Genomic DNA, 72,089 nt, shown 5'->3' with positions numbered 1-72,089 from the left:
TCCTACAAGCTCCATCTTCCTTCCTCTCTTCGTATTCCTAACTCTTTCCATGTCTCCCTTCTCAAAAATCTCATACTTAACCGTTATTACCCCAAGCTCACCGCTCCTGCTCCTGTCACTGGGTCCTCTGATGTCTTCTCGGTGAAAGAGATCCTCGCCTTCAAGGTCGTCCGAGGTAAAAAAAAATTCTTGTGGATTGGGAGAATTGTGGACCCGAAGAGAGGTCTTGGGAACCCGAGGCTAATATCCTTGACAAGGAACTCATTCGTAAATTCTGGGGTTCTGAAAAGAGGGGGAGACCTAAGGGGGGGGTACTGTAACGCCGAGCGCTCTGGGTCCGGCTTCTCCCCCGGAGCGCTCGCAGCGTTACACTCCTGCTTGCAGCGCCCCGGTCAGACTCGCTGCCCGGGAGCACTGCTCTATGTCTCTCGGCGGGGATACGATCCCCGCGGCGGGACGTGCCCGCCCGTGGGTCGCATCCCGTGTCACTCACCGATCCCGTCCTCCTGCTCAGTCCCGGCGCACGCGGACCCGCTCTCTAGGGCGCGCGCGCGCCGGGTCTCTCAGATTTAAAGGCCCAGTGCATTATTAATTGGTGCCTGGCCCAATTAGTTCCTATCACTCCCTACACTATAAAAACCCACTTCACCTTCCTGTCCCTGCCGGATCTTGTTGCCTTGTGCCCTGAGAAGGCGTTATAATGTGTTCCCTAGCCTGTGTATCCAGACCTTCTGCTGTTGCCCCTGACTACGAACCTTGCCACCTGCCCTGACCTTCTGCTACGTCTGACCTCGTCTCTGTCTAGTCCTTGTTTACCGCGCCAGTCTCAGCTGTCAGAGAGGTCGAGTCGCTACTGGGGAACATGACCTGGTAGTTACCGCCGCAGCAAGTCCATCCCGCTTTGCGGCGGGCTCTGGTGAACACCAGTAACTACTTAGAACCGATTCCCCAGTATGACCCATGCCATCGCCTCTCTGGCACAGAGGATCCATCTCCTGTGTCCTCACCAGCCGCCAGTCCGGATCCTGACAGCGGCCTTCCCTCGTCTGGTCCCGGGATCCCTGTGACATGCGTGCAGGCTTCCCACTTCTCCGGGGCCGCATGTTGCTGGAGGTTACCGGAGCTCTGTACGTGCGGCGGGCGTGCTGTAGCAGAGTTCCAGTTTCACTTCCTGGCTGGCTGCGTCCTTGTGCCGCAGCTTGCGTGGTCCCCCTGGAACTTGGCAAGGAACTTTGGATCCGGGCAGTGCGAAGAGGCGGCGGACCGGAAGTGACGTTACGGGGCACCAAAATTCAAACTACAGAGCATAAAGGCAGGGGACCAGCGTCTCCACAATGTCTGTGCTGTGTTTCTATTCTAACCATGGACTCTCAGGCTTCCTCCAGAGCTGATTCTGCTGAGCAGCCTGTTCTGTTGGTCTCTGTAAGTTAATATCTTTCCTGCTTTTTACATGGGGCTGCTAAGATATTTTTCTTCTTTTACTTAGTGGGTCCCTTCTCTCTTTCAGGGAGACAATGAACCCTCTCAGAAACCTAAAGAGAAATGTATTATGGCTAAAATTCCAGAGAAAGGAAAATCCTTATGTAAAAAATGCATTTCTAAAGTGGTACAAGAGGAAAAGTTGGGATCTTCTGAGGATTTGAGGTCGCGTATACTCCAAGAAATTCAGGCTTCTTTAGCGAATTGTAATCCTCTTCAAAATCCTGGTGTTTCTGGAATGCCATCTGGTTCTCATTTAATGGCTCCTTTAGATGTTAATACTTATCCAAAATTACCATCTACCTCCCCTTATGCAATTTGTACTGCCGCCTCTCTTCCACCTAGTAACTACTATGTAGCTCCATCTCAATTTGCTCCTCCTGCCAAAAGAGCTAAAGTTACGGATATATCTGGTTCAGAGGAGGATGATCTTGTCTCCAGATCAGAAGGAGTGGAAGAGGGTGAAGTGTCTTCTGTTCCTCCTAAGGAAAATGTTAAATATTTTTTTTCAGCAAAGGATACTGATATTTTGGTCAAGGCAGTCAGAGGTGTTATGGGGTTAGAGGAGGTTGATAAACCTACGTCCATCCAGGATCAAATGTTTGGCAGGTTAAAACCGGCAAAAAAAAAATTGTTTTTCCCATCCATGAAAATCTGAAAAGTCTGATTCTGGATGAATGGCAGGACCCTGAAAGGAAATTGCAAATTTCCAGGGAAATAAAAAAATAGATTGCCTTTTGAAGAAAAAGACATTGAATTATGGAATGATATTCCCAAAATAGACTGCCAATTATCAAAAGTTGTAAAGAAAACATCTCTTTCTTTTGAGGATTCATGCCAACTCAAAGACCCCATGGATAGAAAAATGAATGGTCTATTACGGAAAACCTGGCAAGCAACTACCGCCATTTTAAACCAAAACATAGCAGCTAATAGTGTAGCTAGAGCTCTCTTTATCTGGCTTTCTCAGTTAGAAGAAAACATTGAGAATAAAACACCTAGAGAGGACTTATTGGCTTCTGTACCCATGTTAAAAATGGCAGCAGGGTTTTTGGCAGATGCTTCGACTGAATCTGTGAGAATGGCGCTGCCTTATGAAAATTCCTCCAGGAGAGCTTTATGGTTAAAATTTTGGAAAGGGGACCCCACTTCCAAGACTAAACTTTGTGCTATACCTTGTATAGGGAAATCTATATTTGGGCCTTTTCTGGAAGATATTCTAGGGAAGGCCGCGGATGATAAAGTTTTTCCAGAAGAGAAAGCTAAAAAACCTGCAAAAACTTTTTTTCGTCCCCAAGGAAGATCAAATTATAGAGGGAAAGTAAAATCTGGTAGGTGGAGCTACCCCAAAGGGGGTAAAGATTTCCTCCTCAATCCCTCTCAACCTGGCAAAAAGCAATGACTGGTTATTGGGAGGAAGATTCAAGCATTTTGTGCCTCAGTGGCAATCTGTAACAACAAACCCTTGGATCCTAAACCTTTTATCGGTAGGATACAAGATAGCGTTTTCCTCCCTCCAACCTCAAAAATTTTTCTTCTCAAATCAACCTTCCCCTCTCCTGCAAGAGAGAATGCTGGAGGGGGTAAGAAATCTTCTGCATTTGGGAGCTATCACTCAGGTTCCGACATCGGAGAGGAATCAGGGTCACTACTCTTCCCTCTTTCTGATCCCGAAGCCCAATGAGTCCTTCAGAACGATAATAAATTTAAAATATCTGAACAAATTCATTTCCTACAAAAGATTCAAAATGGAATCAATAAAAACGGTGATTCCCATGATAGCTCCCAATGCAGTAATGATTACTCTAGACCTCAAAGATGCATACTACCATGTACCTATTCACCCGGATAATCAGAAGTATCTCCGGTTTGCGGTCAAAATAGGGGATCAAATCTTCCATTACCAATTTGTGTGTCTTCCTTTCGGAATTTCATCAGCTCCGAGATTATTCACAAAGATAATGGTGGAGGTAGTAGCACATCTTCGTCTACAAAATATAATTTTGTTCCCTTATTTAGATGACCTGCTGATGACAGCCTCCTCAAAACATCTTCTATCTCAATTGGATCTGGTAATACATCATCTCCAGAACTTGGGGTGGATTGTCAATCTAGAAAAATCGGATCTTCTCCCATCCCACAGAAAGATCTTTTTAGGTATGCTGTTGGACTCAGTCAAAAAAGCAACCTTTCTACCTCCAGCAAAAATAGAGACTATCCAGTCAAAGATAAGGAAATTCCAAAAATCAAGACTGGTGTCTATAAGAGAAGCAATGTCAGTATTGGGTTCTATGACCTCCACGATTCCTGAGGTCAAATGGACTCAATTCCACTCAAGACAGCTTCAGGCTCAGACTCTTTCTGTATGGAACAGATCTCAACTGACGCTAGACAAAAAATTCACATTAACCCCTTGGTAGTGAGGTCTCTAAAATGGTTGTTGGTAGCAACAAACCTGAAGAAAGGGGTCCCTTGGCTGTCAAATCCAGTCCTTATGTCTACAGATGCAAGTGCCTGGGGATGGGGTGCTCATGTACAGGGACAGTACTTCCAAGGTCGCTGGCCTCCTCATCTAAACAATCTTTCCTTAAATAACAAGGAACTAAGAGCAGTGTGGGAGACCCTTGTGTCAGCCAAAACTCTCCTTCTCAATCAAGATATAAAAATTTACTAAGGCAATTCACTAACAGTAGCTTTTCTGCAGCATCAGGGGGGCACAAGGCACAAAGCTCTGCAAGCTATTGCGTCCAGAATCTTTGCTTGGTCGGAAAGAAATGTCTCCTCCATTACGGCTGTTCATCTGAAGGGATCCTGCAATCAGATAGCGGACTTTCTAAGTCGGAGGAATGGGGTCAGGAGTCAGGGGAATGGTCCCTAAATCCTTCTGTGTTCATTCTACTGGTTCTCAAGTGGGGTCAACCCTCTATAGATCTGTTTGCCTCTTGTCAGAACACCAAGACTATTCAGTTTTACTCTCTAAATCCGAGAGAAAGGCCGCTTGCAGTGGACGCATTAGCTCAAAATTGGCAATTTCCTCTGGCCTATGCCTTTCCTCCTTTTCCTCTGATTGCAAGAACTCTAGCGAAGATCCGAGACAGCAATTTAATAGTGATTTTTGTGGCCCCATACTGGCCAAAGAGGGGGTGGTTTTGTCTATTGAAAAGTCTAGCGATAGAACCCCCTTTCCCTCTACCGCTAGTGGAAGACCTTCTGTCTCAGGGCCCAGTATTTCATCAGGCTCTACAAAACCTACATCTTACAGCCTGGATTTTCAGGAGTCAAATTTGAGAAAACAAGGTCCGTCTCAAAAAGTCATTTCTACGTTACTGAAGAGTAGGAAACCCTCTACTTCAAGAATATATCTAAAAATCTGGAAGAAATTTCTATCCTGGAGTAAACAAATTGATCCAGACCCATCTCATCCTAATTATCCGCAAATTTTGGATTTCCTTCAAGAGGGATTTGAGAAAGGACTCTCGCTTAGTACATTAAAAGTCCAAGTGGCAGCATTGGGGGCTTCTTTGATCATCAGATTGCAGATCATCGATGGATTAAAAGGCTTTTTAGACTAAAACCTAAAACTCAAATCCGTACACCCTCTTGGAACCTTAAATTGGTGCTATCTGCTCTCACTTCTCACCCTTTTGAACCTATAGATCAGTGTTCTATAAAATTTGTCACTCTTAAACTAGCTTTTCTCATTGCTATTACTTCTGCTAGAAGAGTTGGAGAAATTCATCCCTGTCAATCAATGAACCATACATGTCCATATCTGATTACAAAGTAACCCTCAGATTAGATCCTCCTTTTCTCCCTAAAGTGGTTACTGACTTCCACTGGTCTCAAGAAATTTTTCTTCCTTCCTTTTGTAATAATCCAAGAAATCCACAGGAAGAGAAATTTCACATGTTAGACGTTAGAAGATGTCTTCTCTATTATTTGGATATCACAAGTCTTTGGAGAAAAGACTCTAATCTTCTTTTGCAGTTCCAAGGTCCGAATAAGGGTAGGAAAGCTTCCAAAAGTACTATAGCCCGGTGGATCAAGGGTGCCATTGTTGAGGCATATAAAGTTAGTGGGGAACAAGTCCCTGACGGTCTGAAAGCTCATTCTACTAGAGCAATGTCAACATCCTGGGCGGAAAGATCTGCTGCCTCAATAGATCAGATTTGTAGGGCAGCTACATGGTCAAATCCCCATACCTTTTTTAAACATTATAGGCTCGACTTATCAGAGTCTCATGATTTGGCCTTCGGTTTCCCGTTCCTATTAGGTCCTATGGGACCATCTCTCACGTGGGCTGTCATGGGGGACTCAAGAAAACCGAATTATCGGTAAGTAAATAATTCTATCTTTTGTCCTTATGTCATATTTAAGTAATGACAGAATAAAAGGGATGTTTTACCCGGCATTATTAGGAAACAAGGCCATTAGTTTGCCTATTGTCTAAGGCGTGGTGTTGTGGGCTCCAGTGATGGGCTGGATGTGGCCTCAACCTTCTTTCATTGATCTCTCCTCAGTGACCAGTAAAGAACATGGGACATGGCTCACACACTTACAAGAAAAATGTTACATGAGCCGTGTCCCATGCTGTTTACTGGTCACAAAGGAGAGATCAATGAAAGGAGGTCGAGGCATCATCCAGCCTGTCACTGGAGGCTTAGCTAGTGTTACGCCGAGCGCTCCGGGTCCCCGCTCCTCCCCGGAGCGCTCGCTACACTTCCCTCACTGCAGCGCCCCGGTCGGTTCCACGGACCCGGGGCGCTGCGTTACCACCTCCGGCCGGGATGCGATTCGCGATGCGGGTAGCGCCCGCTCGCGATGCGCACCCCGGCTCCCGTACCTGACTCGCTCCCCGTCAGTTCTGTCCCGGCGCGCGCGGCCCCGCTCCCTAGGGCGCGCGCGCGCCGGGTCTTTGCGATTTAAAGGGCCACTGCACCGCTGATTGGTGCAGTGGTTCCAATTAGTGTTTACACCTGTGCACTTCCCTATATCACCTCACTTCCCCTTCACTCCCTCGCCGGATCTTGTTGCCCTAGTGCCAGTGAAAGCGTTCCTTGTGTGTTCCTTGCCTGTGATTCCAGACCTTCTGCCGTTGCCCCTGACTACGATCCTTGCTGCCTGCCCCGACCTTCTGCTACGTCCGACCTTGCTTCTGTCTACTCCCTTGTACCGCGCCTATCTTCAGCAGCCAGAGAGGTTGAGCCGTTGCTAGGGGATACGACCTGGTCACTACCGCCGCAGCAAGACCATCCCGCTTTGCGGCGGGCTCTGGTGAAAACCAGTAGTGACTTAGAACCGATCCTCTAGCACGGTCCACGCCAATCCCTCTCTGGCACAGAGGATCCACCACCTGCCAGCCGGCATCGTGACAGTACGACCTGGTCACTACCGCCGCAGCAAGACCATCCCGCTTTGCGGCGGGCTCTGGTGAAAACCAGTAGTGACTTAGAACCGATCCTCTAGCACGGTCCACGCCAATCCCTCTCTGGCACAGAGGATCCACCACCTGCCAGCCGGCATCGTGACAGTAGATCCGGCCATGGATCCCGCTGAAGTTCCTCTGCCAGTTGTCGCTGACCTCACCACGGTGGTCGCCCAGCAGTCACAACAGATTGCGCAACAAGGCCAACAGCTGTCTCAACTGACTGTTATGCTACAACAGTTACTACCACAGCTCCAGCAATCATCTCCTCCGCCAGCTCCTGTACCTCCTCCGCAGCGAGTGGCCGCTTCTGGAATACGACTATCCTTGCCGGATAAATTTGATGGGGACTCTAAGTTTTGCCGTGGCTTTCTTTCCCAATGTTCATTACACTTGGAGATGATGTCGGACCAGTTCCCCACTGAAAGGTCTAAGGTGGCTTTCGTAGTCAGCCTGCTGTCTGGAAAAGCCCTGGCTTGGGCCACACCGCTCTGGGACCGCAATGACCCCGTCACTGCCTCTGTACACTCCTTCTTCTCGGAAATTCGAAGTGTCTTTGAGGAACCTGCCCGAGCCTCTTCTGCTGAGACTGCCCTGTTGAACCTGGTCCAGGGTAATTCTTCCGTTGGCGAGTATGCCGTACAGTTCCGTACCCTTGCTTCAGAATTATCCTGGAATAATGAGGCACTCTGCGCGACCTTTAAAAAAGGCCTATCCAGCAACATTAAAGATGTTCTGGCCGCACGAGAAATCCCTGCTAACCTACATGAACTCATCCATCTTGCCACTCGCATTGACATGCGTTTTTCCGAACGGCGTCAGGAGCTCCGCCAGGATATGGACTCTGTTCGCACGAGGCGTTTCTTCTCCCCGGCTCCTCTCTCCTCTGGTCCCCTGCAACCTGTTCCTGTGCCTCCCGCCGTGGAGGCTATGCAGGTCGACCGGTCTCGCCTGACACCCCAAGAGAGGACACGACGCCGCATGGAGAATCTCTGCCTGTACTGTGCTAGTACCGAACACTTCCTGAAGGATTGTCCTATCCGTCCTCCCCGCCTGGAAAGACGTCCGCTGACTCCGCACAAAGGTGAGACAGTCCTTGATGTCTACTCTGCTTCTCCACGTCTTACTGTGCCTGTGCGGATGTCTGCCTCTGCCTTCTCCTTCTCTGCTGTGGCCTTCTTGGACTCTGGATCTGCAGGAAATTTTATCTTGGCCTCTCTCGTCAACAGGTTCAACATCCCGGTGACCAGTCTCGCCAGACCCCTCTACATCAATTGTGTAAACAATGAAAGATTGGACTGTACTATACGTTTCCGCACGGAGCCCCTTCTAATGTGCATCGGATCTCATCACGAGAGGATTGAACTGTTGGTCCTCCCCAATTGCACTTCTGAAATCCTTCTTGGACTTCCCTGGCTTCAACTCCATTCCCCAATCCTGGATTGGTCCACTGGGGAGATCAAGAGTTGGGGGCCCTCTTGTTCCAAGGACTGCTTAAAACCGGTTCCCAGTAAACCTTGCCGTGTCCCTGTGCTTCCTCATGTAACCGGTCTCCCTAAGGCCTATATGGACTTTGCGGACGTTTTTTGCAAAAAACAAGCTGAGACTCTACCTCCTCACAGGCCTTATGATTGTCCCATTGACCTCCTCCCGGGCACTACTCCACCCCGGGGCAGAATCTATCCTCTGTCCGTCCCAGAGACTCTTGCCATGTCTGAATACGTCCAAGAAAATTTAAAAAAGGGCTTTATCCGTAAATCCTCCTCTCCTGCCGGAGCCGGATTTTTCTTTGTGTCCAAAAAAGATGGCTCTCTACGTCCTTGCATTGACTACCGCGGTCTTAATAAAATCACGGTTAAGAACCGCTACCCCCTACCCCTCATCTCTGAACTCTTTGATCGTCTCCAAGGTGCCCATATTTTTACCAAACTGGACTTAAGAGGTGCTTATAATCTCATCCGCATCAGAGAGGGGGATGAATGGAAAACGGCATTTAACACCAGAGATGGACACTTTGAGTATCTGGTCATGCCCTTTGGTCTATGCAACGCCCCTGCCGTCTTCCAAGACTTTGTTAATGAAATTTTTCGTGATCTCCTATACTCCTGTGTTGTTGTATATCTGGACGATATCCTGATTTTTTCTGCCAATCTTGAAGAACACCGCCAGCATGTCCGTATGGTTCTTCAGAGACTTCGTGATAATCAACTCTATGCCAAAATAGAGAAATGTCTCTTTGAATGCCAATCTCTTCCTTTTCTAGGATACTTGGTCTCTGGCCAGGGACTACAAATGGACCCAGATAAACTCTCTGCCGTCTTAGATTGGCCACGCCCCTCCGGACTCCGTGCCATCCAACGTTTTTTGGGGTTCGCCAATTATTACAGGCAATTTATTCCACATTTTTCTACCATTGTGGCTCCTATTGTGGCTTTAACAAAAAAAAATGCCGATCCCAAGTCTTGGCCTCCTCAAGCGGAAGACGCCTTTAAACGACTCAAGTCTGCCTTTTCTTCGGCTCCCGTGCTCTCCAGACCTGACCCATCTAAACCCTTCCTATTGGAGGTTGATGCCTCCTCAGTGGGAGCTGGAGCTGTCCTTCTACAAAAAAACTCTTCCGGGCATGCTGTTACTTGTGGTTTTTTTTCCAGGACCTTCTCTCCGGCGGAGAGGAACTACTCCATCGGGGATCGAGAGCTTCTAGCCATTAAATTAGCACTTGAGGAATGGAGGCATCTGCTGGAGGGATCAAGATTTCCAGTTATTATTTACACCGATCACAAGAACCTCTCCTACCTCCAGTCTGCCCAACGGCTGAATCCTCGTCAGGCCAGGTGGTCTCTGTTCTTTGCCCGATTTAATTTTGAAATTCACTTTCGGCCTGCTGATAAGAACATTAGGGCCGATGCTCTCTCTCGTTCCTCAGATGCCTCTGAAATTGAACTCTCTCCTCAACACATCATTCCTCCTGACTGCCTGATTTCCACTTCTCCAGCCTCCATCAGGCAAACTCCTCCAGGAAAGACCTTTGTTTCTCCACGCCAACGCCTTGGGATCCTCAAATGGGGTCACTCCTCCCATCTCGCAGGTCATGCGGGCATTAAGAAATCTGTGCAACTCATCTCTCGCTTCTATTGGTGGCCGACTCTAGAGACTGATGTGGTGGACTTTGTGCGAGCCTGCACTATCTGTGCCCGGGATAAGACTCCTCGCCAGAAGCCCGCTGGTTTTCTTCATCCTCTACCTGTCCCCGAACAACCTTGGTCTCTGATTGGTATGGATTTTATTACTGACTTACCCCCATCCCATGGCAACACTGTTATTTGGGTGGTCGTTGATCGATTCTCCAAAATGGCACATTTCATCCCTCTTCCTGGTCTTCCTTCAGCGCCTCAGTTGGCTAAACAATTTTTTGTACACATTTTTCGTCTTCACGGGTTGCCTACACAGATCGTCTCGGATAGAGGCGTCCAATTTGTGTCTAAATTCTGGAGGGCTCTCTGTAAACAACTCAAGATTAAATTAAATTTTTCTTCTGCATACCATCCTCAATCCAATGGACAAGTAGAGAGAATTAACCAGATCTTGGGTGACTATTTACGACATTTTGTTTCCTCCCGCCAGGATGACTGGGCAGATCTTCTACCTTGGGCCGAATTCTCGTATAATTTCAGAATCTCTGAATCTTCCTCCAAATCTCCGTTTTTCGTGGTGTACGGCCGTCACCCTCTTCCCCCCCTCCCTACCCCCTTGCCCTCTGGTCTGCCCGCTGTGGATGAAATTTCTCGTGATCTTTCCACCATATGGAAAGAGACCCAAAATTCTCTCTTACAGGCTTCTTCTCGCATGAAGAGATTCGCAGATAAGAAAAGAAGAGCTCCTCCCATTTTTTCCCCTGGAGACAAGGTATGGCTCTCCGCTAAATATGTCCGTTTCCGTGTCCCGAGCTATAAGTTGGGACCACGCTATCTTGGTCCTTTTAAAGTTTTGTGTCAAATTAATCCTGTCTCTTACAAACTTCTTCTTCCTCCTTCTCTTCGTATCCCTAATGCCTTTCACGTCTCTCTTCTTAAACCTCTCATCCTCAACCGTTTTTCTCCTAAATCTGTTCCTCCCACTCCTGTTTCCGGCTCCTCGGACATCTTCTCTGTCAAAGAGATCTTAGCCTCAAAAAAGGTCAGAGGAAAAACTTTTTTTTTAGTGGATTGGGAGGGTTGTGGTCCAGAAGAGAGGTCCTGGGAACCTGAGGACAATATCCTGGACAAAAGTCTGATCCTCAGGTTCTCAGGCCCCAAGAAGAGGGGGAGACCCAAGGGGGGGGGTACTGTTACGCCGAGCGCTCCGGGTCCCCGCTCCTCCCCGGAGCGCTCGCTACACTTCCCTCACTGCAGCGCCCCGGTCGGTTCCACGGACCCGGGGCGCTGCGTTACCACCTCCGGCCGGGATGCGATTCGCGATGCGGGTAGCGCCCGCTCGCGATGCGCACCCCGGCTCCCGTACCTGACTCGCTCCCCGTCAGTTCTGTCCCGGCGCGCGCGGCCCCGCTCCCTAGGGCGCGCGCGCGCCGGGTCTTTGCGATTTAAAGGGCCACTGCACCGCTGATTGGTGCAGTGGTTCCAATTAGTGTTTACACCTGTGCACTTCCCTATATCACCTCACTTCCCCTTCACTCCCTCGCCGGATCTTGTTGCCCTAGTGCCAGTGAAAGCGTTCCTTGTGTGTTCCTTGCCTGTGATTCCAGACCTTCTGCCGTTGCCCCTGACTACGATCCTTGCTGCCTGCCCCGACCTTCTGCTACGTCCGACCTTGCTTCTGTCTACTCCCTTGTACCGCGCCTATCTTCAGCAGCCAGAGAGGTTGAGCCGTTGCTAGGGGATACGACCTGGTCACTACCGCCGCAGCAAGACCATCCCGCTTTGCGGCGGGCTCTGGTGAAAACCAGTAGTGACTTAGAACCGATCCTCTAGCACGGTCCACGCCAATCCCTCTCTGGCACAGAGGATCCACCACCTGCCAGCCGGCATCGTGACAGTACGACCTGGTCACTACCGCCGCAGCAAGACCATCCCGCTTTGCGGCGGGCTCTGGTGAAAACCAGTAGTGACTTAGAACCGATCCTCTAGCACGGTCCACGCCAATCCCTCTCTGGCACAGAGGATCCACCACCTGCCAGCCGGCATCGTGACAGCTAGGGATACAGCTGTCTGCTGTATGCTCCGTCATCACCCACAAAATGTTTCTGTGGTATATGCCTCATTGTGCTTTAAAAAAAAAAAAACGTAATTGGTCAGATGGAGCCCTCTCCTAATCACTATACAAATAAATGTAGGTTATAATGTGCATGCAGTGTGAGTAACAATTCATTATAGATATGCTAGCATATGGCAGTATGATGAAATTGAAGGCTGGGTTGAGGACTCCGATACTGGTATTGTTAGGCTCTGACCTATAAGTTGATTCCCATATCGTGATACTAAAATATGGTGGATGGGCTAAAGTAATTCAATTTTCGGACTCTCTTCAGTCCTATTGTTACGCCGAGCGCTCCGGGTCCCCGCTCCTCCCCGGAGCGCTCGCAGCATCCTCTCATTCGCAGCGCCCCAGTCAGACCTGCTGACCGGGAGCGCTGCAATATTATTCCCAGCCGGGATGCGATTCGCGACGCAGGAGGCGCCCGCTCGCGATGCGCATCCCGGAACCCGTACCTGACCCATTCCCCGTCTGTCTTGTTCCGGCGCGCGCGGCCCCGCTCCTTAGTGCGCACGCGCGCCGGGTCTCTGCTATTTAAAGGGCCACTGCGCCACTGATTGGCGCAGCAGGCCTAATTAGTGTTTTCACCTGTGCACTCCCTACTTATACCTCACTTCCCCTGCACTCCCTCGCCGGATCTTGTTGCCATTGTGCCAGTGAAAGCGTTCCCTTGTGTGTTCCTAGCCTGTGTTCCAGACCTCCTGCCGTTGCCCCTGACTACGATCCTTGCTGCCTGCCCTGACCTTCTGCTACGTCCGACCTTGCTCTTGTCTACTCCCTTGTACCGCGCTTATGTTCAGCAGTCAGAGAGGTTGAGCCGTTGCTGGTGGATACGACCTGGTTGCTACCGCCGCTGCAAGACCATCCCGCTTTGCGGCGGGCTCTGGTGAATACCAGTAGCAACTTAGAACCGGTCCACCAACACGGTACACGCCAATCCCTCTCTGGCACAGAGGATCCACCTCCAGTCAGCCGAATCGTGACAGTAGATCCGGCCATGGATCCCGCTGAAGTCCCTCTGCCAGTTGTCGCCGACCTCACCACGGTGGTCGCCCAGCAGTCGCAACAGATAGCGCAACAAGGCCATCAGCTGTCTCAACTGACCGTGATGCTACAGCAGCTATTACCACAGCTCCAGCAATCTTCTCCTCCGCCAGCTCCTGCACCTCCTCCGCAGCGAGTGGCCGCTTCCAGCCTTCGATTATCCTTGCCGGATAAATTTGATGGGGACTCTAAGTTTTGCCGTGGCTTTCTTTTGCAATGTTCTCTGCACTTGGAGATGATGTCGGACCAGTTTCCTACCGAAAGGTCTAAGGTGGCTTTCGTAGTCAGCCTTCTGTCTGGGAAAGCTCTGTCATGGGCCACACCGCTCTGGGACCGCAATGACCCTGTCACTGCCTCTGTACACTCCTTCTTCACGGAGATTCGAAGTGTCTTTGAGGAACCTGCCCGAGCCTCTTCTGCTGAGACTGCCCTGCTGAACCTGGTCCAGGGTAATTCTTCTGTTAGCGAGTACGCCATCCAATTCCGTACTCTTGCCTCCGAATTATCCTGGAATAACGAGGCCCTCTGCGCGACCTTTAAAAAAGGCCTATCCAGTAACATTAAAGATGTGCTGGCCGCACAAGAAATTCCTGTTAATCTGCATAAACTTGTTCATCTTGCCACCCGCATTGACATGCGTTTTTCCGAAAGGCGTCAGGAGCTCCGCCAGGATATGGACTCTATTCGCACAAGGCGGTTTCTCTCCCCGGCTCCTCTCTCCTCTGGTCCTCTGCAATCCGTTCCTGTGCCTCCCGCCGTGGAGGCTATGCAAGTTGACCGGTCTCGCTTGACACCTCAAGAGAGGACACGACGCCGCATGGAGAATCTTTGCCTGTACTGTGCCGGTACCGAACATTTCTTGAAGGATTGTCCTATCCGTCCTCCCCGCCTTGAAAGACGTACGCTGACTCCGCACAAAGGTGAGACAGCTCTTGATGTGAACTCTGCTTCTCCACGCCTTACTGTGCCTGTGCGGATATCTTCTTCTACCTTCTCCTTCTCTGCTATGGCCTTCTTGGATTCCGGATCTGCAGGAAAATTTTTTTTGGCCTCTCTCATCAACAGGTTCAACATCCCGGTGACCAGTCTCGCCATACCCCTCTACATCAATTCTGTTAACAATGAAAGATTGGACTGTACCGTGCGTTACCGCACGGAACCTCTCCTAATGTGCATCGGACCCCATCACGAAAAAATTGAATTTTTGGTCCTCTCTAACTGCACTTCAGAAATTCTTCTTGGATTACCGTGGCTTCAACGCCATTCCCCAACCCTTGATTGGTCCACAGGAGAAATCAAGAACTGGGGTACTTCTTGTCACAAGGACTGTCTTAAACCGGTTCCCAGGACTCACAGTCGTGACCCTGTGGTTCCCCCGGTATCTGGTCTTCCTAAGGCCTATCTTTACTATGCTGATGTTTTTTGCAAAAAGCAAGCAGAGACTTTGCCTCCTCACAGGCCTTATGACTGTCCTATTGACCTCCTCCCGGGTACTACTCCACCCCGGGGCAGAATCTATCCTCTGTCTGCTCCAGAAACCCAAGCCATGTCGGAGTACATCCAGGAGAATTTAAAAAAGGGGTTTCTCCGCAAGTCCTCCTCTCCTGCCGGAGCTGGATTTTTTTTTGTGTCCAAAAAAGATGGCTCCCTACGTCCTTGCATTGATTACCGCGGACTTAATAAAATCACGGTAAAAAAACGCTACCCCTTACCTCTTATCTCGGAACTCTTTGATCGCCTACAAGGCGCCCACATCTTTACCAAACTGGACTTAAGAGGTGCTTATAATCTCATCCGCATCAGGGAGGGGGACGAATGGAACACTGCATTTAACACCAGAGATGGACACTTTGAGTATTTGGTCATGCCCTTTGGCCTGTGCAACGCCCCTGCCGTCTTCCAAGACTTTGTGAATGAAATTTTTCGTGATCTCCTATATACCTGTGTTGTGGTTTACCTGGACGATATTCTGATTTTTTCTGCCAACTTAGAAGAACACCGCCAGCATGTCCGCATGGTTCTTCAGAGACTTCGGGACAATCAACTTTATGCCAAAATGGAAAAATGTCTCTTTGAATGTCAATCTCTTCCTTTCCTAGGATACTTGGTCTCTGGCCAGGGACTACAAATGGACCCAGATAAACTATCTGCCGTGTTAGATTGGCCACGCCCCTCCGGACTCCGTGCTATCCAACGTTTTTTGGGGTTCGCCAATTATTACAGACAATTAATTCCACACTTCTCCACTATTGTGGCCCCTATCGTGGCTTTAACCAAGAAAAATGCCAATCCTAAGTCCTGGTCTCCCCAAGCGGAAGACGCATTTAAACATCTCAAGTCTGCCTTTTCTTCTGCTCCCGTGCTCTCCAGACCTGACCCATCTAAACCCTTTCTATTGGAGGTAGATGCCTCCTCTGTGGGAGCTGGAGCTGTCCTTCTACAAAAAAATTCTTCCGGGTATGCTGTTACTTGTGGTTTTTTTTCTAGGACCTTCTCTCCGGCGGAAAAAAACTACTCCATTGGTGATCGAGAACTACTGGCCATTAAATTGGCGCTTGAGGAATGGAGGCACCTGCTCGAGGGATCAAAATATCCAGTTATTATATACACTGATCACAAGAATCTCTCCTATCTCCAGTCTGCCCAACGACTGAACCCTCGCCAGGCTAAGTGGTCGTTGTTCTTTGCCCGTTTTAACTTTGAAATCCATTTTCGCCCTGCTGACAAGAACATTAGGGCCGATGCCCTCTCTCGTTCTTCTGATGCCTCTGAAGTAGAGGTCTCTCCGCAACACATCATTCCTCCGGACTGTCCGATCTCCACTTCTCCAGCTTCCATCAGGCAAACTCCTCCAGGGAAGACCTTCGTTTCTCCACGCCAGCGTCTCGGGATTCTCAAATGGGGACACTCCTCCCACCTCGCAGGCCATGCGGGTACCAAAAAATCCTTTCAACTCATCTCTCGATTTTATTGGTGGTCAACTCTGGAGACTGATGTTGTTGATTTCGTGCGGGCCTGTACTGTCTGTGCCCGGGATAAGACTCCTCGCCAGAAGCCTGCTGGTCTCCTTCATCCTCTGCCTGTTCCTGAACAGCCTTGGTCACAGATTGGTATGGACTTTATTACGGACTTGCCCTCATCCCGTGGCAACACAGTTGTTTGGGTGTTCGTTGATCGATTTTCCAAGATGGCACATTTTATTCCTCTTCTTGGTCTTCCTTCAGCGCCTCAGTTGGCAAAGCAATTTTTTATACACATTTTTCGCCTTCACGGTTTGCCCACGCATATCGTCTCGGATAGAGGCGTCCAATTCGTGTCTAAATTCTGGAGGGCCCTCTGTAAACAGCTCAAGATCAAATTAAACTTCTCTTCTTCTTATCATCCCCAATCCAATGGGCAAGTAGAAAGAATTAATCAGGTCCTGGGTGACTATTTACGGCATTTTGTTTCCTCCCGCCAGGATGAATGGGCAGATCTTCTACCATGGGCCGAATTCTCATACAACTTCAGAGTCTCCGAATCTTCTGCTAAATCCCCATTTTTCGTGGTGTACGGCCGTCACCCTCTACCTCCCCTCCCTACTCCCTTGCCCTTTGGTTTGCCCGCTGTGGATGAAGTGACTCGTGATCTTTCCACCATATGGAAAGAAACCCAAAATTCTCTTTTACAGGCTTCATCCCGGATGAAAAAATGTGCTGATAAAAAAAGAAGAACTCCCCCCATTTTTGCTCCCGGAGACAAGGTATGGCTCTCCGCTAAGTATGTCCGCTTTCGTGTCCCCAGTTACAAACTGGGACCACGCTATCTTGGTCCTTTCAAAATCTTGTGCCAGATTAACCCTGTCTCTTACAAACTCCTTCTTCCTCCTTCTCTCCGTATTCCCAATGCCTTCCATGTCTCTCTCCTTAAACCACTCATCCTTAACCGCTTCTCTCCCAAAGTTGTTTCTCCCACTCCTGTTTCCGGTTCGTCTGACGTCTTTTCTGTGAAGGAGATTCTGGCCTCCAAGATTGTCAGAGGTAAAAGATTTTTTCTGGTGGATTGGGAGAACTGTGGCCCAGAGGAGAGATCTTGGGAACCTGAGGACAACATCCTAGACAAAAGTCTTATCCTCAGGTTCCCAGGCTCCAAGAAGAGGGGGAGACCCAAGGGGGGGGGGGGAGGGGGACTGTTACGCCGAGCGCCCCGGGTCCCCGCTCCTCCCCGGAGCGCTCGCAGCATCCTCTCATTCGCAGCGCCCCGGTCAGACCTGCTGACCGGGTGCGCTGCAATATTACTCCCAGCCGGGATGCGATTCGCGACGCAGGAGGCGCCCGCTCGCGATGCGCATCCCGGCTCCCGTACCTGACCCGTTCCCCGTCTGTCTTGTCCCGGCGCGTGCGGCCCCGCTCTTTAGGACGCGCGCGCGCCGGGTCTCTGCTATTTAAAGGGCCACTGCGCCACTGATTGGCGCAGCAGGCCTAATTAGTGTTTTCACCTGTGCACTCCCTACTTATACCTCACTTTCCCTGCACTCCCTCGCCGGATCTTGTTGCCATTGTGCCAGTGAAAGCGTTCCCTTGTGTGTTCCTAGCCTGTGTTCCAGACCTCCTGCCGTTGCCCCTGACTACGATCCTTGCTGCCTGCCCTGACCTTCTGCTACGTCCGACCTTGCTCTTGTCTACTCCCTTGTACCGCGCTTATCTTCAGCAGTCAGAGAGGTTGAGCCGTTGCTGGTGGATACGACCTGGTTGCTACCGCCGCTGCAAGACCATCCCGCTTTGCGGCGGGCTCTGGTGAATACCAGTAGCAACTTAGAACCGGTCCACCAACACGATCCACGCCAATCCCTCTCTGGCACAGAGGATCCACCTCCAGTCAGCCGAATCGTGACACCTATACTTCTGAAGTAATATTCCAACATCCATGAAAAATTTATTTAAAAAGTCCAAAATGGTCTACTTACACTTTGGTGGACATAGCAAGAACACAGTAGACCTGAAGACAAACTACCTCCATGATTGTTGAGGTCATTGTTCATGGTCTTTGAGGGCTCTACATGGAAGACGTTCCACCTGAAGTTTTATGGTTGCAAATATTGGCGAGTTAATATATATATATTTTTTTAGGAGCCATTAGAAGAAGTTAGGTTGCTCATGGGTGTTACCATGAAAGAGGAAGTTGCCACAAACAGGCTTATGTATGGATGACACCTGATCTTTAAAACATGAATGTTTTGGTCTGATTGGAAAAAATTATAGTTGTAGCTGGAGAACAAAGAGTCAATGAGCTATTCTTGTACACGTCCTATTTACTTTTTAACATGTTTGTAAATATTTTCAATGATCAAAAATTAATTCTTACCACATGAAAACAGCGCTAAAGTCTTAAAGGGGTACTCCGCCCCTAGATATTTTATCCCCTATCCAAAGGATAGGGAATAAGATGTCTGATTGCAGGGGTCCTGCTGCTGGGGACCCCCGCAATCTTGGCTGCGGCACCCCAGATATCCGCTGCACGGAGCGAACTTTGCTCATTGCCGGATGACTGGTGATGTGGGGCAGAGGCTCGTGACATCACGGCCAGGCCCCGCTCGTGACGTCACGACCACGCCAACTCAATGCAAGTCTATGGGACTCTCTTAGACTTGCATTGAGGGAGCATGGCCGTGATGTCACGAGCGGGCGTGGCAGTGACTTCACGAGCCTCCAACACTGCACCCAACGCTCTAAACCAGTGATTCCCAACTGGGGTGCCCCGGCACACTGGTAAGCCATTCGGCGTTGCCCAGGATGCCGCAGGCTCCGGCGGACAAAATAGATTATTTTTGTTTTCTTTTTAAATTCTATCCTGATGGAAGCGTCAGCGTCATACGCAGAGGAAGGATGAATGGAAGCATGGGCAGGGGAAGATGAATGGAAAAAGAAGCAGGGGGGTTAATGGAAGCAGGGGGGTCACTGGAAGCAGGGGGGTTAATGGAAGCAGGAGGGTTCAATGGAAGCAGTGAGGTTTAATGGAAGCGGGAAGGGGGTGTTAATAGAAGCAGGGGAGTAATGGAAGCAAAGGGGGTTAATGGAAGCAGGTGGGTTAATGGAAGTGGGGGGGTGAATGGAAGGAGGGGCAGGATGTTGTGAATGGAAGAATTAGCTGCGGAGTTAATGGAAATGGTGAGGGGTGAATGGAAGGGGGGGGGGTTAATGTAAGCAGGGGGGTTAATGGAAGCAGGGGGGTGAATGGAAACAGGGAGGGTAAATGTGAGGAGGGGCAGGATGGGGTGAATGGAAGAAGGAGCAGGTGGTTTAAGGGAAGCGGGGGGTAATGGAAGTGGGGGAGGGTTAATGGAAGCAGGGTGGTTAATGGAAGCAGGAGGGTTAATGGGTTAATGGATGCAAGGAGGGTTAATGGAAGCAAGGGGGTTAATGGGAATGGGGGTTAATGGGAGCAGGATCAGGGGGCTTAAATGGAGCTGCGGGATGAATTGAATCAGTGGCAAATGTGGGTGGCTGGGGGGTGAAGTGAAGCAGTGGCAGGGTGGATGGGGTGTGAATGGAAGCAGGGGTGGGGGGTCAATGGAAGTAATGGAGGGGGTGAGTGAAGGCGATGGCACTGGGAGGCAGGGGGGTTGCTTGAGGCATTTGGGTGGGAGGCTGAAGGCAAAAGGTGGGAGTGATTGGCTGGAAGCTATAATGGTGGGTGGCAGTCTAAAGGCAATAAGAGAGCATGAAGGCAATAGTGGTCGGTAGTGGGAGTCTGGAGGCAATAGGGGTGGTTGAGAGGCTGGAGGCAATAGGGGTGGGTGAGAGGCTGGAGGCATTAGGGGTGGGTGAAAGGCTGGAGGCATTTTAAAAAGGTTGGAGGTATTTTTGTGGGGGAGGCTTGAGGCATTGTATGTGAGAGGGGTCTGGAGGCATTTGGGGGAGGCTGGAAGTATTGTGTGTGGGGGGGGGGGAGAGAGATTGGAGTCATCTAGGGGGATGCTGGAGGCATTGTGTGTGTGTTTGGGAGAGAGGTTGGAGGTATTTTGGGGAAGTCTGGAGGTATTGTGTGTGAGACTGGAGGTATATACTGGAAAAGTATGGAGCCTAATATATATTTGTATATTTTTTTTTGCAGGTCCTGTGGAAAAGAGTTGTGGCTAAAAAGAAACAATCATGACTGTCTGGGCCAGATGGAGAAGAATAAGAAAAGAAAGGACTCCAATCAGAGAAGACGTCATCTGTGAGTCCTGCATATAGCAGCATTGTAATCGACACAGCTAACTTGTATGTTGCTTCTTTTTAGCCATTTTTTGTCGCACATCAAATATTTTTCAGTAGGGTTCTCCTAAGCCGAAAAAAGCTGGGAACCACTGACCTAGATAGTCTTAAAAAAAATCCAATTTACCAATGAGAAGTGCCTAAAACTTTCATTTTATTAAGGTCACTGTTAAAAACCACCATAACAAAATAAATGCTCCAAAGAAGAAATAATAAATAACAAACTTCACCACTTGTAGAGCAGCGGAGGGTAAGTGGTAATATTCACCACCTAACATACAGTTCCACAGTCCAAACGCTCACAAGTGCAATACTGTACAATAATATATGAATTCAGGTAGAGAAAACAGACATGGTCGCACATTCACAATATGTATTTTGATCTACTTGCTTCTCAGCATAAATTCAAAAACGTACAGGTTGTTAGTATACATTTTGATCAAAAAGTACAAGCCCACTCGCCACGTCAAGGCCCCCTGTTTAAAGTGGGTCCCTAACGTCCCTACATGAAATGGCATAGCACTGGGCGGCGCCCACCACTGCGCAACACCAGTGCCCAAAGGAGGAATGACCCACTGGCAGAGCGGCCCCAATGCCACTCAAACCAGTCCCTAGGCCACACCTCCCCACAGACACGGTGCCACGGCAGCAATGGACGCCGCACAGCACTTCACCACTTGTAGAGCACTTCACCACTTGTAGAGCACTTCACCACTTGTAGAGTATTTGGTAATATTCACTACCTAACATACAGTTCCACAGTCCAAACGCTCACAAGCACAATACTATACAGCGAGTACAAGTACCTTAATATGTAAAGTTACAAGAGGTAATTGCACATGGTTGGGTTATTTATTGCAAAAACAAATTATATTGCACAGGCTCGGGTAAATATGGAGCTATCCTACGTCGGGTCTCGGCAATGGCCTCTGCCATTGCCGAGACCGGACGTAGAATAGCTCCACTGAGCGCTGCTCCGCAGAGTATTCGAGGGGTGCCGTGAGTAAGAGGAGGAAGTTTACTCAGACGCAGCATGGTTGGGGATAGTGTGTAATATCAATTGTGCAATAGAGTGGGGGCTTGTGCAATTCACTGAATGTTATATACTGGGGCATTGTATATGTATGTGCCATGTGATCATTCACTACAGCCTGCTATTTGTACTAGAGATCACAGTTTACAGAAATAGGGTAAGTGCAATATTGTGGCTGTGCAATTTATTATGTGCAATTGTCATTGTGTGCAATATTTACCCGAGCCTGTGCAATATCATTTGTTTGTGCAATAATTAACCCTACCATGTGCAATTACCCCTTGTAACTTTACATATTAAAATATATGTACTCTCCTGATGATGCTGAGGCCACGCTCAGTAGAAACGCGTTGAGAATCATATATTATTGTACAGTATTGCGCTTGTGAGCGTTTGGACTGTGGAGCTGTATGTTAGGTGGTGAATATTACCACTTACCCTCCGTTGCTCTACAAGTGGTTAAGTTTGTTATTTATTATTTCTTCTTTGGAGCACTTATTTTTATTATGGTGATTTTTAACAGTGACCTTAATAAAATTTAGGTTTTAGGTTGCTTTGGAAAGGGCTCTGGATAGGCCGTATAACTATCCTTTCTCTGTATACTAGAGAAAGGAAGGAAGGCGCCTCATGTGCGGGATCAGTAGATCTTGCAGTTGGGGGTAGGGGAAGGTGATTCCCAAGCCGCTTACCGAAGTAGGTTGTGCGCCCACACACAACAAGGTTAAGAGCAGAAGAGATATGAAAGCAGGTCCACTGCAGCCCTCCTGGGTAAGTGTAGAATCAAAGGCGAATGACCAGGGAGTCAGGAGTTTGTCTGGCGCAGAGAGGAACCATCAGACAGCCAAGTAAAATCAATGGATTTATTAGATGCAACGCGTTTCGCTGCGCATGCGCAGCTTCATCATGATGAAGCTGCGCATGCGCAGCGAAACGCGTTGCATCTAATAAATCCATTGATTTTACTTGGCTGTCTGATGGTTCCTCTCTGCGCCAGACAAACTCCTGACTCCCTGGTCATTCGCCTTTGATTCTCTGTATACTAGATAGTCTTAAACTGTACTTATTTTAACCCCTTAAGGATGCAGCCCATTTGGGCCTTAAAGAGTACCTGTCATCAACTAAACTTTCCCTGATCCCCCTTCCCATCTGTCCCTTACTCTAACTATGCCTATCCCTGTGTTTATTGAGGTTTAAAACACTGTGGAAATACCTTTTTTTATCCCTCTTCATTAGCTCAGGAGCACTGTCTTTCTGAGGGGTGGAAGGAGACGGGTCCCGGCAGGCATGATGTAACATGAAACCTGGCCGGGACTCTGCTTCTGCCAGTCTTCCTGTATGCTGCTCTCCCTCTGCAGCAGTGTTTCCCAACCAGGGTACCTCCAGCTGTTGCAAAACTAAAACTCCCAGCATGCCCAGAAAGCCAACAGCTGTCCAGGCATGCTGGGAGTTGTAGTTTTGCAACAGCTGGAGGCACCCTGGTTGGGAAACACTGCTCTGCAGTGTGCATACAGACTAAGTACAGGGGAGGGACAGCATCCTCTGTCTTTCTCTCTCTCCTGTGTCTCTCTGCACTAAAAAGTCAATGCTGAGAACCAGGGGCGGTGGGGGCAATTACAGAGCAGCAATTAAGATGAATGTCAGGGGGGGGGGCACAGAGCAGGGAGTGCAGTGAGATTATACAATGTATAAGATAATGTGTGGTGAGGGGCAGGGAGAACACAGAGCAGGGGGAGGGGGAGGTGACTGGCCTCTGTTATATGAGAGGCATGTGCAGGCTTGTAGCTCACAGTGCTGCTCCAGGCTGGGAGCGAGTCCTGAGCTGAGAGTACTGAACTTCCTGTGGAAGGACCAGAGCCCTTTCAGCATTAGTCCTAAAAGCTGTACACTTACTATGAAAAGCATAGGAAGCTGCCTGCAGACCAGGCATAGAAGAGAGACTCCTAGTGGCCAACAGTATAAAAGGAAAAAACTGGTATAAATATTAATATTTTTAATGAAGATATATTACAATATGTCTTCATTAATGATTATGAACAACATATTAAAAGTTTTTGTTGATGACAGGTACTCTTTAAGGACGCAGACAATAACATTTTTACGTTTTTGTTTTTTCCTCCTCACTAGAGATGAGCAAACTTACAGCAAATTCGATTCGTCACGAACTTCTCGGCTCGGCAGTTGATGACTTATCCTGCGTAAATTAGTTCAGCCTTCAGGTGCTCCGGTGGGCTGGAAAAGGTGGATACATTCCTAGGAAAGAGTCTCCTAGGACTGTATCCACCTTTTCCAGCCCACCGGAGCACCTGAAAGCTGAACTAATTTACGCAGGAAAAGTCATTAACTGCCGAGCCGAGAAGTTCGTGACGAATCAAATTTACTGTAAATTCGCTCATCTCTACTCCTCGCCTTCAAAAAATCATAACTCTTTTATATTTTCATCCATAGTATGAGGGCTTGTTTTTTGCATGACCAGTTTTCTGTTGTAATGCCATCACTCACTTTACCATAAAATATATGGCGCAACCAAAAAAAAATACTATTTGTGTGGTGAAATTAAAAAGAAAACCGCAATTTTGCTAATTTTGGAAGGTTTTGTTTTCACGCCGTAAAATTTACGGTAAAAATGACATTTGTTCTTTATTCTTTGGGTCAATACGATTAAAATGATACCCGTGATTATACACTTTTCTACTACTGTTGCGCTTAAAAAAAATCGCAAACTTTTTAACCAAATTAGTAAGTTTCAAATCCCCCTATTTTGAAGACCTATAACTTTTTCATTTTTCCATATAAGCGGCGGTATGAGGGCTAATTTTTTGCGCCGTGATCTGTACTTTTTATTGATACCATATTTGCTTATATACGGTAGAACTTTTAATCCATTTTTATAAAAAAATTGGGGAATAAAATGTCATAAAAAAGCATCTATTTTGGACTTTTTTTATTTTTACGTTCACGACGTTCACCGTACGGTATCATTAACATTTTATTTTAATAGTTCAGATATTTATGCACGCAGTGATACCAAATATGTATATAAAAAAAAATTTAACACTTTGTGGGGGTGAAATAGGGAAAATGTGACAATTTATGTTTTTATTGGGGAAGGGGGTTTTTCACATTTTTTTTAATCTTTTTTTTTACTTTTATTTTTACACTTTAATAGTCCCCATAGGGGACTGTTTATAGCAATCATTCGATTGCTAATACTGTTCAGTGCTATGTATAGGACAAAGCACTGATCAGTGTTATCAGTCATCTTCTGCTCTGGTCTGCGGGAAGGCAGATCAGAGCAAAAGACGTCGGGAGACAGCCGGAGCAAGGTGAGGGGACCTTCGTCTGCCGTGCTGGATGATCGGATCGCCCGCAGCAAATTTTATGTTTAGTCAGTGAACATGAAATTGGGGGGAGAGGGCTATATAAAATAGGGGGATTAGAAATTAACCCCTTAAGGACCAGGCCATTTTACACCTTAAGGACCAGAGCGTTTTTTGCAATTCTGACCACTGTCACTTTAAACATTAATAACTCTGGAATGCTTTTAGTTATCATTCTGATCCTGAGATTGTTTTTTCGTGACATATTCTACTTTAACTTAGTGGTAAAATTTTATGGTAACTTGCATCCTTTCTTGGTGAAAAATCCCAAAATTTGATGAAAAAAATGAAAATTTTGCATTTTTCTAACTTTGAAGCTCTCTGCTTGTAAGGAAAATGGATATTCAAAATAAAACATTTTTGGGTTCACATATACAATATGTCTACTTTATGTTTGCATCATAAAATTTATGAGTTTTTACTTTTGGAAGACACCAGAGGGCTTCAAAGTTCAGCAGCAGTTTGGAAATTTTTCACAAAATTTTCAAACTCGCTATTTTTCATGGACCAGTTCAGGTTTGAAGTGGATTTGAAGGGTCTTCATATTAGAAATACCCCATAAATGACCCCATTATAAAATCTACACCCCCAAAGTATTCAAAATGACATTCAGTAAGTGTATTAACCCTTTAGGTGTTTCACAGGAATAGCAGAAAAGTGAAGGAGAAAATTCACAATCTTCCTTTTTTTACACTCGCATGTTCTTGTAGACCCAATTTTTTAATTTTTGCAATAGGTAGAAAGGAGAAAATTTTTACTTGTATTTGAAACCCAATTTCTCTCGAGTAAGCACATACCTCATATGTCTATGTTAATTGTTCGGCGGGCGCAGTAGAGGGCTCAGAAGGGAAGGAGCGACAAATGGTTTTTGGGGGGCATGTCACCTTTAGGAAACCCCTATGGTGCCAGGACAGCAAAAAAAAACCACATGGCATACCATTTTGGAAACTAGACCCCTCGGGGAACGTAACAATGGGTAAAGTGAACCTTAATACCCCACAGGTGATTCACGACTTTTGCATATGTAAAAAAAAAAAAATGTTTTATCTAAAATGCTTGGTTTCCCAAAAATTTTACATTTTTAAAAAGGATAATAGCAGAATATACCCCCCAAAATTTGAAGCCCAATTTCTCCCGATTCAGAAAACACCCCATATGGGGGTGAAAAGTGCTCTGCTGGCGCACTACAGGTCTCAGAAGTGAAGGAAACACATTTGGCTTTTTGAAAGCAAATTTTGCTCTGGGGGCATGCCGCATTTAGGAAGCCCCTATGGTGCCAGAACCGCAAAAAAAAAACCACAGGGCGTACAATTTTGGAAACTAGAACCCTCGGGGAACATAACAAGGGGTAATGTGAACCTTAATACCCTACAGGTGTTTCCCGACTTTTGCATATGTAAAAAAAATTTTTTTTTTTTACCTAAAATGCTTGGTTTCCCAAAATTTTTACATTTTTTAAAAGGGTAATAGCAGAAAATACCCCCCAAAATTTGAAGCCCGATTTCTCCCGATTCAGAAAACACCCCATATGGGGGTGAGAAGTGCTCTGCTGGCGCACTACAGGTCTCAGAAGAGGAGGAGTCACATTTGGCTTTTTGAAGGCAAATTTTGCTCTGGGGGCATGCCGCATTTAGGAAGCCCCTATGGTGCCAGGACAGCAAAAAAAAAAACCCACATGGCATACTATTTTGGAAACTAGACCCCTCAGGGAACGTAACAAGGGGTTAAGTGAACCTTAATACCCTACAGGTGATTCACAACTTTTGCATATGTAAAAAAAAAATAAAAAAAAAAAATGTTTACCTAAAATGCTTGGTTTACCAAAAATTTTACATTTTTAAAAAGGGTAATAGCAGAAAATACCCCCCAAAATTTGTAACACAATTTCTCCCGAGTACGGCGATACCCCATATGTTACCCTAAACTGTTGCGTTGAAATATGACAGGGCTCCAAAGTGAGAGCGCCATGCGCATTTGAGGCCTAAATTAGGGACTTGCATAGGGGTGGACATAGGGGTATTCTACGCCAGTGATTCCCAAACAGGGTGCCTCCAGCTGTTGTAAAACTCCCAGCATGCCTGGACAGTCAGTGGCTGTCTGGTAATACTGGGAGTAGTTGTTTTGCAACAGCTGGAGGCTCCGTTTTGAAAACAGTGGCGTACCAGACGTTTTTCATTTTTATTGGGGAGGGGGGCTGTGTAGGGGGTATGTGTATATGTAGTGTTTTTTACTTTTTATTTTATTTTGTGGTAGTGTAGTGTTTTTAGGGTACAGTCGCACGGGCGGGGGGTTCACAGTAGTTTCTCGCTGGCAGTTTGAGCTGCAGCAGAAAATTTGCCGCAGCTCAAACTTGCAGCCCGATACTTACTGTAATCCTCCGCCCATGTGAGTGTACCCTGTACATTCACATTGGGGGGGGGGGGGGGGGGACATCCAGCTGTTGCAAAACTACAACTCCCAGCATGTACGGTCTATCAGTGCATGCTGGAAGTTGTAGTTTGGCAACAGCTGGAGGCACACTGGTTGTGAAACACCGAGTTTGGCAACAAACTCAGTGTGCTGCCTTCGCAATGTATTTTACATGCTTGGCACTCAGCAGGGTCTGTTCCTTTAAGACCCTCCATTTTCTTGAAGCCTAGAGGCGGGCCTTCTCTCTAAAGCATAGGACTAGCTCCGGCATGTCTCATTCATTCCAGCTCCAGCCACCACAGTGACCAGATCCACAGGACTTCTTAAAGCTAATACAGCCTGCAAATCTGATAAATACCAAAGCCTGTGAGTAAGGAATTGTTAGTTATCTTGTGTAGAGAGATGCTCGGCATTTGTAGATAGAGAATGTGTTTTCAGTGTGTAGTAAGTGAGCACATGTTAGACCATATCTATGTATTAGCAATGCATAATGTAAGGCACTTGAATAGCCATGCTTATATCTGTCTTTCATATGTTTGTTTTACAGTTTTACCGCACTTTCATTATATCTCAGTAAAGATTACATCAGTTAAGCAAACCAGCGTGTCTTTCCTTGAGATTCGGTATAAACTTGATGTGAAGCTGTGTCCACGAGACAGCGGAGACATTATAGTAAAAAGGCTTTTAAAACGTTATCAGAAGCAGTTAATCAGCTTTGAATCGTCCGCAGCAGTAAAAAAGACTCATAAATCCTGTGCCCTGCAGTCTGTGTCGGAGTAAGGGCGCGAAGCACTAGAAAGTGAAACTAATTCTCTCACGTGCTATAACACCGCTGTACTGTGTCCAGTCATCATCATTATCTGCGCTGCCAGCTAAATCAAGATGCAGAACCCAGAGAACAGCACTCTGACAGTTAACCCTCAATGCTCCTATAAAGAGGAAGACACCTTCCCAAGAAGTAGATCTAGGTGCACAACATTGTCTAGAGCGTCCAGTCAAACAAATCTAACTTCGGTTAGCGCCGATGCATCAAGATTTAAACGCCATAGTTCTAGACACTCAAGCACCACCAGCCTGTCATCCGCTAGCGCCATAGCAACTAAGGCAAGAGCGAAAGCAGAGGCAGCTTGTGCAATGGCGTCCTATGCAAAGCAGGAAGCTGAATTGATGAAAGAACAAGCTGAAGTGCAAGCATCTTTACACTTACTGCAACAGCAGAAAAACGCTGCAGCAGCCTTAGCCGAGGCAGAAGTTCTCACAAGGGCTGCCGAAGCTCAGTTCGCTGACATAGAAACCCAGATGTCACCCCTCAGCACAAGCCAACGTACCCGTGAGTACATACAGTCACAAGCAACCATGTACACTGACCAGCAGTTCAATTATGCACCAAGACCATCAATAAGCAACTTTGATACTATGCAACACTGCAAGACTGAATTAGAACCTCAGGGTAGGAAGTCAAGTGGTTGCATGCTCAGAGACCAATCTGCCAACCTGACAAGAGTGCAAACGGATGCTGATGTACTCCCTCCTCAAGCAAATACAAGTCTGGATTATAGCAGAAAGACTTACAACAGAGGAGAACAAAGCAGACTTAGTCAAGTACCTCATCAGCCTTACCAGTCGCAGCCATACCCTGAGTTTACACCCAGGAAGTATTCACCAGATGCAGCAAGAGCTACAGAGGTAGCAAGATTCCTGATGCGCCGTGAGATAGTGAGCGCTGGTCTCATGAAATTCGATGACCGTCCAGAAAACTACTGGGCCTGGAAGTCATCTTTCCTAAGCGGTACCCAAGACTTAGATCTGACAGACAGAGAAAAGCTTGATCTGCTCGTCAAATGGCTAGGAACAGAGTCCACTGAGCAAGCCCAAAGAATCAGATCAGTACATGTTCATGACGCAGCAGCAGGACTTGCAATGGTGTGGAGGAGACTAGAACACTGCTATGGGTCACCTGAAGTGATTGAAGATGCTCTTCTGAAGAGGATAGAAAACTATCCAAGAATGACAAACAAAGACAATCAAAAGCTGAGAGGGTTTGGGGACCTACTCTTAGAAATAGAAGCCGCTAAGTCTAGTGGATATCTGCCAGGTCTCTCATACTTAGATACAGCACGTGGAGTTGATCCCATAATCGAGAAACTTCCTTTCAACTTGCAAGAAAGGTGGGTCACTCAAGCATCAAGATACAAGAAAGATCATCGAGTCGCATTTCCACCATTTGCCTTCCTTGCTGAATTCATCGTAGACCAAGCTGAAACACGCAATGATCCAAGCTTTGCTTTCCTGAACAAGAGAACTGCAAGCTCCCCAAAGGTAGAGCAAAAACATCCAACGCCTTACAAAGAACGCAGAGCAACAGTTTCTGTACGGAAGACAGAAGTCTCGCCTGAGTCTGCAGTCAATCAGGAAGACAACACAAGTAAGAAAGTTGAGGAGCCAGACAAAATATGTCTCATCCACAACAAGCCTCATCCACTAAGAAAATGTCGCAGTTTCAGAAGTAAGACGTTAGAAGAGCGCAAAGCTTACCTTAAAGACAATCACATTTGTTTCAGATGTTGCGCTTCAATTCAGCATCTTGCAAAAGACTGTACAAAAACAATAAAATGCACAGAGTGCAACAGTGACAAACACCTGTCAGCACTGCACCCAGGACCATCACCATGGAAACAAGAAGTTCCAGCAACTCAAGAAGATCATGGTGGGGAGCAAGGCGAGAGTACAACGCCAGCAGTAACCTCAAAGTGTACTGAGATCTGTACAGAGCAGGGCCGCCCCAGATCATGTTCCAAGATATGCTTAGTCAAGGTGTATCCTGCAGGCTTCAGAGAAAAAGCAATCAAGATGTACACAGTCTTGGATGAACAGAGTAACAGATCTCTGGCAAAAACAGAGTTCTTTGACCTCTTCGGTGACAAAGGAAGTCCAACTCCATACACCCTGAAGACTTGTTCTGGAGTTGTAGAGACAACAGGGAGAAGAGCAAACAACTACATCATTGAGTCATTAGATGGAAAGACAAAGGTGACTCTTCCTACCCTCATAGAATGTGATGAGATACCAGACGACAGGTCAGAGATCCCCACACCTGAAGTTGCTCGTCATCACCCCCATCTGGTGCGAATAGCAGACCAGATACCAGCACTAGATCCAGATGCTGCAATCATCCTTCTACTTGGGAGAGATATCCTCAGACTGCACAAAGTCAGAGAACAGTACAATGGGCCACACAATGCACCATTTGCACAACGCCTTGATCTCGGATGGGTCATCGTTGGAGAAGTATGTCTAGACGGACTCCACAAACCAGAAAAGGTAAATGTCTACAGAACACATCTGTTACAGAATGGTCGTACATCTTGTCTTTGCCCATGTACCAACAGTCTACACATTAAAGAGAGACTTGTAAACCCAACACATCATCGGAGTATCCAGAGGTGCATGGAAGACTTAGCCTCAACTGGAGATACAGATGAACTGGGCTGTAAGGTGTTTGAAAGAACACGAGATGACGACAAGCTAGCACCCTCGGTGGAAGATACTCTCTTCCTTGAGATTATGGACAGAGAAGTCTTCAGAGACAAATCAGGCAGCTGGGTAGCCCCTCTACCCTTCCGGTCACCACGCCATCGCCTTCCTGACAACAAGGTACAAGCAGAGAAACGCTTCACCTCGTTGCAGCACATGCTACAAAGAAAGCCAAATATGAAGAAACACTTCCAAGCCTTCATGCAGAAGATCTTTGATAACGATCAAGCTGAAAAGGCACCACCACTACAAGAGAACCAAGAACACTGGTACTTACCAATATTTGGGGTGTACCATCCTCAGAAACCAGGCCAGATACGCGTAGTATTTGACTCTAGTGCGAAACACCAAGGCATCTCACTAAATGATGTCCTTCTCAGCGGACCTGACCTGAACAACACACTCCTTGGAGTACTCATCAGGTTCAGAAAAGAACTCGTAGCAGTGACAGCAGACGTACAACAGATGTTCTACTGTTTCCTTGTTCGTGAAGATCACAGAGACTACTTAAGGTTCCTGTGGTATGCAGACAATGACTTTAACAAAGAAATCACAGAGTACAGGATGAAGGTACATGTGTTTGGAAACAGCCCTTCTCCAGCTGTAGCTATCTACAACCTGAGACGAGCAGCACAGCAAGGTGAAAGACATGGTCAAGAAGCCACACAGTTCGTCATGAAGAACTTCTACGTAGATGATGGACTTGCTTCTTTCTCCAGCAACGAAGAAGCTATCAACGTCCTGAAAAGTACAAGAGAAATGTTGGCAGAATCCAACATAAGACTGAACAAGGTAGCTTCCAACAGCAACAGAGTCATGGAAGCATTTCCAATGGAAGACCGTGCTAAAGACCTCAAAGACTTGGATCTAGGAACAGAATCACCACCCTTGCAAAGAAGTCTTGGGATTAGTTGGGACCTGAAGACTGACAGTTTCACCTTCAGGGTCTCCAGAGAAGAGAAGCCATTCACAAAAAGAGGTGTCCTATCTACAGTCAACAGTCTTTACGACCCCCTGGGGTTCGTAGCACCCATCATCATGCAAGGTAAAGCTCTTTTGAGACAGATCACTACTGAGCAAGAACAAAGTGACTGGGACATACCTCTACCTGAAGAGAAGGAAATGCAGTGGAAGTTGTGGAAAGACTCATTGTTAGAGCTTGAACAACTCAACATCCCTAGACCATACGTATCTGTTTCCTTGTCTGCTACAAAGAGAAGAGAAATATGCATATTCTCTGACGCCTCCACTATGGCTATCGCATCTGTCGCCTACCTTAGGGTAATAGACACTGAGGGACAAAGCCATGTCGGGTTCCTCATGGGAAAATCTAAGCTGGCTCCCAGACCGTCTCACACTGTCCCACGTCTAGAACTTTGTGCTGCTGTCTTAGCTGTAGAGATGGCAGACATGATTACAACAGAACTGGACATCGAGATCCATACAATTAACTTTTATACAGACAGCAAGATTGTGTTAGGATATATTCACAATGCTTCAAGAAGATTTTATACATACGTGGCCAACAGAGTGACACGTATCAGAAAGTCTACAAGTCCAGAACAGTGGCATCACATCAGCACAGACAAGAACCCAGCTGATCATGGGACGAGACTAGTGCCAGCCGCTGCGCTCAAGCAAACTAACTGGTTCGTAGGTCCATCCTTTCTTCGTAAACCAGAAACCAAAGAAACTACTCAGGTAGAGACCTTTCAGCTCATAGAACCAGATCAAGACAAAGAGGTAAGACCTCAAGTGACAGTTTGTAGGACTATAGTTACAAGAGACAGTCTGGGCGCTCATAGATTTGAAAGGTTTTCCAGCTGGAAGTCGCTGACCCGTGCAATCGGAAAACTTAAGGTCACGATCATCAGATGCATCCAGCAGGAAGTCTTTAAAGAAGAAATCCAAGGCCTTCTGAAAACGGAAGAGATTTCTCAACACAATTCGCTCAAGGACTTGTACACCAAGCAAAGGAAACAAGTTCAAAGTCTTGCGGACATTTTCTGGAAGAGGTGGAGACAGGAATACCTGGTGATATTCCAGCCACGCAAGAAATGGCAAGATGACAAGCCCAATTTACAAGTTGGAGACTTTGTCCTACTGAAAGACTCTCAGGCCCACAGGAACGAGTGGCCTATTGGACTCATTGTGGGGACTGATTCTAGTAGTGATGCTAGAGTTAGAAAGGTTGAAGTTAGGATTGTTAGACAGGGCATTCCCAAAGTGTATGCAAGGCCAATTTCTGAAGTAGTTTTACTTCTGTCCAAGGGTTAGTGGCATAACAAAAAGTATGCCAGGTGGGGAGTGTGCTGCCTTCGCAATGTATTTTACATGCTTGGCACTCAGCAGGGTCTGTTCCTTTAAGACCCTCCATTTTCTTGAAGCCTAGAGGCGGGCCTTCTCTCTAAAGCATAGGACTAGCTCCGGCATGTCTCATTCATTCCAGCTCCAGCCACCACAGTGACCAGATCCACAGGACTTCTTAAAGCTAATACAGCCTGCAAATCTGATAAATACCAAAGCCTGTGAGTAAGGAATTGTTAGTTATCTTGTGTAGAGAGATGCTCGGCATTTGTAGATAGAGAATGTGTTTTCAGTGTGTAGTAAGTGAGCACATGTTAGACCATATCTATGTATTAGCAATGCATAATGTAAGGCACTTGAATAGCCATGCTTATATCTGTCTTTCATATGTTTGTTTTACAGTTTTACCGCACTTTCATTATATCTCAGTAAAGATTACATCAGTTAAGCAAACCAGCGTGTCTTTCCTTGAGATTCGGTATAAACTTGATGTGAAGCTGTGTCCACGAGACAGCGGAGACATTATACTCAGTGTTTTGCAACCAGTGTGCCTTCAGCTGTTGCAAAAGCTACAACCCCCAGCATGTATGGACAGTGGAAGGGCATGCTGGGTGTTGTAGTCATGCAACAGCGGGAGGCATACTAATTTGGCTGGGGATTGTAGTTATGCAACAGCTGGAGACACACTGGTTTGCTACTTAACTCAGTGTGCCTTCAGCTGTTGCAAAACTACAACTCTCAGCAGTCACCGACAGCCAACGGGCATGCTGGGAGTTGTAGTTATGCAACCACCAGATGCACCAATACAACTCCCAGCATGCACTTTAGCTGTTTGTGCAAGCTGGGAGTTGTAGTTACACAACAGCTGAAGGTACACTTTTCCATAGAAAGAATGTGCCTCCAGCTGTTGCAAAACCATAAGTCCCAGCATGCCCATAAGGGAATGCTGGGAGTTGTGGTGGTCTGCCTCCTCCTGTTGCATAACTACAGCTCCCAGCATGCCCTTTTTGCATGCTGGGAGCTGTTGCTAAGCAACAGCAGGAGGCTGTCACTCACCTCCTGCTGCTGCTGATCGACGCTACAGGTCAGTCTCGCCGCCGCCGCCGTCGTCGCTCCTGGGGCCCCGATCCCAACATTAACGCTGGGGATCGGGGTCCCCAGCACCGGGGGTCGTCTTCCCGCACCCGCTTACGTCCTCCGGAAGAGGGGTGGAGCGGGTGCGGGAGTGACACCCGCAGCAGGCGCCCTGATTGGTCGGCCGGGAATCCGGCCGACGAATCAGGGCGATCGTGAGGTGGCACCAGTGCCACCTCACCCCTGCAGGCTCTGGCTGTTCGGGGCCGTCTCTGACGGCCCCGATCAGCCAGTAATTCCGGGTCACCGGGTCACTGGAGACCCGATTGACCCGGAATCGCCGCAGATCGCTGGACTGAATTGTCCAGCGATCTGCGGCCATTGCTGACATGGGGGGGCATAATGACCCCCCTGGGCGATATGCCGCGATGCCTGCTGAACGATTTCTGCAGGCATCGGGCACCGGCTCCCCTCCGGCTAGCGGCGAGGGGCCGGGAATGGACAGGACGTACTCCTACGTCCTCAGTCCTTAAGGACTCGGAAACGGGGGCGTAGGAGTACGTCCATTGTCCTTAAGGGGTTAAATAGGGGGAATTTCACCATTTGTTTATAATATCGAAATCACAATATTTACCTCCATAAATACAATCACACATATCGTGCAGCCCTAATACAAACACATGTACACAAACACATACACACATATGCACAAACACATACACACATTTGCACAAACACATACACACATATACATACACAAGTACATATACACACATTAATAGTCTTTTTTATGTCTTGGGAGGAGATTTACATTTTTCTATTTGGGGTTTGGACACAGTTGGGTCGGTAGAGAATATTTTTTAAGGGGTAAAGTGGAACACAGAACAAATGCAGAAATTTTTTTCTTAATTTTTTTTTTAATGAAGTAAACGAGATAAAGGTAAGCAATGACTTTTCTTCAGTCTGAAGCGCGGTCCTCATCGGCAGGAAGCAGTGAGGAGGAGGAGGATGACGGAGGTTCTGATTCCATCTCTGCTTCTTTTTCGTCCCTCTCTATAAATAGGGCCGTGGCCATGAAGAAGGCCCCTCCGATGACTGCCATTATGGTGGAGGTCATGAGGGCATACTCCAGGCTGCGGTATTTCAGAAGAGGGGATTTGGCATATCCTCGTTCGTAGGTGTCAGATATCAGGCCGATGAGGTACGGGCTGCCGGCGTCACCTAGGAGGTGATAGATTGTCATCTGCACGGCCAGAGCTGAAGATCTCCTCCACGGAGTTACTACTTTTAGTATAATGTCAGATATGAGAGTGAAATTTACTGACAGAAGCGTCTCTCCGATGAAGATGAAGATGTTGGTGGCAACGAGGCTGATGTTGCCGAAAGTCAATGCCAACAGAAGAAAAGGGGCAGAGAGCATCATCGCACAGCCACACACAAGCGGGTCGGCCCGTGGGTTGGATTTGCGATATCTTTTACTTATCTCCGACCCTGCTACAACTCCCAGAATGCCGGAGACGACTGTAACCACACCAAATATTAGGATGTCGTGATAGTCACACGGTTCAGTGCGGCAGGGGTCCTTCTCTTGTAGGAGTGTTCGTGCGTGGGTCAGGTATGACGGACCCCATACACCTATGGCTCCCACTATGAAGGATACAGCCGTCGATCCCATGGTTGTTAACATGAAGCTTCGATTTTTAAATAGTTCTTTCAGATCTGTCGCCCATTTGGCAAACTTCTGAGATTTGTTGTTCTTCTTCTCGTTTGTAGTCGTTCTTGGAAGCTCCTTTGTGACCAAAATCATCAAAGCCACAGCTATGAGGCCCAGGCCAGGGGTGACCCGAAACGCCCAGTGCCAATCACCCCTTGCTGCATCAGTCACTTTGGGCCCGATGATGTATCCTAGTCCGCAGCCTACAGGTATGACGGAGTAAAACACGTTCAGCATGCGGGTCCGCTGGTCACTTGTAAAAAGGTCTGCAATGATGGAGGGGGCGATGGTGCAGAAAGTTGCCTCTCCGGCTCCAACCAGCCCACTCGTCAGCAGGAAGAGCAGGAAATACCCGTCAGGGATGAATGACATGGTAAGTGTCATGCTCAGCCAAACGATGACTCCTGCGCAAACAGTATATTTCTTATTACAGTGGTCGCCCAAATATCCGGCAATTGGTGCGACCAGCACGTAGCTTCCAATGAACAATGTATTCAATAAGCCGGACAGACTAGCATTGGTGTCATATGCTTTCTGTATATAAGGCAGCACCCCCGCCACGCTGGAGCGATTTGCATAGATGAGCAAATTAACAAAGGCGAGGATCACTACGGTGATGATGGAACGTGCGGTGGACATCACGCTTAGAGATGGCAGGTTCTGCCTCTCAGGGATATCGCCCTTTTCTACATCCATATCACTATGGTCCTCCATTGCTTCTTCCTCCTCCTTCAGCAATGGGTCTTGTGGAGAGGCCATGGTCACAGGTCAGAGCCTGAAAACACTAGAGAGAGAGAGATAAGTGAAGACATTAGACAACATGTCATCATTCCTGTCATTATACAATAGATCCTTCATACAGAGCAGAAATGTCCAGCACAGAACCCCAAGATAACACTAAGACCATCGCAGCCTCAGAAGAAGACGCTTCTCTATAAGTGTTTTATATGGAGATGTCTTCCCTGAGGTCACCAATGTCTGATAACCCTGAACCTGTCCGGTCCTAGTAATATCTGATAACCCTGAACCTGTCCGGTCCTAGTAATATCTGATAACCCTGAACCTGTCCAGTCCTAGTAATATCTGATAACCCTGAACCTGTCCGGTCCTAGTAATATCTGATAACCCTGAACCTGTACGGTCCTAGTAATATCTGATAACCCTGAACCTCTCCGGTCCTAGTAATATCTGATAACCCTGAACCTGTCCAGTCCTAGTAATATCTGATCACCCTGAACCTGTCCAGTCCTAATAATATCTGATAACCCTGAACCTGTCCGGTCCTAGTAATATCTGATAACCCTGAACCTGTCCGGTCCTAGTAATATCTGATAACCCTGAACCTGTCCGGTCCTAGTAATATCTGATAACCCTGAACCTGTCCGGTCCTAGTAATATCTGATAATCCTGAACCTGTCCGGTCCTAGTAATATCTGATAACCCTGAACCTGTCCGGTCCTAGTAATATCTGATAACCCTGAACCTGTCCGGTCCTAGTAATATCTGATAACCCTGAAGCTGTCCGGTCCTAGTAATATCGGATAACCCTGAAGCTGTCCGGTCCTAGTAATATCTGATATCCCTGAACCTGTCCGGTCCTAGTAATATCTGATAACCCTGAACCTGTCCGGTCCTAGTAATATCTGATAACCCTGAACCTGTCCGGTCCTAGTAATATCTGACAACCCTGAATCTGTCCTAGTAATGGCGGATTATAAGGGCTTGGCTGTATGGTCACTGGGTCATGGGAACTTCATACTGTAGATACAATTGGGCTATCCTGCTATATACATTTACTAATAATGAACCTACCCCACCTCATTGGGATCTATCCGTACCCTATATGACTTTTTGCCAATAGTTGATATGAAAACATTTTCCCTTTCGGAGTACCCGGAGTACTTCTATTGTTAGTACACAGAATACTATTATATACTATTATACTTCTGCCCTAATCTTTCTGTCATTCTTTTACTACACCACCAAATCTTTCTCATAGACTTATATCTTTTAGAACTTTATGAATTAGGACTCATTTTCTTGGGGGCTTTTTTGGGCGTAATTGCATTTTAGCACTTTTGCAAGAGGAAGCTCTGGTCATGATACTATCTGTGCGTTTTAATATGTTTAATGCCTAAGCCAAGTATTATCACAATGCTATGAGAAATATAACTTTTGTTATTTCTTTTGGAAATTCATTGCTTGTTTTTTTGCTAAAAAAAAAAAAACAACAAGAAAGAAAAACCTGACAAACAAAATGCCCTGTGTATATATGAATAGAAGAGGCTGAGACTTACCTTGTGGTTCTCTCTTCAGACAAGGAACGGTCAAAATCTTGAATTCTCTATCGCAAATAGAAACTCTCTAAGAAACACTTTGCACCACAGGTTGTGAATGCAAAACACACTGAAGAGACTGCGGCCGGCGCGCACCTCCTTGTACAGCTTACGGTGACATCATCACAAGCATGTGTGACATCACAGGGTTCTAAACCATCTTCAGGTATGTGTATATCTGTGTAGTAAATGTGAGTAGCCGTATTAGTCCAGTGATGCAGATTGTAATACCTTTTTTATTGGACTAACAGAATGTTCTAGAGACAAGCTTTCGGGATTCCTCCCTGATAATTTATCAAGTCCATTGATCATTAGTCCTTGACTATTGGACTTGATAAAGGGAGGAATCCTGAAAGCTTGTCTCTACAAAATTCTGTTAGTCCAATCAAAAAGGTATTACAAGAGACTGCTAAAATGTTTGATTTGTATATATATATTTATATTAATATACACCTAGAAATACATCAAGTACATAAAAACATCTTTTAAAAAAAAATATTACTCCAGGCCTGCCGTGTATATCCCCGTACTTCACAATGTCTTCTCAGTTTATGTATTTTAATCTTTTGACCTTTTAACCCCACCAAGACCAAGGGCATCCTGGGACTTCAGCGTTTCTGTTCACCGCCGGTAACAGGGCGTTGAACGGAACAGGATGCCTGCTGAAATTGTTCAGGGGTCATCCCATGCCAACACCTGGGGTAGTCCTGAGACCCCCCCTCCCCGCCCCCCATGTCAGCGATAGCGATCTGCAACAATTCCGGGTCCTATGGGCTCCAGTGACCTGGTGACCAGGAAAATAAGGGGGATCGGGGCTGACAAGACAGCCCCGTTCCCCCTGAAGGCATAGGAGTGAGGTGGTAGGGATGCCACCCCTCCTATCCCTGCTATTGGTTGGTCAGAAGCAAACGACCAATAGCAGATCGGGGGGGGGGGGGGGGGTTAAAGTTCGGTCACACTCTGTCCACCCACGGTAGTCCGGGAAGAGCGGGGGGAAATGTGCTGGGAGCGGCAGCGGAGGTCCCTTACCGAAAGCAGGTGGTGGGCGGGCGGCGATCCGGCTACTGACGGAAGCCAGTAGGTGAGTTGTTGCCTTTTAACATCTGGAGGGCCACAGTTTGGATTCCACTATACAGTGGTCTCTAATCTGCAGCCCTCCAGATATTGCAAAACTACAACTCCCAGCATGCACGAACAGCAAACAACTGTCTCGGCATGCTAGGAGTTGTAGTTGCGTGCCTCCAGCTGTTACATAACTACAACTCACAGCATGCCCTTCAGCGATCAGTACATGCTGGGAGTTGTAGTATTGCAACAGCTGGAGGCACACTGGTTGGAAAATACTGAGTTAGGTAACAGAACCCTAAAAACACCCCACTCCACTAGCAAAAAATAAAAGGTAAAACACTACATGTACACCCTCTTACACTGTCTGCCCCTCCCCCCCCCCCCCCCCAATAAAAATGAAAAACGTCTTGTACGGCAGTGTCTTCAAAACGGAGCCCCCAGCTGTTGCAAAACAACAACTCCCAGCATTGCTGGACAGCCACTGACTGTCCAGGCATGCTGTGGGTTTAGCAACAGCTGGAGGCACCCTGTTTGGGAATCACTGGTGTAGAATACCCCTATGTCCACCTCTATGCAAATCCCTAATTTAGGCCTCAAATGTGCATGGCGCTCTCTCACTTCAGAGCCCTGTCGTATTTCAAGGAAACAGTTTAGGGTCACATATGGGGTATTTCCGTACTTGGGAGCAATTGTGTTACAAAGTTTGGGGGGCGTTTTCTCCTTTTACCCCATATAGAAAGGAAAAGTTGGGTTCTACACCAGCCTGTTGGTGTAAAAAAATTAAAAATAAACTTTTTTACACAAACATTCAGGTGTAGCCCCATACTTTTCATTTTCACAAGAGGTAAAAGGGAAAAAAGACCCCCAAAATTTGTAACATAATTTCTCATGAGTACGGAAATACCCCATATGTGGATGTAAAATGCTCTGCAGGTGCACAACAGGGCTCAGAAGTGAGAGAGAGACATGTACATTTGAGGCCTAAATGGGTGATTGCACAGGGGTGGCTTATTTTACAATGGTTTTGACATAAACGCAAAAAAAATAAATACCCACACGTGACCCCATTTTGGAAACTACACCCCTCACGGAACGTAACAAGGGGTATAGTGAGCCGTAATAACCCACAGGTGTTTGACGAATTTTCATTAACCCCTTAAGGACTGAGCCCTTTTTCACCTTAAGGACCAGAGCATTTTTTGAACATCTGACCATTGTCACTTTAACCTCTTAAGGACGCAGGGCGTATGGATACGCCCTGCATTCCGAGTCCTTAAGGACGCAGGGCGTATCCATACGCCCGTGGGAATTCCGGTCCCCACCGCTAGCCGGTTGGGGACCGGAGCCGGATGCCTGCTGAAATCATTCAGCAGGCATCCCGGCATATCGCCCAGGTGGGTCATTATGCCCCCCCATGTCGGCGATCGCCGCAGATCGCTGGACAATTCAGTGACCCGGTGACCTGGAATTACTGGCTGATCGGGGCCGTCTCTGACGGCCCCGAACAGCCAGAGCCTGCAGGGGTGAAGTGGCACTGGTGCCACCTCACGACCGCCCTGATTTGTCGGCCGGATTACCGGCCGACCAATCAGGGCGCCTGCTGCGGGTGTCACTCCCGCACCCGCTCCGCCCCTCTTCCGGAGGACGTGAGCGGGTGCGGGAAGACGACCCCAGGTATTGGGGACCCCGATCCCCGGCGTCCATGTTGGGATCGGGGCCCCAGGAGCGACGGCCACGGCGAGGGACAGTCCTGCGACGGAGCAGCAGCAGGAGGTGAGTTACAGCCTCCTGCTGTTGCTTAGCAACAGCTCCCAGCATGCAAAAAGGGCATGCTGAGAGCTGTAGTTATGCAACAGCAGGAGGCAGACCACCACGACTCCCAGCATTCCCTTATGGGCATGCTGGGACTTATGGTTTTGCAACAGCTGGAGGCACATTTTTCTATGGAAAAGTGTACCTTCAGCTGTTGTATAACTACAACTTCCAGCTTGCACACACAGCTAAAGTGCATGCTGGGAGTTGTAGTGGTGCATCTGCTGGTTGCATAACTACAACTCCCAGCATGCCCATTGGCTGTCGGTGACTGCTGAGAGTTGTAGTTTTGCAACAGCTGAAGGCACACTGGTTGTGAAACTCAGTTTTTTTTTTTTAACCTAACTCAGTGTTTCACGACCGGTGTGCCTCCAGCTGTTGCAAACCACAACTCCCAGCAGTCACCTTACACCATGCACCGTACATGCTGGGAGTTGTAGTTTTGCAACAGCTGGAGGCACACTGGTTTTGAAACACTGAGTAAGGTCACAAACTCAGTGATACATAACCAGTGTGCCTACAGCTGTTAAAAAACTAAAACTCTCAGCATGTACAGTCTGTCAGCGCATGCTGGGAGTTGTAGTTTTGCAACAGCTGGATGTTCCCCCCCCCAATGTGAATGTACAGGGTACACTCACATGGGCAGAGGATTACAGTAAGTATCGGGCTGCAAGTTTGAGCTGCGGCAAATTTTCTGCATCAGCTCAAACTTCCAGCGAGAAACTACAGTGAACCCCCGCCCGTGCGACTGTACCCTAAAAACACTACACTAAACTAACACAAAAAATAAAATAAAAAGTAAAAAACACTACATACTCCCCAATAAAAATGAAAAACGTATGGTACGCCACGGTTTCCAAAACGGAGCCTCCAGCTGTTGCAAAACAACTACTCCCAGTATTGCCAGATAGCCACTGACTGTCCAGGCATGCTGGGAGTTTTACAACAGCTGGAGGCACCCTGTTTGGGAATCACTGGCGTAGAATTCCCCTATGTCCACCCCTATGCAATCCCTAATTTAGGCCTCAAATGCGCATGGCGCTCTCACTTTGGAGCCCTGTCGTATTTCAAGGCAACAGTTTAGGGTCACATATGGGGTATCGCCGTACTTGGGAGAAATTGTGTTACAAATTTTGGGGGGTATGTTCTGCTTTTACCCTTTTTAAAAATGTAAAATTTTTGGGAAAAGAAGCATTTTAGGTAAAATTTTTTTTTTTTACATATGCAATAGTCGTGAAATGCCTGTGGGGTATTAAGGTTCACTTTACCCCTTGTAACGTTCCCCGAGGGGTCTAGTTTCCAAAATGGTATGCCATGTGTTTTTTTTTGCTGTCCTGGCACCATAGGGGCTTCCTAAATGCGGCATGCCCCCAGAGCAAAATTTCCTTCAAAAAAGCCAAATGTGACACCTTCTCTTCTGAGACATGTAGTGCGCCAGCAGAGCACTTTTCACCCCCATATGGGGTGTTTTCTGAATCTAGAGAAATTGGGTTTCAAATTTTGGGGGGTATTTTCTGCTATTACCCTTGTAAAAATGTAAAACTTTTGGGAAAACAAGCATTTTAGGTAATTTTTTTTTTTTTTTTTTTACATATGCAAAAGTCGTGAATCACCTGTGGGGTATTAAGGTTCACATTACCCCTTGTTACATTCCCCGAGGGGTCTAGTTTCCAAAATGGTATGCCATGTGTTTTTTTTTGCTGTTCTGGCACCATAGGGGCTTCCTAAAGGTGACATGCCCCCCAAAAACCATTTGACGCTCCTTCCCTTCTGAGCCCTCTACTGCGCCCGCCAAACAATTTACATAGACATATGAGGTATGTGCTTACTCGAGAAAAATTGGGTTTCAAAAACAAGTAAAAATTTTCTCCTTTTTACCCCTTGCAAAAATTCAAAAATTGGGTCTACAAGAACATGCGAGTGTAAAAAATGAAGATTGTGAATTTTCTCCTTCACTTTGCTGCTATTCCTGTGAAACCCCTAAAGGGTTAAAGCGCTTACTGAATGTCATTTTGAAAACTTTGGGGGGTGCAGTTTTTATAGTGGGGTCATTTATGGGATATTTCTAATATGAAGACCCTTCAAATCCACTTCAAACCTGAACTTGTCCCTGAAAAAAAGCGAGTTTCAAAATTTTGTGAAAAATTGGAAAATTGCTGCGGAACTTTGAAGCCCTCTGGTGTCTTCCAAAAGTAAAAACACGTCAATTTTATGATGCAAACATAAAGTAGACATATTGTATATGTGAATAAAAAAAAATTATTTGGAATATCCATTTTCCTTACAAGCAGAGAGCTTCAAAGTTAGAAAAATGCAAAATTTTCAAATTTTTCATCAAATTTGGGGATTTTTCACCAAGACAGGATGCAAGTTACCCAAAAATTTTACCACTAAGTTAAAGTAGAATATGTCACGAAAAAGCAATCTCGGAATCAGAATGATAACTAAAAGCATTCCAGAGTTATTAATGTTTAAAGTGACAGTGGTCAGATTTGCAAAAAATGTCCGAGTCCTTAAGGTGAAAAAGGGCTCAGTCGTTAAGGGGTTAAACCTTAATAACTCTGGAATTCTTTTACTTATCATTCTGATTCCGAGAATGTTTAAAGTGACATATTCTACTTTAACATAGTGGTAAAATTTTAGTGGTAACTTGCATCCTTTCTTGGTGAAAAATCCCCAAATTTCAAACAAAAAATGAAAATGTAACATTTTTCTAACTTTGAAGCTCTCTGCTTGTCTCCCTTCTGAGCCTTGTAGTGCACATGCAGAGCCCTTTACCTCCACATATGAGGTATTTCCTTACTCAGAGAAATTGTGTAACAAATTATGGGGGGCTTTTCTCCTTTTACCCCTTGTAAAAATAAAAAAAAAAATGAGTATACAAGAACATGCGAGTGTAAAAAATTAAGATTTTGAATTTTCTCCTTCACTTTCTGGATGTCATTTTGAATACTTTGAGGGGTGCAGTTTTTATAATGGGGTCATTTTGGGGTATTTCTAACATGGAAGCCCCTCAAATCCACTTCAAACTGAACTGGTCCCTGAAAAATTCCGATTTTGAAATTTTTGCGAAAAATTGGAAAATTGCTGCCCTCTGATGTCTTCCAAAAGTAAAAACATGTCAACTTTATGATGCCAACATAAAGTAGACATATTGTGTATGTGAATCAATATATAATTTGTTTGATATATCCAATTTCAAAGTTAAAAAAAATTTCACATTTTTCATCAAATTTTGGAATTTTTCACCAAGAAATGATGCAAGTATCGCCGACAATTTACCACTAACATAAAGTAGAATATCTTATGAAAAAATATTCTCGGAATCAGAATGAAAAGTAAAAGCATCCCAGAGTTATTAATGCTTAAAGGGGTACTCCGCCCATGGCATCTTATTCCCTATCCAAAGGATAGGGGATAAGATGTTAGATCGCCGCGGTCCCGCTGCTGGGGACCCCGGGGATCGCCGCTGCGGCACCCCGCCATCATTACTGCACAGAGCGGGTTCGCTCTGTGCGTAATGACGGGCGATACAGGGGACGGAGCAGAGTGATGTCATGGCTCCGCCCCTCGTGACATCACGGCCCGTCCCCTTAATGCAAGTCTATGGCAGGGGGCGTGATAACCGCCACGCCCCCTTCCCATAGACTTGTAATGATGGGGGCGGGTCTTGACTTCACGAGGGGCGGAGCCGTGACGTAACGATGCTCCGGCCCCTGTATTGCCCGTCATTACGTGCAGAGCGATCTCACTCTGCACAGTAATGATAGCGGGGTGCTGCAGCAGCGATCCCTGGGGTCCCCAGCAGCTGGACCCCGGTGATCTGACATCTTATCCCCTATCCTTTGGATAGGGGATAAGATGTCTAGGGGCGGAGAACCCCTTTAAAGTGACTGTGTTCAGATTTGCAAAAAAGGGCTGAGTCCTTAAAGGACAACTGTAGTGGTACACTTTTATATATGCCTGTGCCCGGGCCTCAAAAATAAACAAAATAAACTCATACGTACCTTCCTACGAGCCCCCGTTGGTCCGGCACAGGCCTCACAGTCCGGCAGTGCTGACGTCATTCAACTTCCTGGGGATGGGGACGCCGCAGAGCCGTCGGCATATCACTGGCCGTAGAGATGTCCCACCCCGATCGGTGATAGCCTGAGCTCACTGTCATGTAAGTAGCCGGCCAGAGCTTCTTACATGACAGTGGGCTCAGCCTATCACTGGCCCTGGCGGACATCGTTATAGCCGGTGATACGCCGACGGCTCTGCAGCGTCCCTGTCCCTAGGAAGTGGAATGACATCAGCACTGCCAGACCGTGAGGCCTGTGCCGGACCATGTATGTATGTATGTATGAGTTTATTTTGTTTCTTTTTGAGGCCTGGGCACGGGCATATATAAAGTTTACCACTACAGTTGTCCTTTAAGGTGAAAACGGGCTTGGTCCTTAAGTTGTTAATAAATACTTTTGCACCACACTTTGCCCTTTGCCCTGGATTGTTTATTTAATGCATTTTCCACCATTGTAGTTAGTTTCACAGTATTCCTGTAGGTCTGGTATCTTTGTTGCAACTTTTACATTTTTAATATTTATTGCAGTTTGACCCATGTGCTCTGTATACTTTACCTTTGCGGCCCTCTGCCCATTTTACATTTAATTTATCTTTAACTAGCGGAGCACCCGGCGTTGCCCGCTTTTTTCTTCTTAATCCTTGTTGTGGGGGAAAATCAACAGAGGAAGCTTTTGACTTCTTATCCCGTCCTCATATATTGTTGTCATATCCAAATCCCATATCCCGTCCTTATATCCCGACCTCCTATACCGACCTCCTATCCCGAACTCCTATCCCGTCCTCCTATCCCATCCTCCTATCTCGACCTCCTATCCCACCTCCTATCCCGTTCTCCTATCCCGACCTCCTATCCCGACCTCCTATCCTGACTTCCTATCCCGACCTCCTATTCCGACCTCCTTTCCCGACCTCATATCCCATTCTCCTATCCCCACCTGCTATCCCGACCTCCTATCCCGAACTCCTATCCCGTCCTCCTATGCCGTCCTCCTATCTCGACCTCCTATCCCAACCTCCTATCCTGTCCTCCTATCCCGTTCTCCTATCTCGACCTCCTATCCCGACCTTCTATCCTGACCTCCTATCCCGACCTCCTATCCCAACCTGCTATCTCGACCTCCTATCCCGACCTCCTATCCCGTCCTCTTATCCCGACCTCCTATCCCAACCTCTTATTCCGACCTCTTATCCCGACCTCCTATCTCGACCTCCTATCTCGGCCTCCTAACTCGACCTCCTATCCCGTCCTCCTATCACGTCCTCATATCACGTCCTCATATCCCGACCTCCTATCCAGACCCCCTATCCCGACCTCATTTCCTGGCTTCCTATCCCGACTTTCTATCCCGACCTCCTCTCCCGTCCTGATATCCCGTCCTCATATCCCAACCTACTATCCTGACCTCCTATCTCGACCTCCTATCCTGACCTCTTATCCCGACCTCCTATCCCATCCTCCTATCCTGACCCGTGATATGTGTACCAGTTATTGAAATATCTACAGCCGTACAGAAGTTATGTGGGAACATACATTTTCCATTGATTTTCATGTAACTTTAAACTAAAACCTCGACCCTCACAAATGGGGGTAGTTAAGGGTTAAATGAACTATCCTATATTTTAAGTGGACATATAAGTAACATGTGACCAAGTATTATCGAAATATCTCCAGCCGTTTGGAAGTTATGCAGTAACATATATTTCCCATAAACTCGTATGGGACTTTAAACAAAAACCCCAAACCTGGCGGAGTGTTTTTTTTGGTCGCAAACAGTGTTGCATAGGTCATGCGACTGAAAATTAGGCGCAAAACCCGACAAAAAGACTCGGGTTCACGTTAGTAAATGAGGGCCATTGAGTTTTATATATATATTTATAGATTATTAATAAATAATCTTCACATTTTACCATATTTATATAATAATTGATCTCCTTATTCCTTTTTGTCCATCACATACATTGTGGTTGTCGTCTTATCTGTGGTGTATTTCTCGGCCTGTATGCTCGGCACTGTGCACTTCCTCACCGGTCCCCTTTGTCATTAGGTCCCTACAGCACTATCTTTTTCTCTGGCTCCAGAAAGTTAAACAGATTTGTAAATTACTTCTATTAAAATATCTTAATCCTTCCAATAATTATCAGCTGCTGAAGTTCAGTTCTTCTTTTCTGTCTGACAACAGTGCTCTCTACTGACATCTCTGCTTGTCTCGGGAACTGCACAGAGTAGAAGAGGTTTGCTATGGGGATTTGCTTGTACTCTGGAAAGTTCCTTAGACAGGTGTAATCAGAGAGCACTTAGGCAGAAAAGAACAACTCAACTTCCACAGCTCAAAAGTACTGAAAGGATTACATTTTTATTGAATAGAAGTAATTTATGAATCTGTTTAACTTTCTGGAGCTAGTTGATATATAAAAAACTATTTTTTTCCCTGGATAATCCCTTTTAGAACCATTGCTGTAAACGAACAGCTGGTGCAGCCGGGAGATCGCGAGGGTCCCCAGCATCAGGCCCTCGCGATTAGAAATCTTATCCCCTATCCTTTGGATAAGGGATAAGATGTCTAGGGGCGGAGTACCCCATTTAACCCCTAGGTGTCTTTCTTCACAGCAACCTGCTGTTTACTGCTTGTTATTAGGCTTACTCCGTCTCTAGTAACAGAAAGACTTTTATGGAACATAGGAAGTGGGGGTGGGGCTTAGCTTCTGCAGGAGAGTGACAAGGCTGTATACCTGCAGTCTGTGAGCCTGACTGCTTCCTTCAGAGGATTCGCACTGTGTCTTTAAATCAGTGTTTCTCAACCAGGGTTCCTCCAGCTGTTGCTAACTTACAACTTCCAGCATGCCAGGACAACCTTTATTTCTGCTCATATGGCACCTTGCAAATTGATTGTACACCAGAAACCCCCATCTCCCCCTATATGCCATCTATAGTAGTGTACTGCAAATCCTCCCTCAGCACAGTGCCAGCTATCTGTCTTCTTTCCTGGTACATTGTTAACCCTTGATAGGGATGAAGACAAATAGCTGAGTTATACTATATTTCTTATATTTCCTCCTCCCCCTAAAAAAAACTAATTAGACGAGTGTGTCCCCAGCTGTTGCAATCCTAAAACTTGTTTTAGGGTTTTTGTTTTATTCAGTAACAATGCAATATTTCAAAAGGACCTGTCACCAAATAAACTTTTCTAAACTAACTCAGGCTATGCTCCCTAACTACTCCTAACACTCCTCCCACCCTAAAAAAAAATTCAGAGCTTTAAAAAGCTGTGTATCATACCTATTATTGCTCACATAGTGGAGTCTCCCTGCAGCAGAAAGTGGGCGTTACGATGTGAGGGCAGAAGTGGTCCTCCAGCAGGCTTCAGTGATGTCGTTCCTGCTGGGGGACCATTTCCACCTCACATTATTGCAGCGCTGTGATGAATAGAATACCTCAGTCTCTGTACGCCCCCTCTCTTAGACTTACATTGAGGGAGCATGGCCGTGACGTCACGAGCCTCCAGCACTGCATCCGACGCTCTAAACCAGTGATTCCCAACTGGGGTGCCCGACACACTGGTTTGCCATTCGGCATTGCCAAGGATGCCGCTGGCTCTGGCGGTCAAAAACTGATTTTTTATTTTTTTTATTTCTTAAATTCCATCCTGACGGAAGCATCAGCATCATGCGCTGAATGCTTCTGCCAGAAAGGATCCTGCTTCCGGGCAGGGAAGCACCCATGTCACTGCATTGAGGATGTGGGACGGGAGGGGGGGGAGGGAATGAATGGAAGAAGGAGCAGGGGGGTTAATGGAAGTGGGGGTAATGGAAGCAGGGGGGTTGTTGAATGTACGCAGGAGCAGAAGTGGTGGAGGGTGGAATTTGGAATTTGAATGGAAGCAGAAAAAGGGGGAGGATAAAAGGAAGCAGGGGCAGGGGGGATGAATGGAAAAAGAAGCAGGGGGAGATAATGGAAGCAGCGGGGGGGTTAACGGAAGCAGGAGGGCTAATGGAAGCACAGGGGGTTAATGGAAGAGGGAGGTGTTAATAGAAGCCGGGGGGCAATGGAAGCAGGAGGTTTAATGGAAGCAGGCTGGGTTAATGGAAAGAGGGGCAGGATGGGGTGAATGGAAGAAGGAGCAGGGGGGGTTAATGGAAGCAGGGGGGTGAATGGAAATAGAGGGGGTGAATGTAAGGAGGGGCAGGATGGGGTGAATGGAAGAAGGAGCAGGTGGGTTAATGGAAGGGGGTAATGGAAGCGGGGGAAGGGTTAATGGAAGCAGGGGGGTTAATGGAAGCGGGGCGGGTAATGGAAATGGGGGGTTAATGGAAGCAGGAGGGTTAGTGGAAGCAGGGGGTTAATGGATGCAGGGGGATTAATGGAAGCAGGGGAGTTAATGGGAGTAGGATCATTGGGGTTAATGGGAGCAGGATCAGGGGGATTAATGGGAGCAGGATCAGGGGGGTTAATGGGAGCAGGATCAGAGAGGTTAATGGGAGCAGGATCAGGGGGATTAATGGGAGCAGGATCAGGGGGATTAATGGGAGCAGGGGGTGGATGGAAGCAGGTGGGTGGTTGGGTGGCTGCGGGGTGAATGGAAGCAGTGGCAGGGTGGATGGGGGGGTGAATGGAAGCTGTGGTGGGGAGGTTGAACGGAAGTAATGTAGGGGGGTGAGTGAAGGCGGTGGAGCTGGGAAGCAGGTGGGTGGCTCGAGGCATTTTGGTGGGAGGCTGAAGGCAAAAGGTGTGAGTGGTTAGCTAAAGGCAAAATGGTGGGTAAGAGTATAAAGGCAATAAGGGAGTATGAAGGCAATAGTGGTGGGTGGATGGGAGTCTGGAGGAAATAGGGGTGGGTGAGAGGCTGGAGGCCATAGATGAGTATGAAAGGCTGGAGGCATTTGAAAGGGGTTGGATGTATTTGTGTGTGGGGGAAGCTTGAGGCATTGTGTGTGAGAGGGGGGCTGGAGGCATTTGGGTGAAGCTGGAAGTATTGTGTTTGTGTGGGAGGAGAGAGGTTGAGTCATTTGGGAGGGGATGCTGGAGGCATTGTATGTGTGTAAGAGAGAGGTTGGAGGTATTTTGCGGGAGGCTGGAGGTATTGTGTGTGAGGCTGCTGGAGGCATTGTGTGTGTGTGTAAGGCTACTGGAGGCATTGTGTGTGTGTGTGTGAGGCTGCTGGAAGCATTGTGTGTGTGTGTGTGAGGCTGCTGGAGGCATTGTGTGTGTGTGTAAGGCTACTGGAAGCATTGTGTGTGTGTGTGTGAGGCTGCTGGAGGCATTGTGTGTGTGTGTGAGGCTACTGGAGGCATTGTGTGTGTGTGTGTGAGGCTACTGGAGGCATTGTGTGTGTGTGTGGGGGGGGGGGGGGGGCTGCTGGAGGCCTTGTGTGTGTGAGGTTGCTGTAAGCATTGTGTGTGATGCTGCTGGGGGCATTGTGTGATGCTGCTGGGGGCATTGTGTGAGGCTGCTAAGGGCACTGTGTGCATGAGTGTGGTTGCTGGAGGCACTGTGTGCATGTGTGTAAGGCTACTGTAGGCACTCTGTGTGTTAGGTTTCTGGAGGTATTGTGTGTGTGTGTGTGTGTGTGTGTGAGGCTAATGGAGGCACTGTGTGTAAGACTGGAGGTATTTGTGGGGGGAAAAGATAGTATGATGCTGGAAAAGTGCGGAGCCTAATCTATATATTTTTTTACAGGTCCTGCGGTAAAGAGTTGTGGCTGGACCAGATGGAGACGGTCTGGGCCAGATGGAGAAGAAAAAGAAAAGAAATTAGTCCGATCAGAGAAGATATCATCTGTGAGTCCTGCATATTTAATCTACATAGCTAACAGATATATAGGTGTTGTATATTGCTTCTTTTTAGCCATTTTTTTTGTTGCGCATCAAATATTATTCGGTAGGGGAGCCCCGAGCAGAAAAAAAAAGGTTGGGAACCACTGACCTAGATAGTCTTAAAAAATCCAATTTACCAATGAGTGCCTAAAACTAACATTTTTGTAAGGTCACTGTTAAAAACCACCATAACAAAATAAGTGCTCCAAAGAAGAAATAATCAATAACAAACGTCACCACTTGTAGAGCAACGGAGGGTAAGTGGTAATATTCACCACCTAACATACAGTTCCACAGTCCAAACGCTCACAAACGCAACACTGTACAATAATATATGATTCTCAACGCGTTTCTACTGAGCGTGGCCTCAGCGTCATCAGGAGAGTACAAATACCTTAACCCCTTAAGGACTCAGGGTTTTTCCGTTTTTGCACTTTCGTTTTTTCCTCCTTACCTTTTAAAAATCATAACCCTTTCAATTTTCCACCTAAAAATCCATATTATGGCTTATTTTTTGCGTCGCCAATTCTACTTTGCAGTGACATTAGTCATTTTACCCAAAAATGCACGGCGAAACGGAAAAAAAAATCATTGTGCGACAAAATCGAAAAAAAAACGCCATTTTGTAAGTTTTGGGGGCTTTCGTTTCTACGCAGTGCATATTTCGGTAAAAATTACACCTTATCATTATTCTGTAGGTCCATACGGTTAAAATGATACCCTACTTATATAGGTTTGATTTTGTCGCACTTCTGGAAAAAATCATAACTACATGCAGGAAAATTTATACGTTTAAAAATGTCATCTTCTGACCCCTATAACTTTTTTATTTTTCCACGTATGGGGTGGTATGAGGACTCATTTTTTGCGCCGTGATCTGAAGTTTTTATCGGTATGATTTTTGTTTTGATCGGACTTTTTGATCACTTTTTATTCATTTTTTAATGACATAAAAAGTGACCAAAATACGCTTTTTTGGACTTTGGAATTTTTTTGCGCGTACGCCATTGACCGTACGGCTTAATTAATGATATATTTTTATAGTTCGGACATTTACGCACGCGGCGATACCACATATGTTTATTTTTTATTTTTTTTACACTGTTTTATTTTTTTTATGGGAAAAGGGGGGTGATTCAAACTTTTATTAGGGAAGGGGTTAAATGACCTTTATTAACACTTTTTTTTTACATTTTTTTTGCAGTGTTATAGGTCCCATAGGGACCTATAACACTGCACACACTGATCTCCTATGCTGATCACTGGCGTGCATTAACACGCCTGTGATCAGCATTATCAGCGCTTGACTGCTCCTGCCTGGATCTCAGGCACGGAGCAGTCATTCGTCGATCGGACACCGGGGAGGCAGGTAAGAGCCCTCCCGGTGTCCGATCAGCTGTTCGGGACGCCGCGATTTCACCGCGGCGGTCCCGAACAGCCCGACTGAGCAGCCGGGTCACTTTCACTTTCACTTTAGAAGCGGCGGTCAGCTTTGACCGCCGCTTCTAAAGGGTTAATACCGCACATCGCCGTGATCGGCGATGTGTGGTATTAGCCGCGGGTCCCGGCCGTTGATTACCGCCGGGACCGACGCGATATGATGCGGGATCGCGGCGCGATCCCGCTTCATATCGCGGGAGCCGGCGCAGGACGTAAATATACGTCCTGCGTCGTTAAGGGGTTAAAGGGGTATTCCAGGCAAAACCTTTTTTTTATATATATCAACTGGCTCCGGAAAGATAAACAGATTTGTAAATTACTTCTATTAAAAAATCTTAATCCTTCCAATAGTTAATAGCTTCTGAAGTTTTCTGTCTAACTGCTCAATGATGATGTCACGTCCCGGGAGCTGTGCATGATGGGAGAATATCCCCATAGGAACTGCACAGCTCCCGGGACGTGAGTCATCAGAGAGCAGTTAGACAGAAAACAACAACTCAACTTCAGAAGCTAATAACTATTGGAAGGATTAAATTTTTTTTTATAGAAGTAATTTACAAATCTCAATATGAATTCGAGTAGAATACAGACATAGTGCACATCTACAATCTTGTATAATGATCTGATTGCTTCTCAGCACAATATCAAAAACTAACAGGTTGTTAGTATACATTTTTGATCAAAAAGTACAAGCCCACTCGCCACGTCAAGGCCACCTATTCAGAGTGGGTCCCTAATTTCCCTAGCATAAAATGGCGTAGCACTGGGCGGCAACCACCACCGCCGCAACACAGGTGCCCACGGGGGGGGGGGGGGGGGGGAGCGACCCACTGGCAGAGCGGCCCCAATGCCTCTCAAACCAGTCTATAGGCCGCACCCGCCCGCAGACACAGCGCCACGGCAGCAACAGACGCCGCCCCGCACCACACCAGTGTGAACAAGGTGTAATGGCTGCCGTGGCGCTGTGTCTGCGGGCGGGTGCGGCCCATAGACTGGTTTGAGAGGCATTGGGGCCGCTCTGCCAGTGGGTCGCTCCCCCCCGTGGGCATCTGTGTCGCGGCGGTGGTGGTCGCCGCTCGGTGCTACGCCATTTTATGCTAGGGACGTTAGGGACCCACTCTGAATAGGTGGCCTTGACGTGGCGAGTGGGCTTGTACTTTTTGATCAAAAATGTATACTAACAACCTGTTAGTTTTTGATATTGTGCTGGAAAGCAACCAGATCATTATACAAGATTGTAGATGTGCGCTATGTCTGTATTCTACTCGAATTCATAATTTACAAATCTGTTTAACTATCCGGAGCCAAATGATATATAAAAAAAAAGTTTTGGCCTGGGATACCCCTTTAATATGTAAATTTACAAGGGATAATTTATTGAACAAATTATATTGCACAGGCTCTGGTAAATATGGAGCTATCCTACATCCAGTCTCGGCAATAGCCTCTGCCATGGCCAAGACCGGATGTAGGATAGCTCCACTGAGTGCTGCTTCGGAGAGTATTCGAGGGGTGCAGTGAGTAAGAGGAGAAACTTTACTCTGGCGCAGCATAGTTGGGGATAGTGTGTAATATCAATTGTGCAATAGAGTGGGGGCTTGTGCAATTCACTGAATGTTATATACTGGGGCATTGTATATGTATGTGCCATGTGATCATTCACTGCAGCCTGCTATTTATACTAGAGATCACAGTGTACAGAAATAGGGTAAGTGCAATATTGTGGCTGTGCAATTTATTGTGTGCAATTGTCATTATGTGCAAAATTTACCCGAGCCTGTGCAATATCATTTGTTACATATTTACATATTAAGGTATTTGTACTCTCCTGATGACGCTGAGGCCACGCTCAGTAGAAACGTGTTGAGAGTCATATATTATTGTACAGTATTGCGCTTGTGAGCGTTTGGACTGTGGAACTCTATGTTAGGTGGTGAATATTACCACTTACTCTCCGTTGCTCTACAGGTGGTGAAGTTTGTTATTTATTATTTATTCTTTGGAGCACTTATTTTGTTATGGTGTTTTTTAACAGTGACCTTAATAAAATTTTACTTTTAGGCACTTCTCATTGGTAAATTGTATTTTTTTGTCATTGTCGAGAAGGTTGTTTTGGAAAGGGCTCTGGATAGGCCGTATAACTATTCTTTCTCTGTATACTAAATAGTCTTAAACTGTACTTATTTTAATGTCTCCTTTTATTGTGCTTTCTTTAAATTCTTGTCAGGAATAATGCTGACTAGCCATACAAGTAGTAAATGTAAGACTCACCGCAGTCGACTGGAATTCAGTAGATAGTAGATCCGTGACACCGCAGTTGTCTGTAGCTGGAGATGTAGTAGATCTGCTGGACCTGTGTGGCAGATGACGCGGGCCGTACCAGGTAGCAGAGTCTAACGTGCCGCTGGGTTTAACCAGAGCCCGCCGCAAAGCGGGATGGACTTGCTGCAGCTGGCGGCACGACTCAACCACACAGGCGGCTGAGGTGAAGCGTGGAACAGAAGGGATGAGGCAAGAAGAAGTCAGGCTAGCGGTAGGTCAGGGCTGGCGGCACAGGAGCATAGTCAGTAGGGTAGCAGAAGGTCAATAGGCAGGCGGCTGGAATCACAGTCAGGTCACGGAATGCAAGGTCTATTACACGGCAAGGAAACATGGAATACAGCTTTCTCTCAGGCACAAAGGCAAACAAAGGAGGCCAGAGGAGGATAGGGGACAATGCGCTCACGGCCCGAACATGCCGCTGGAGCGCAAGATATCACAGTACCCCCCCCCCCCATTGGTCCCCCCTCCTTATGGGACTGAGGAAACATTTGAGGAGACCACGATCCAGGATGTTCTCCTCAGGCTCCGAAGATCTATCCTCAGGACCAAATCCCCTCCAATCGACCCAAAAACATTTCTTCCCACGTGCCGTTTTCGAGGGCAAGATCTGTTTAACTTGAAAAATATCTGGTACTGGAGACAGGAGTGATAGCGATGTTATTTCTTTGAGAAAATTGATTGACAACTAGGGGTTTGAGGAGAGACACATGAAAGGAGTTAAGAATGCGTAGAGAAGGGGGTAGACGGAGTTTGTATGAAACAGGATTAATGACGGAGATGATGACCAAAAACAATAAAAAAAGGGAGATGTCCTCATGGATTCCGAATCTCTGATTATAGGAAAATTCGGCCCAGGGATGAAGATCAACCCAGTCATCCTGACGAGCTGAGACAAAATGGCGTAAATAAGTCTCCAAAATTTGATTTACCCTCTCCACCTGACCATTGGACTGGGGGTGATAGGCAGAGGAGAAATCCAAGCTGATGTCAAGGCAGGAACGGAGAGCTTGCCAAAATTTAGACACAAACTGATCTCCATGACCCGAGACAATACTTTCTGGAAGACCATGCAGATAGAAGATATGGAGTAAGAAGTGCTTCGCCAGTTGTGGGGCTGATGGGAGACCGGGAGGTGGAATAAAATGAGCCATTTTAGAAAACCGATCAACCACAACTCAGATGACTTTTTTGTTATGAGATGGCAGAAGATCGGTAATAAAATCCATATGTGGTGTCCCGTTACCGTATTGCATACCGTACCTAGTGTGGTGGTCCCCAAAGTCAGAGTTGCTATGCTCAGGTAGGGTTCCCCAGGTGGGACAGCCCCTAGTCGCCACTCTTCTACTCTAATTCTATAGTGTTTATATGTGTATGTATTTCATAATGTGTGTATTTAAGATAATATATAGAGTACTTACCTCGTTAGCGTCGCAGGACCTTCAGTCATGTGACTATGTTTAATCCTCTATGGTATGTTGAAGGACCTTTGGAGGTCCATGGGTCACATGCTCCCCATAACCCTTTGTAATGGTGATTGACACAAGTATTGGACCAATTAGCTCTAGTCCAGCCCCTGCCCATATAAGGGAGCTGTAGCCAATTATCACTCTATTGGGTTGCTGCTCTCGTGGATGCCGGACTAGCAGGACGGATCTGCGCAACTTTCAAAGACACACTAGGCCAGAAAACCTGCCGGCCTCAGCTGAATTAAACCGTGAGTTTTAAACTAATCCCTGCTAGAGCTAACGTGACTACTGGACAGCAACCAAATTCCCTAAATCCAGTGGAACAGCGCATATCATCCTAAAGACTCTAAATTGCTTAAGGTCCCAACCTTTGTCAATCTCCTAGAGAAGTTGCATGTATAGAGACTGTTCCAGTTATGAAGCTTGCATAAAATCTTCAGTAAAAGTTACAACTGTTTTCAGCAAACTCTCCGGTTGTGGACATTCTATTATTCTCTATCGCTCTTTGGAAGGGTGGCGTCAGGACAAGCATTATAGAGGAGCCCTCACCCTGGCATCACGAATAGCAAGGGTTAACCAGACACCCTTTAGTCACCGCACAGCTACACCCCATATACCCTACTCCCCCAGGCTATCACACATAGCAATGTGAGTCCATGGAGTCTCAGGAATGAACAATGGCTGCAAGAGTTCTGCGGGCCTCTGTCGAGGGGTCTTGTCACGAGCCCAGGTGACACAGGATCGTACAAATTCAGAGACATTGTGTTCCAGATTCGGCCACCAGTAATGTCGGGAGATTAAAAGAAACGTTTTATGTACTCCAGGATGACCAGCCAACAAAGAAGAATGACCCAATTTCAAGACTTTGCATCTCAATCTGACAGGTACAAAGGTTTTACCAGGAGGCACCTGCAGAAGATTGTCAGGAGCAGCGGAAATCAGACGGTCTGGAGGGATAATATGCCTTGGTGTAGAATCCAAACCCACAACGTAAGAGGATCTGGAAAGGGCATCAGCTCTGATATTCTTGTTAGCTGGACGGAAATGAATGAAAAAAATGAAACCTTGAGAAGAACAATGACCACCTTGCCTGTCGTGGGTTCAAACGCTGAGTAGACTGGAGGTACAGAAGATTCTTGTGGTCAGAGCAGATACTGATAGGATGAGGAGATCCTTCCAACAAATGTTGCCACTCTTCTAGGGCGAGTTTTATAGCTAGTAGTTCTCGATTTCTGATGGAGTAGTTCCTTTCTGCTGGCGAGCAGGTTTTTGAAAAGAATCCACAGGTTACAGTTTTACCCTTGGAGTTTTTCTGGGTAAGAATGACACCGGCTCGTATGGACGAAGCGTCAACCTCCATGGCAAAAGGTCTTTCTGGATCAGGTCTTGAAAGCACGGAAGCAGAAGCAAAGGCTGATTTTTGGCTGGAGAATGCCTCTTCGGCCTCAGGAGGCCATGATTTAGGGTTAGAGTTCTTTCTGGGGAGGGCTACAATGGGAGCGACCAGAGAAGAGAAATGTAGGATGAATTGACTGTTATAGTTGGCATATCCCAGGAAACGTTGAATAGCCTGAAGACCGGTAGGGCAAGGCCAATCCAAAACAGCACTGTTTTCCAGGATCCATTTGCAGACCATGATGAGAGACAATATAAACAAGAAATGGGAGGCTGGATTTCTCAAAAAACCATTTCTCCAGTTTAGTGTAGAGATGATTCCTCCGAAGGCGTCGAAGGACCTGGCAAACATGAATACGATGCTATTGCCTGTTGGAAGAATAGATCAGGATGTCATCAAGATACACAACAACACAGGTATAGAGAAGGTCACGGAAGATATCATTGACGAATTCCTGAAATACAGCTGGAGCATTACAAAGACCGAAAGGCATCACGAAATACTCAAAATGTCCATCTCGGGCATTGAAAGCTGTTTTCCATTCGTCTCCCTCTCGGATTCAAATCAGATTATAAGCTTCACGTAAATCCAATTTGGAGAAGACCTTGGCCCCTCAGAGACGAGCAAAGAGTTCAGAGATCAGAGGATAACGATTTTTGATCGTGATTTTGTTGAGATCTCTGTAATCAACACATGGGCAGAGAGAACCATCCTTCTTGCCCACAAAGAAGAACCCGGCTCCAGCAGGTGAAGAGGGATTTCTGATTAATCCTTTTTGGAGGTTCTCTTGGATATACTTTTGCATGGCTTGAGTCTCGGGTACAGACAGAGGATAGATTCTACCACGAGAAGGCATAGTCCCAGGCTGCAAATCAATGGGGCAATCGCAAGGATGCTGCGGAGGTAAAGTCTCGGCCTGTTTTTCGCAAAAGACATCAGAAAAATTTTGATAAGGGGAAGGCAGACCAGGCATAGGAGGTAAGGAAGAAACTACTTTAGGCAGAACCTGCACCAGAGAACGACTTTGACAGCACTGACCCCAGCGAGTGATCTCTCCAGACTTCCAGTCAAGCTGCGGGGAATGGTGTTGGTGCCAGTGAAGACCGAGAAGTATCTGTGAAGTACAATGAGGAAGTACGTATAATTCAATCCTTTCCTTATGCGAGACTCCCAACTGCATGAGAATAGACTCTGTGCGGTACATCACTTTACAGACCAGATTTTGTCCATTGACAGAAGAGATGAACAGGGGCTTGACAAGGCGACTCACAGGTAGACGATATTCATGCACGAGAGAGGCATCAATGAAGTTGCCAATGGAACCATGGTCCAAGAATGCTGAAGCGAAGAATTAAGTTTGAGCAGAAACATGGACTTGAACAGAGATACACAAACGAGGAGAGGTAGTATTCACACCCAGGGACGCCTCTCCTACGTGTCCCAGGTGCAAGCGTTTTTCCGGATGCTGTGGAAGGGAAGAACAGTCTTTGAGAAAGTGCTCCGGACTGGCACAATATAGGCACAAATTCATAGTGCGTCGTCGGGATCTCTCCTGCTGGGTTGGGTGAGTATGATCCACTTGCATGGCCTGTGCGGCAAGAGGCACTGAAGACTGAAGAGGTGGATGTTGAAATACGGGTGCCAAGCAAATATAACACCAGGTTTGGGTTTGTTCTCTTTCATTATGAAGTTCCTCCTGTCTTTAGGCAAAACGCACATCAATACGTGTGGCTTAACGGATCAGATCAGACAGGTTACATGGAGGAGCAGCAAGGACGTCCTTTATTCTACTGGACAGTCCTTTTTTGAATGTAGCACAAAAGGCTTCATCGTTCCATGACAATTCTGAAGCAAGGGTACGAAACTGGACAGCATAGTCACCCACGGAAGAAACCACTTGTCTTAGGTTAAGAAGACCGGTCTCGACAGAGGAGGCTCGTGCGAGTTCTTCTAAAACACTGCGGAACTCAGCTAAGAAGGCCATGAGATTAGAGGAAATTGGATCACTGCGATCCCAGAGAGGAGTAGCCCAGGCCAGGGCCTTTCCAGACAAGAGACTGACCACAAACACAAACTTTGCACGTTCCGACGGGAACAGACCTGCTATGAGCTCCAGGTGCATGGAGCACTGAGTCACAAAGCCTCAACACAACTTAGGATCTCTGTCAAACTTTGTGGGAAGGGAGAGGCTTTGATCTGGAGGAAACTGCAGATTGCGACTGCAGTTGCATGGTCAGAAGTTGCTGCATCATGGCGGACAGTCTATTTAATTGCTGCGCCTGATGGGCCAACTGTTGCGATTGACGGACCACATTGGAAGGAAGGTCCGAAACATTTTGCAGAGGTACCTCAGAAGGTTCCAGGGCCGGATCTTACTGCAAGACTCACCGCAGTCGACTGGCATTCAGTAGATAGTAGATCCGTGACACCACTGTGGTCTGGAGCTGGAGATGTAGTGGATCTGCTGGACCTGTGTGGCAGATGACGCGGGCTGTACCAGTTAGCGGAGTCTAAGGTGCCGCTGGTTTTTCCCAGAGCCCGCCGCAAAGCGAGATGGACTTGCTGCGGCTGGGGGCACCCAGGTCACTACCCCTGGCACGACTCAACCACACAGGCGGCTGAGGTGAAGCGTGGCACAGAAGGGATGAGGCAAGATGAACACAGGCTAGCGGGAGGTCAGGGATGGTGGCACAGGAGCGTAGTCAGTAGGGTAGCAGAAGGTCAATAGGCAGGTGGCTGGAATCACAGTCAGGTCACGGAGTGCAAGGTCTGGTACATGGCAAGGAAACACAGAATACAACTTTCTCTCAGGCACAAAGGCAAACAAAGATCCGGCAGAGAGTGGGAGGAGGTGCAGAAACTTATAATGAACGAGCAGGTGCAAAACATAATTGCGGGCACACTGGCCCTTAAAATCTGAGAGCTCCGGCGCACGCGCGCCCTAGGAGGCGGGGACACGCGCGCCGGAGCTGTAAGGAAACAGCAGGAGACAGAGGTGAGTGATGGGCTGGGGTTCGCATGCGGGTGTGTCCCGCAGTGCGAATCCCAGCCCCGCCAGCAGAGGAGGAGAGGGGATAATGCACTCACGGCCGGGACGTGAGGCCTGAGCGCAAGATGTCACAGTAAAATACCTTTTTCATAACTAGTCAGGATGCATACCCTTCTTTCTATGTTTCATGTACCCTATCTTAAGTGTTTCCTTAAGCACGGGAGGGCACTGAAATTCAAGGTAGCACCTTGGTAGTAAATGGTTGTGGAATGAGGTGTCTGTTTGCTGTCTTTATTTGTCCCAGGGTGTGGCCATGGAGTAGGACTCAGGTCTCGTTGTGGGGACAAGTGCTAGAAGCCGAAGGGCCCTGTGGCATTCGACTGGTTGCTAAATGATAGCCTACGGCAGCGCCGGTCCACCTTTAGGAGTTCCCTCAAAATTGTCCTACTGCAAACTGTGGTGTACATTAGAGTACTGTTTTATGTCCGTATGTCTTATGTGTTTATCTGTTGGAGCGCAGTTATAAGGTCACTTTACTGTACCACAATTACCCAATTGGCACAACAGAGTGAAAATTTGGTTTCGACATAGGCAACAACTGTAACATTACAAGGAAGAGTCTCCAATCTCCTACCCAGGGACTGCCGTTCGTCATCTCTCAACCGCCAGGACTGGGCGTAGTGTGCGGCTGTGTTTTAGAGAGGTAGTTTGTGGTGTCCCAGTGCAAGTGGCTGTCCCGTGGTTTTGGGCTGTCTCGGGAAGCCTGGCAGCACAGAGTGTTGGGCCCCCTAGCATCCTTTTGTTATATCAATTATGTGAATAGTGTAATATAAAAAATAATATATTTTATATAATATATGTTTTATATTATATTAAATTATTTTTCTTATGGTTCCAAGTATGTATGTTTGACATGTTAATTTGCCTTTGAAAATATGAACCCCATGTGAACCCCATTTGACCATGTGAGCCAATGAGACCCCAAAAGTCTCCTCTGTGTAGTGAAGTACAGGGGAGGGGTTAATCAGTCTAGTACTGCACATTAGCCTGTCTAGTTTCATTCAACAGGCTAATCCATGAGCAACAGCTAAGCTCAGGTGTGCTGTGTCTTGTGTCCTAAGTAGAGGCCTACTTCAGTTTAAATCTTACTACCTGGTCATTCTACAAGTGTCACTCGCGGGAGGATTACATGCCCTTGCAGAATAGTCTACAGTGTCTTGAAAGGACCCTAGCTACCAGAATCATAAATTCTACAATTCCATCTGGTGAAAAGCACCACAAGTCTCAGAATAGCAACAAGGCTAGCAAGGGGTACACTGCACTCTCCCACTAAAGCTAGCTGTTTGTGTTATACCAACTTCACAAGCTCAGTAAAGGCAGTTAACCATAACCTTATGTCGATGTCTTTATTTTCTCATTGTGTCTTGCCCAGGAAGACTGTCTCCCACCTTTGGACCATGGATTGGATAAACGGTGCCCTGGCATCATAATGTGAACAAGGTACGACTGCTAACACCCAGTGGACACCACTTGTGTAAGGAATGGGTTGGAAAATGAGCATACATATAAACACATCGACATGCAATTGGTACAAACAGTGAAGATGTACGAACACTGTATTTAATGTTTGTTGTCACTAAGGATTGGTAAATCTATTTGGGAGGGGATTTTGGACTATTGCATGCAAGGACATGGAAGAGTACATGGGAAAATGATGATATGGCTTTCAATAATTATCAATATAAACTTACTCCATTTAGGATAATTCATAGAAGTTATTGTTCCCCCCTTGACTTTACATAAAAGGTTTATCAATGGAGCTTCAGTATGTCCAAAATCCCAGGAGCAGAATGCAAATTATCTCTATATAATCTGGAAATGTCCGAACATACAAACTATATGGGGGAACATTTTCTATGAACTAGAGCGAAAGGTGAAATAAAGTTTTATTTTTTGCCAGATTAATGATGATTGATTTCTTTTGTTAGTGCCCAGCTGAAGACTCGGACTCAACATGGGCTGTAGTAGGAAAAGAAAGAAGACGGCACCTACATAGGAGGAAAGGAGAGAACAAAAGAGGATAAGGGGGAAATTACTCCAAAGTGGAGAGCTACCGAGAGAGGTGACGACCTGCAAGAGGGATGCAGCCAGGTGACTGCAGGTAACCCAATCACAGTGGCCTTGTGGGGTCAATGGAACCGGATTATTGCATATCTAAAACAGAAAGGGAATAACACCATGACCAAAGCAAAGGCCCAGATTGGGACTTCACAACCTACAAAACTCCATCAGGACCAACATGATGGAAATCAGGATACAGGATACAACCTAAGATCAAGATAAGGACAAGACACTGGATTCACTGGAAGAAACGCAACCTGCCAAGGATCAAGGATCATGGCTAGAAAAGAAACATATGGAAAAAATAAATGGGGCTCAAGGGTCAAAGATATCTGGTTTAAGTTGATTGGTATTTATTAATATAAAATACAAAAAGAACTAAATAGGGATGTACAGGGCCCTTGTACTACCCTAATTAATTAAATAATACAAAATAAAATATGATAATCCCAATATAAAAAACTAAAATTAACTATAAAATTAATAACAACTATAAAATGCAATTTGAGCCTGTATATCAATATGTAGATCTTCTGATCTTGAGGAACAGCACAATATAAAAGTTCATTCCACAACTCTTGTTTCCAAAAGATCTTCAATAAGATAAAATGTATCCGCTACAAATAATCAATTGATGCGGTAGTGCTGTATCCATCCAAACCTTGGCAACTAGATCTCACCAACACAGTGATACAATGTGGCACTTTGTGAGCAGTGAACAGTCATTCAGAATCACTCTTTAAGCATAGAAGCCAGTTTGCAATATTTTTCATATAATGCTCACCACTCCGAGATATCACGGATCTCCCTTCAGTTGGGGGCCGGCTGTATAACGTCTTGTGGCCGGTGCCTTGCCTCTGTCCGGGATCGTGCTGCTGGAGTCTCGGCCAACTCCTAAAATCGCGGCACTTGGTGGTGGGCACCGTTTGGGGGACTGCAGCGCTGTCAAGCGGAGCCCCTTGGTCTGACCAACTTAGAATGAGGGTGGTCTGGAGACCTCAAGTCTTTGTTGCAGATGGCCCGATTGGCTTCTCGCTAGTGGTCGTTGCATGCGATAGGCAGAGTGAGTAAATCGGCGGCGTTCCTCGTGCAAAGGTCGCGCGCTCAGAAGATGGTTCACTGTGATGGATGCCTTAGATCTGGCAAATGATTATTATTCTCTCAGAAGAATGTTCTTTAATGACAGGCTCAATATCGCAATGTCTAAATCGCTGGACGCGTTTCAAAACCTTCCTCGGTTTTTTCTTCAGCAGCGGAACGTGTGAATTATATCAAACTGATGGTTTATATATCTTAAATCACGCCCCTTCAAAATGACCTAACCTATGACCTCACATCCTGAACAAAAAATCTATTAATTACCATTGTGGATACTAACAAAATATAAAAAGAAGAAATACATAAGCAATAAATAAATAAACCCCATTTTAAGCTTATCTGTTCACATATCAACACTTTTATACACACTATATAACATAATAAACCATATACGATTCGTATATAATTATAAGACATAAAGGAAAACACATAAACCCCTGCTAGGACTGTTGGTACTAATCAATGCCAGTAAGCCACTGGAACCGACGCTGAAATAACATAATATCTAATTGTAATAAGGTAAATAGCATATGAAAAATAATATATACACAATATATATAAACGAATACATATAAAAAAAAAAAAGTGTAATAATTAGTGAAACATAAATAAATATAAATATATATATATATTCATATATATACACACGGAAAAATATAATAATAAAAATAAAAATAAAAATAAAAATAAAAATAAAAAATTAAAAATATAAAATAAATAAAATAAAATAAAAATAAAAATAAAATAAAAATAATACAAATAAAAATAAAAATAAAAATAATAATAAAAATAAAAATAATATAAGATAAAAAAGATACAAATAGAAATGCAAATAAAAATGCAAATAAAAATAAAAATAAAAATAAAAATACAAATAAAAATAAAAATAAAAATAATAATAATATTTAAAAATAAAAATAAAAATAAAAATAAAAGGTTTTTGTAGTAGAAATAAAAATAAAATTTGAATTGTAAATATTGAAAATAAATTTCATGGGCTATCGGGCATCTCTAAATAGTAATATATAAATATGACAGCAAAATGGAACATATACAGACTCAAAAGTGTATATTATTTGTACATACAGATTTCAGGCTACTAACTCTTCTCTATAGTAGCGCTGGGAAGGGCCCGACGAAGGGTCTGTCGGAGTACTGGGAAACAGTCAAACGCCGACAGACCGTCCAAAGGGCCCAACCCCACTTTCAGTCCCCACTTTATTTTCAATATTTACAATTCAAATTTTATTTTTATTTCTACTACAAAAACCTTTTATTTTTATTTTTATTTTTATTTTTATTTTTAAATATTATTATTATTTTTATTTTTATTTTTATTTGTATTTTTATTTTTATTTTTATTTTTATTTGCATTTTTATTTGCATTTCTATTTGTATCTTTTTTATCTTATATTATTTTTATTTTTATTTTTATTATTATTTTTATTTTTATTTTTATTTTTATTTGTATTATTTTTATTTTATTTTTATTTTTATTTTTATTTTATTTTATTTATTTTATATTTTTAATTTTTTATTTTTATTTTTATTTTTATTTTTATTTTTATTATTATATTTTTCCGTGTGTATATATATGAATATATATATATATATTTATATTTATTTATGTTTCACTAATTATTACACTTTTTTTTTTTTATATGTATTCGTTTATATATATTGTGTATATATTATTTTTCATATGCTATTTACCTTATTACAATTAGATATTATGTTATTTCAGCGTCGGTTCCAGTGGCTTACTGGCATTGATTAGTACCAACAGTCCTAGCAGGGGTTTATGTGTTTTCCTTTATGTCTTATAATTATATACGAATCGTATATGGTTTATTATGTTATATAGTGTGTATAAAAGTGTTGATATGTGAACAGATAAGCTTAAAATGGGGTTTATTTATTTATTTCTTATGTATTTCTTCTTTTTATATTTTGTTAGTATCCACAATGGTAATTAATAGATTTTTTGTTCAGGATGTGAGGTCATAGGTTAGGTCATTTTGAAGGGGCGTGATTTAAGATATATAAACCATCAGTTTGATATAATTCACACGTTCCGCTGCTGAAGAAAAAACCGAGGAAGGTTTTGAAACGCGTCCAGCGATTTAGACATTGCGATATTGAGCCTGTCATTAAAGAACATTCTTCTGAGAGAATAATAATCATTTGCCAGATCTAAGGCATCCATCACAGTGAACCATCTTCTGAGCGCGCGACCTTTGCACGAGGAACGCCGCCGATTTACTCACTCTGCCTATCGCATGCAACGACCACTAGCGAGAAGCCAATCGGGCCATCTGCAACAAAGACTTGAGGTCTCCAGACCACCCTCATTCTAAGTTGGTCAGACCAAGGGGCTCCGCTTGACAGCGCTGCAGTCCCCCAAACGGTGCCCACCACCAAGTGCCGCGATTTTAGGAGTTGGCCGAGACTCCAGCAGCACGATCCCGGACAGAGGCAAGGCACCGGCCACAAGACGTTATACAGCCGGCCCCCAACTGAAGGGAGATCCGTGATATCTCGGAGTGGTGAGCATTATATGAAAAATATTGCAAACTGGCTTCTATGCTTAAAGAGTGATTCTGAATGACTGTTCACGGCTCACAAAGTGCCACATTGTATCACTGTGTTGGTGAGATCTAGTTGCCAAGGTTTGGATGGATACAGCACTACCGCATCAATTGATTATTTGTAGCGGATACATTTTATCTTATTGAAGATCTTTTGGAAACAAGAGTTGTGGAATGAACTTTTATATTGTGCTGTTCCTCAAGATCAGAAGATCTACATATTGATATACAGGCTCAAATTGCATTTTATAGTTGTTATTAATTTTATAGTTAATTTTAGTTTTTTATATTGGGATTATCATATTTTATTTTGTATTATTTAATTAATTAGGGTAGTACAAGGGCCCTGTACATCCCTATTTAGTTCTTTTTGTATTTTATATTAATAAATACCAATCAACTTAAACCAGATATCTTTGACCCTTGAGCCCCATTTATTTTTTCCATATTGATCTTATTTTTATACACCGTGGGTATAGGTGTGTGTTGGGTTGCTCGGGTCCTTGGTGATTGTTAGACAGACAGGAGCCTCTCCGTTTTGTTTATAATAGAAAAGAAACATGTCCAGAAAAAGAGAACCGTAACTCGCCTTTACTACATTAGGGAAGCAGAACACAATCATCTCTGCTACATTGAAATACAGTGGGGAGAACAAGTATTTGATACACTTCCGATTTTGCAGGTTATCATAGGTACTCCTCAACTGTGAGAGATGGAATCTAAAACAAAAATCCAGATGTATAATTTCATAAAAAATGTATTAGCATTTTATTGCATGACATAAGTATTTGATCACCTACCAACCATGGATTTAAATTCTGAGGCGCATGCAAGGTCCCCGTGATCAAGTCAGTGCATGTCTAGGCCCATCTGAAGTTTACCAGTGACCATCAGGATGATCCAGAGTTATAATGGGAGAAGCTCATGTGGTCTGATGAAACAAAAATAGAGCTTATAGGTCTAAACTGCACTCGTCTTGTTTGGAAGAAGAAGAAGGACGAGTACAACCTCAAGAACACCATCCCAACCATGAAGCATGGAGGTGGAAACATCATTCTTTGGGACTGCTTTTCTGCAATGGGGACAGGACGGCTGCACTGCATTGAGGGGAGGATGAATGGGGCCAAGTATCGCAAGATCTTGGCCAACAACCTCCTTCCCTCAGTATGAGCATTGAAGATGGGTCATGGCTGTGTCTTCCAGCATCACAACAACCAAAACACACAGCCAGGGCAACTAAGCAGTGGATCAGTAAGAAGCATCTCAAGGTCCTGGAGGGGCCTAGCCAGTCTCCAGACCTAAACCCAATAGAAAATCTTTGGAGGAAGCTGATAGTCTGTATTGTCTAGCAACAGCCCCAAAACTTGAAGGATCTGGAGAAAGTCTTTGTGGAGGAGTGGGCCAAAATCCCTGGTGCAGTGTGTACAAACCTGGTCAAGAACTACGGGAAATGTATGATCTCTGTAATTACAAACAATGGTTTCTGTACCAAATATGAAGTTACAGTATGCTTTTCTGATGTATCAAATTATTATGTCATGCAATAAATTGGAGATTTTCCTAGTAACTTATAACGGAAAATATAGATTTTATTGATGACAGGAGGCGAGTAATATATGCAATATCTTTCTCTTTACTTGCTCACAGCAGCGAACTAGTTAACAGAATACAAGAAAAAACTTTACAGGTGTATCCAACATGCACAGGTAATGTCCACCAATCAGGTGAGACCCTAGGTTATATAAGTCCTGGATATGAGGTAATCTTCCTTCTTTCTCGGTGAGACCTCTAAAGGAAAAATAAATCGGCTTGATGTCAGCTAAGAAGAAAAAAGAATACAGTCCAAAAAACAGTAACAACTGGATGAAGATAAACGTAGGAGGGTCTATCCGATGAGGATGACTTGAGAGAAGAATAACTTTGAGAAGGGGAATTCATGTAGGTAGTTCTTGAATGATGAATCAGAAGGCTGAAAGGAAAAGAGACAAACTGATAATATATGGGAGGGATAAGGGAGGTCTATTACTCGCCTCCTGTCATTAATAAAATCTATATTTTCCGCTATAAGTTACTAGGAAAATCTCCAATTTTATTAAAACAGGAGGCTCATAATATATGCAAGTTTAAAACAATAAGATTACAGTATAATTATAAGATAGACATAGATACATGAGGTTCTGGTCTGAAATAAACAGATTTGAACGTAGACTCTGACGACCAGTCTGCCGCTTTAAAGACATCAGACAAAGAGTCACCTATTTGGACGGTCTTTGTAGACATGGCACTTCTAACAGGGTGGGCCCCGAAATGAGATATGTCAATACCCACTAGGGACATAGTTTGTCTAACCCATCAAGTGAGAGTAGGAGAGGAGACTGGAAGGTGAGGTTTACGGAAAGAGATAAGGAGTTGGGAAGTTCTAGGAGACCTGATAGATGCAGTTTTAGCTTCATAGGATTTTAAACATCTGACTACACAAAGTTTGGGATGTAGAAGAAAAGAGGGGTAGAACACAGAATTTATGCTGGTCTTAGTGCGACGAGATATGGTGAATTGAACTCCTTGAGGAGAAAAGGATCTGTGAGAAATATCAAGGGCTCTAATGTCAGAGACTCCTTTTATTGAAATTAGACACAAAAGGGTGGTTAACTTATAAGAAAGAAATTTCAATGATAAAGAATCATTGTCTTCCCATGAGGAGAAGAGATTGAGAAGAAGGGAAACATCCCAAGTAGAACGGTTTTTAGGTAAAGGGGGTCTGCGAAGACGAATACCCCGAAGAAGTCTGCAGATAAGAGGGTATTTACCAATGGGTAGAGAGTTTATGTGATTATGTTCAGAAGAGATAGCGGATCTGTATAGATACATTGTTCTATATGCTCTGCCGAAATCGAAAGCTTCAGACAGATAATTTAAGATATTTGAGATAGATGTGTTATAGGGATCCAGGTGTCGTTGAGAACACCAATGAACCCAAAGTCGCCAGGCCGATCCGTAAGCTTTTTTGGTGCCTGGGGCCCAAGCATCCGAGAGGATGTGTCACGATGCCGGCTGGCAGGAGGTGGATCCTCTGTGCCAGAGAGGGATTGGCGTGGACCGTGCTAGTGGACCGGTTCTAAGTCACTACTGGTTTTCACCAGAGCCCGCCGCAAAGCGGGATGGACTTGCTGCGGCGGTAGTGACCAGGTCGTATCCACTAGCAACGGCTCAACCTCTCTGGCTGCTGAAGATAGGCGCGGTACAAGGGAGTAGACAGAAGCAAGGTCGGACGTAGCAGAAGGTCGGGGGCAGGCGGCAAGGTTCGTAGTCAGGGTGAACAGCAGAAGTACTGGTACACAGGCTTAGGACACACAAAACGCTTTCACTGGCACAAGGCAACAAGATCCGGCGAGGGAGTGCATGGGAGGAGGTCAGATAAAGGCAGGGAGCAGATGGAAGCCAATTAAGCTAATTGGGCCAGGCACCAATCATTGGTGCACTGGCCCTTTAAGTCTCAGGGAGCTGGCGCGCGCGCGCCCTAGAGAGCGGAGCCGCGCGCGCCAGCACATGACAGCAGGGGACGGGAACGGGTAAGTGACCTGGGATGCGATTCGCGAGCGGGCGCGTCCCGCTGTGCGAATCGCATCCCCGACGGCCATGACAGTGCAGCGCTCCCGGTCAGCGGGACCGACCGGGGCGCTGCGGAGAGAGAGACGCCGTACGCGCTCCGGGGAGGAGCGGGGACCCGGAGCGCTAGGCGTAACAGTACCCCCCCCCCCTTAGGTCTCCCCTTCTCTTTGTCCGGTAACTGCCTCCCCTGGGATGAGGACACCGGGAAAGGATGGAGGGATTCCTCAACGGCAGGCAGTACCGCAGGAGTGGGAATGGGGAGGGAGGGCAGAGGGCGAGGCCTGGCACGGGGCAGTGTGACACCAGGACGAGAGCCATGAGGAGGCACCGAGGCTTGCCTGACTGGACTGGGAGGGGGGGAGAGGCACTTCTTAAGGCGGGCAGAGTCCATAACGACCTTAGGGAGACCGGATACAGGAGGAACCACAGGGTCACGGCAGGGAGTACTGGTAACCGGTTTAAGGCAGTCCTTGAAGCAAGAGGTACCCCAGCTCTTGATCTCCCCTGTGGACCAATCCAGGGTTGGGGAATGGTGTTGAAGCCAGGGTAGTCCAAGGAGAATTTCCGAAGTGCAATTGGAGAGGACCAAAAACTCAATTTTCTCATGATGAGGTCCGATGCACATTAGGAGGGGCTTCGTGCGGAAACGCACGGTGCAATCCAAGCTGGCTCCGTTGACCGCGGAAATGTGGAGTGGCTTGACAAGACGGGTCACCGGGATGCGGAATTTATTCACCAAGGACTCCCGAATAAAATTCCCAGAGGCACCAGAGTCCAGGCAGGCCACGGCTGAGAGGGAAGAGCTGGCTGAAGAAGAAATCCGTACAGGCACCGTGAGACGTGGAGAAGCCGACTTAGCATCAAGAGACGCCACACCCACGAGAGCTGGGTGCGAGCGTGCGTTTCCCAGACGTGGAGGACGGATGGGGCAATCCACCAAAAAATGTTCGGTACTGGCACAGTACAGACAAAGATTCTCTTCCTTACGGCGATTCCTCTCTTCCAGGGTCAGGCGAGACCGATCCACTTGCATGGCCTCCTCGGCGGGAGGCCTAGGCGCAGATTGCAATGGAGACTGTGGGAGAGGTGTCCAGAGATCTAAGTCTTTTTCCTGGCGGAGCTCTTGATGCCTCTCAGAAAAACGCATGTCAATGCGAGTGGCTAGATGAATGAGTTCATGCAGGTTGGTAGGAGTATCTCGTGCGGCCAGAACATCTTTAATGTTGCTGGATAGGCCTTTTTTAAAGGTCGCGCAGAGAGCCTCATTATTCCAGGATAGCTCTGAAGCAAGAGTACGGAATTGTATGGCGTACTCGCCAACGGAAGAATTACCCTGGACCAGGTTCAGCAGGGCAGTCTCAGCAGAAGAGGCTCGGGCAGGTTCCTCAAAGACACTTCGAATTTCCGAGAAGAAGGAGTGTACAGAGGTAGTGACGGGGTCATTGCGGTCCCAGAGCGGTGTGGCCCATGACAGGGCTTTTCCAGACAGAAGGCTGACTACGAAAGCCACCTTAGACCTTTCAGTAGGAAACTGATCCGACATCATCTCCAAATGCAGGGAACATTGCGAAAGAAAGCCACGGCAAAACTTAGAGTCCCCATTAAATTTGTCCGGCAAGGACAGGCGGAGGCTAGGAGTGGCCACTCGCTGCGGAAGAGGTGCAGGAGCTGGCGGAGGAGATGGTTGCTGCTGCTGTAGCTGAGACTGAATCTGCTGTAGCTGCGACTGGAGTTGCTGAGTCATGGTGGTCAAGTACGACAGCTGGTGATCTTGTTGGGCAATCTGTCGGGCTTGCTGGGCGACCAGTGTGGGGAGGTCGGCGACAACAGGCAGAGGAACTTCAGCGGGATCCATGGCCGGATCTACTGTCACGATGCCGGCTGGCAGGAGGTGGATCCTCTGTGCCAGAAAGGGATTGGCGTGGACCGTGCTAGTGGACCGGTTCTAAGTCACTACTGGTTTTCACCAGAGCCCGCCGCAAAGCGGGATGGACTTGCTGCGGCGGTAGTGACCAGGTCGTATCCACTAGCAACGGCTCAACCTCTCTGGCTGCTGAAGATAGGCGCGGTACAAGGGAGTAGACAGA

The 72,089-nt window shown here is 46.2% G+C and overlaps 2 protein-coding genes across 4 annotated transcripts; one reads left to right on the top strand and one right to left on the bottom strand.

The window, feature by feature from the left end:
* The first annotated feature begins 27,407 nt into the window (after window positions 1–27,407).
* Window positions 27,408–62,971, top strand: LOC130283247 (uncharacterized). Of its 3 annotated transcripts, XR_008846615.1 has the most exons (5): window positions 27,408–27,618; window positions 27,800–33,314; window positions 38,198–38,383; window positions 62,019–62,086; window positions 62,575–62,971. XR_008846615.1 is itself a non-coding variant. In XM_056532469.1 (2 exons), exon 2 carries the CDS (start codon window positions 28,135–28,137, stop codon window positions 33,061–33,063), a length of 4,929 nt encoding a protein of 1,642 aa, XP_056388444.1. In that variant the 5' UTR covers window positions 27,408–27,618; window positions 27,800–28,134; the 3' UTR covers window positions 33,064–33,471. The 3 variants fall into 3 exon arrangements, 1 of the variants encoding a protein (XP_056388444.1); XR_008846614.1 differs by lacking the exons at window positions 38,198–38,383; window positions 62,019–62,086; window positions 62,575–62,971 and adding an exon at window positions 33,496–33,610; XM_056532469.1 differs by lacking the exons at window positions 38,198–38,383; window positions 62,019–62,086; window positions 62,575–62,971 and having other exon boundaries at window positions 27,800–33,471.
* On the bottom strand, window positions 35,076–38,277 carry LOC130283250 (protein spinster homolog 1-like). Its single transcript, XM_056532473.1, has 2 exons — window positions 38,179–38,277; window positions 35,076–36,665 (listed from the first exon to the last, which is right to left on the bottom strand). Exon 2 carries the CDS (start codon window positions 36,638–36,640, stop codon window positions 35,126–35,128), a length of 1,515 nt encoding a protein of 504 aa, XP_056388448.1. The 5' UTR covers window positions 36,641–36,665; window positions 38,179–38,277; the 3' UTR covers window positions 35,076–35,125.
* Window positions 62,972–72,089: the final 9,118 nt, after the last annotated feature.

This window comes from Hyla sarda, chromosome 7 (genome assembly GCF_029499605.1).
Source record: "Hyla sarda isolate aHylSar1 chromosome 7, aHylSar1.hap1, whole genome shotgun sequence".
Classification (NCBI taxonomy): domain Eukaryota; kingdom Metazoa; phylum Chordata; class Amphibia; order Anura; family Hylidae; genus Hyla; species Hyla sarda.
The sequence above is the reverse complement of the archived record's forward strand: the minus strand, read 5'-3'. Positions and strand labels throughout refer to the sequence as shown.

What these genes read in the sequence shown, in the direction of transcription:
- LOC130283250 (XM_056532473.1), bottom strand. Translation starts at nt 36,640, where the DNA reads ATGGCCTCTCCACAAGACCCATTGCTGAAGGAGGAGGAAGAAGCAATG.
- LOC130283247 (XM_056532469.1), top strand. Translation starts at nt 28,135, where the DNA reads ATGCAGAACCCAGAGAACAGCACTCTGACAGTTAACCCTCAATGCTCC.